At 42.2% G+C, this 71,647-nt stretch overlaps 3 protein-coding genes and 1 long non-coding RNA gene across 8 annotated transcripts; 2 read left to right on the top strand and 2 right to left on the bottom strand.

The window, feature by feature from the left end:
* Positions 1–2,860: 2,860 nt before the first annotated feature.
* LOC106583385 (uncharacterized) lies at positions 2,861–4,193 on the top strand. The gene is made up of 2 exons (XR_001323493.1): positions 2,861–2,958; positions 3,180–4,193. It is a non-coding gene; the product is annotated as an uncharacterized lncRNA (long non-coding RNA).
* A 94-nt stretch (positions 4,194–4,287) lies between these two features.
* Positions 4,288–30,359, bottom strand: LOC106583482 (serine/threonine-protein kinase 38). 2 transcript variants are annotated; one of them, XM_014167712.2, is made up of 14 exons: positions 30,192–30,359; positions 27,634–27,774; positions 19,953–20,004; positions 19,761–19,883; positions 19,434–19,517; positions 11,821–11,944; positions 11,302–11,456; positions 10,886–10,988; positions 8,704–8,765; positions 7,746–7,863; positions 7,469–7,592; positions 7,164–7,259; positions 6,954–7,048; positions 4,288–6,782 (listed from the first exon to the last, which is right to left on the bottom strand). In XM_014167712.2, exons 2-14 carry the CDS (start codon positions 27,762–27,764, stop codon positions 6,619–6,621), a joined length of 1,431 nt encoding a protein of 476 aa, XP_014023187.1. In that variant the 5' UTR covers positions 27,765–27,774; positions 30,192–30,359; the 3' UTR covers positions 4,288–6,618. The 2 variants fall into 2 exon arrangements, with proteins under 2 accessions (XP_014023187.1, XP_014023188.1); XM_014167713.2 differs by having other exon boundaries at positions 4,288–6,776.
* Positions 30,360–40,073: 9,714 nt separating this feature from the next.
* LOC106583483 (choline/ethanolaminephosphotransferase 1) lies at positions 40,074–59,409 on the top strand. Of its 3 annotated transcripts, none has more exons than XM_045705150.1 (10): positions 40,074–40,270; positions 41,359–41,635; positions 41,804–41,972; positions 47,889–48,036; positions 48,129–48,270; positions 48,938–49,022; positions 50,030–50,161; positions 56,132–56,290; positions 56,464–56,589; positions 56,931–59,409. In XM_045705150.1, exons 2-10 carry the CDS (start codon positions 41,442–41,444, stop codon positions 57,045–57,047), a joined length of 1,272 nt encoding a protein of 423 aa, XP_045561106.1. In that variant the 5' UTR covers positions 40,074–40,270; positions 41,359–41,441; the 3' UTR covers positions 57,048–59,409. The 3 variants fall into 3 exon arrangements, with proteins under 3 accessions (XP_045561106.1, XP_014023189.1, XP_014023190.1); XM_014167714.2 differs by lacking the exon at positions 48,938–49,022 and adding an exon at positions 49,636–49,720 and having other exon boundaries at positions 41,798–41,972; XM_014167715.2 differs by having other exon boundaries at positions 41,798–41,972.
* A 240-nt stretch (positions 59,410–59,649) lies between these two features.
* Positions 59,650–64,940, bottom strand: LOC106583485 (synaptonemal complex protein 3). Of its 2 annotated transcripts, none has more exons than XM_014167717.2 (8): positions 64,500–64,940; positions 64,330–64,399; positions 60,995–61,029; positions 60,724–60,841; positions 60,548–60,647; positions 60,331–60,429; positions 60,140–60,244; positions 59,650–59,900 (listed from the first exon to the last, which is right to left on the bottom strand). In XM_014167717.2, exons 1-8 carry the CDS (start codon positions 64,612–64,614, stop codon positions 59,847–59,849), a joined length of 696 nt encoding a protein of 231 aa, XP_014023192.1. In that variant the 5' UTR covers positions 64,615–64,940; the 3' UTR covers positions 59,650–59,846. The 2 variants fall into 2 exon arrangements, with proteins under 2 accessions (XP_014023192.1, XP_014023191.1); XM_014167716.2 differs by having other exon boundaries at positions 59,652–59,900; positions 64,330–64,402; positions 64,500–64,939.
* Positions 64,941–71,647: the final 6,707 nt, after the last annotated feature.

Below are 71,647 nucleotides of genomic sequence, written 5' to 3'. Positions count from 1 at the left end.
CCTTCATTGCTTTTTATAAAATAATAAATAGTCCTACGAAGCATGTGACAAATACATTTGATTTGATTTGAGCTACATATGTCTATGATGATTTAGTGTTAAAATAAATGTAACAGGAGTCATTTAAAGTGTCATTAATACATAGGTTATTCTACTGGTCGTTCCTCTGGTATGATGCCTGATGAGTTATGAGAGGAAGAATTATATTCATTCTAACAGTGAAATACTTACTTACGGGTCCTTTTCCACCAATACAGAGTTAAAGATAAAGACACAAAATAAAACATTGAAAAAGTGGCACAAGGAATAAACACACAGTGAGTAACTAATAACAATAATGGGTAAAAATAACATGGCTTGATACAAGGAGTAGCAGTACTGAGTCGTCTTGCCGGGGAACGAGGTAATTACTTGACAGTCTATTACACCGGTGATACCATTATTCCTGGTAAAGCTGGAGTAAGGCCTAGGCCTGCTATGTGCCGTGTCGCCGTCCTCTCACATTTACTTCTGCCCGGTCTTGCAACACGTGATGAGGACTTCACCAAATCTGTATTGCTTCATTTCTGTGTTACTTTTTGGATGTCTCTTGTCTCAGCTGAGTACAAGTTGAAGTGCATGAGGGATGTCACTGCCCTATTAGTCACGAGATGAATGGCAGGTTTGTAGCAGCAGAACAATCTTCACTGTCAGAGACCCAACCAGATATGTAAGACAGAGAGCATTGTGGGTCGACTTCATCACGCTGCCTACAGCTATTCCCAGTGTTCCCATCTCCCTCCTGCCACTGTCAATCTCATTCCCCGTCCAGATAACTGGGAGAACTGGTGAGGCAGAGCAGGAGCTGGCATGGTACTGAGCTGCCCTGGTGATGGAGGTCCTGGTGACTCTACTGCAGTAATCTCCTCCTCCTCTCAAGGTTTAGTTAGGAGGCTGATGGTAGCAGATGGGATCAGGGCACCAGGCTAATAGGCTCACTGTCTCTGGGGGACGGCCGGCCCGGTTTGACGGCCTGTAGGTCACTGGTTGTCTTTCCCCACTGTTGTCTTACCATGAATTAGTTTTCAGTACAGTCGGGCAGGCCCTCATTCTCACACCCTTGTTTTCGTCTAGCCCTGATATGGCTGGAGCCTCTACTTATTATGGTGTTGGAGTAATGGAGGCTACAGCCATATCAGGGTTAGTGTCCCCACTGCCTTGTGGTTTTGGCCACATTGTATACTATATATACAAAAGTATGTGGACACCCCTTCAAATTAGTGTATTCGGCTATTTCAGCCACACCCATTGCTTACAGGTGTATAAAATTGAGCATACAGTCATGCAATTTCCACAGACAAATATTTGCAGTAGAATGGCCATACTGAAGAGCTCAGTGACTTTCAACGTGGCACCGTCAAAGGATGCCACCTTTCCAACAAGTCAGTTCGTCAAATTTCTGCCCTGCTAGATCTGCCCCAGTCAACTGTATGGGCTGTTATTGTGAAGTGGAAACATTTAGGAGCAACAACGGCTCAGCCGCAAAGTGGTTGGCCAAACAAGCTCACAGAACTGGACCAACGAATGCTGAAGCGCGTAGGGCGTAAAAATTGTTTGTCCTCAGTTGCAACACTCACTACTGGAATGGTCTCATTAACACCTTCGCTCAGACACACATTGGAGGCATTGTAATGATTCTGACAAGTTACACTGTACTAACAAAGGAAAGGCTGGAATGGTAAATGTACATCGAACACAGACAAGGCTTTCAACAAGCACTAAACTCATAAATTCATGTCGTGAGGACATTTAGTAGTACGTTGCATCCAAATGTTATATTGTCTATAGACTTTAGAAGAGAACATGATTAAATATCACATTTTAAATCTCAGGGTGTTTGGTGCTGCCCATCACGTTACATGGCCGAACCCAAAGGGAGAGTATGAGATCGCTGAGGGAATCGGAGCCAGCATCTTCAGTCATCCTGGTGAGTTACTCTTAAAATACAATCTTAGAAAAAAAGGTGCTATCTAGAACCAAAAAGGGTCCTTCGGCTGCCCCCATAGGATAACCCTTTGAAGAACCCTTTTTGGTTCCAGGAAGATCCCTTTTGCTTCCAGGTAGAACCCTTTTTGGTTCCATGTAGAACCCTTTCCACAGATGGTTCTACAAAACCCAAAAGAGTTCTACCTGGAACCAGAAAGGGTTCTCCTATTAGAACAGCCGAAGAACCCTTTTGGAAACCCTTTTTTCTCTGTAGTACACCAGAATTATTCAATTACTTATACATGCCTTTACCTTACCTACTCTATATCAGACTGATAAAATTGATAATTTAAATGTATCTTTTGGACAGTGCTGTTCATCAAATGTTTGTACTTTATATTCTTGAGGATCTAGCAACCCAACCTAATTTTGGAGTAAGCACGTTGTTTGATATTATTTCCTGTTTGCTCTTCAATGTGCCCAGTTCTGTACAGCACCAAGCTCTACTGCTTCTTCAAGTACATTGAGAACAGAAACGTTGTCACGTCCTGACCATAGTAAGATGTGATTTTCTATGGTAGAGTAGGTCGGGCGTGACAGGGGGGTGTGTTGTGTTTTGTGTTTTTCTATGTTTTCTATTTCTATGTTTAAGTTCTAGTTTTTCTATTTCTATGTTGTTGTTTTTTTTGGTTGATCTCCAATTGGAGGCAGCTGGTCCTCGTTACCCCTGATTGGAGATCATATTTAAGTAGGGGTTTTTCTTCCTGGGTTTTGTGGGTGATTATCTTTTGAGTAGTGTTTGTTTCTCTCTGCGTCACGGTTTGTTGTTTTGTAAATTTGGTTATTTATATTTTGCAAAGTTTCACGGATTTAATAAAATGTGGAACTACAACCACGCTGCATTTTGGTCCGATCCTTTCGACAGCCGTGACAAACGTGGCCAAAGCCTGCTGAAGGAGAGAGGACTGAAGAACATATGCATCGGCATCTAGGGTGAGTCAATTCCCATGTCCCAAATCAACCCCTTAGCCGCTTCTCCTAGCCCCTTCCCCTTTGGTGTTTATCCTAAGGAAACCAGGTAAAGCAATCCAAGTGTTCCAATGCTATAGGCTACATAGAATTGGAACACTTTCTTACATCTATCCAGTATCCCTCAGATCTATAAACCCTACAGAGATACTGAACATTGTGTGTGTGGTCCTCCTGTATCCCAGGGTACCCCACCTGTAAGGAGAAGGTGAAATGGCGCCCGGGCGGGAGGTCATCTATAAATACGTGCAGCGGCCTTTCATCCAACTGTCCTGGGAGAAGGAGGAAGGAAAGAGTCAACACATGGACAGACTTCCAGTGTGTCCCCAACATCATCGCCTCTCTGGGGGAGCCACCCCAACCCGCAACCACACACACCCCGAACCGCAACCACACCCACCCTGCAGGTCGACGAGCTGGATAGGCTGATCAACACTGATCCCCACCCTCCAATGACAGTTGAGGCGAGCATAGAGGTTGACCTTGTATAGGTAAATTTATGCCCCATATTGGTTAAGGTCAGGGTTTGGCAAGGTTGAGCTGATCCTAAATCTGTGTTTTGGGGCAACTTCTACCCGAGGCCCTCATCTGTTAGCCTGTCTCCCACTCAGGATATGTACATTTACAGACACACTCAAACAAACCTCAATGACTGTACAGTCCAAACCCATATACACATACCGAGACAGAGGAGCATGCAACACAGACATGTATACAGATGTTAGATCTTAATTTTGTCACTGAATAAAAATGCATTCACTGGAAATCCACACTAATGAACAGTTTTGTACTTTTAATGTAGATTAATTTTGGCCAGGTAATAGCCTAACCACCGATCAAGCAACATTACATCGGCGGAAAAGTGTATGTTCAAATCCTGTTGCTGCAACAATACTGGTCAAATTAAGATCCTACATCTGTACATGTATGCACACATACAAACGGATTTGGACAAGGATGTTTACAGCATATAACCAGACCGCCTAGTGTGTATCTGTTCAGTTGTCTTACTAATACTTTACCCACCACCACCCCCATATGTTAGATTACGTTTGTGTGCTGTTTCTTTCCTTTTATACTTTGTACATTGTTTATATGAAGTTCGCCGTTCAGTATTATTTAAGGTTATGTTCAAAGAATTTGTTTCAAGAATTTCACAGCTGCACTGGAAATTTGAATAAATATATTGACTGAACTAACTTTATGATTTTGTGTTTTGCCTAATAGACCCTAATGTTGACATCTCATAAGGGATGACTGTCCTCAAACATACAAATGAAGCCACAGACAGTATGCCACAGAGTTGTAAGAAACTTTTATTGAATGATGAAATCATTTTAGCATTTAAAGCTTTTCTTTGCAGAGAAATGTGGTTGAGCTGAAAACATTCAAAACCTCATACAGAAGTATTCAGACACACATGCTCACATCTATGCATAGTATACTGTGTCATCCAGCAGAGAAATTATTGTGGTTTATACATGTAGTCATTTGCATATGGATATTTGTTCTTGTTCAAAAGGAACAGCTTGGTGTGAGCATTGACAACAAATATAAGATACATCTGTTAAACACATCAGACATAATGGAAAGTATTGTACCGCCTGTTTGTCATGTGTACCTTTTCAAACAGCACTACAGTAGTAAGGCTACATTTACATGGGCAGCCCAATCGGTATCTTTATTCCACTTATTGGTCTTTTGACCAATCACATCAGATTCTTTTCACATCAAATCAATTTCAGAGCTGATCTAATTGGTCAAAAGACCAATTAGTGAAAAAAATAGCAGAATTGAGCTGCCTGTGTAAACGCAGCCTATGCGTCTATCATTCTAAGCAGCTGCTCAGGGCTTACTTCTCCAGCGATAAAAACACCTTAAAGCACTCGAGTGAAAACTAGAATGAGTGAAACTACACTTCAACGTCATTCAGTCATCCATCTGGAAAGAAAAATAATTCTAGCAACACTTTACAAAAAAAGTATTATTACAGGGTAACTATATGGGAATTACCTTTAAGTATAAGAAGTTACATAGCACTTAGCATTGTATTCTCTTGATTATAAGCCTTAGATCAAATGGTTAGTGTTCCATAGCTACATGTACTACTACCAGATTGTATAGTAATTAGATGATTTACTAGTTACTCTAGTAAAGTCTCCTGTAGTTACTCCAGTAAATTCTCCTGTAGTTACTCTAGTAAAGTCTCCTGTAGTTACTCCAGTAAATTCTCCTGTAGTTACTCTAGTAAAGTCTCCTGTAGTTACTCTAGTAAATTCTCCTGTAGTTACTCTAGTAAAGTCTCCTGTAGTTACTCTAGTAAATTCTCCTGTAGTTAATCCAGTAAAGTCTCCTGTAGTTACTCTAGTAAATTCTCCTGTAGTTACTCCAGTAAAGTGAGACCAAATGTACACACACACACCTGAAAGTGCTATAAACACAGATAAGTGAAAGTTGAAATTCCATATTTAGGGAAGTTTTAAAATGTACACGAAATTAATGAATAACCAGCGTTATTCATAAAACAGTGGTACCTTTGTGAGTTAAAAATACTATATGGAAAAAAACTGAAGACTAAAATAAGAATCCTTTCTTTAAATACCAGCTTTAGAAAGACAAGCTGTAAAACAAAATCAAGTAAGTAAGTTGTGAGAGCGAAAGTCCAGATCTTTCCATCATGCATAGAAACAACTTGACATTAAAAAAGGGGGGGATTCAAATGTTAAACTAATGTACAGCTCCTGTAGTTCTTTGGTTAAGGCACAGAAATAGACATGTTAACTTGTTTCAAGGCAGTGTCATTCAGACAGCTCAAAATACACACACAACCAGCATTAGTTATATCCCTGAAAACTAACACTATTTCAACCAACAGCATTTAGAATCAACCTTATTGAAAATGTCTGTATTATACACAATTAGAGAAGAAAGATAACTGGGCACAACAAAGGCAGTAAAGGAGAAGTGGTTCTTGCTTATATTTCTAGAGGAGTAGCAAGACCACAACGGAATTTTCTGTCCTTTGTTGAAAATTCTCACTCACTAACATCACAAAAATCCCCAAAATAGAACCCTAAAAATAGCAATCTTCTAACTCCTCCCTTGAAGGCAAGCAGTGATCTGATGACATCACAGGGGAAGTGATACAGACTGCTGGGAACCTGCCAGCTCCCAGAGAACAGTAGAGACGTTTTCCTATGAACAGTATGACTGGTTGAGGAGAGGAATGGGGAGAAGGTTCTGGAGGGGCACAAAGGGGGCAGCTCTAAGGCTGTTCAGTGCTGCTGGGAAAGTTAGAGCCAGGCTTCAGCTTTGAGACATTGGGTCCTACTCAATCAAAGCTGCTATCCCGGTTTCTAAGATCAAGTTTTACATTCGCAGAAAGGCCAAACAGTGGTCACAACCATTTATTCACCGGGTATAATGAATCCTGGTTCAGGAGGCCTGCAGGGAATATACTTGCCCCATAAACACAGCCTAACTGAACTGTCGAAATAAACTGATATTTTGCTTTTTTCATATTTGTGGTAATATGAAATAGAACAGTGAAATGAAGACATCTGGGTGTTGCGGGAAGATGAGCGGTTCAGGGGGCCATTGCAGCGCAAGTTATAGGGTCACAGTTCATCTCTTACTTCCCTTCATGTAGGAAGGGATGGCTCCCCTGGCTGTCAGGCCCTCAAAGCGCTTGTAGGTGTAATTGATAAAGACCCAGTCCTTATTCTTATAGTCAGCCTCCGCTGCAGCTGCTGCTGCTGGGGACTTGGTGGGTGCTGCTGCAGCTGCAGCTTGGGAGAGAGAAGAGGGAGAGGAAGGAGGGAGTGTGAATAGATAAGGAGAAAGGGAGAGAGCTTTATAGTCACAGGGTATACTGTACAACCACACACACACAGTCAGAATAATAATCAACTGAGACAGAGGAAAATAGTTTCTGCTGAAACTGTCTGTCTTTCTCTCACCTGTGGGTGAAAGGATGTCTGACTCAGGGAACTCATCGAAGTTTGACGTGTCGTCGATGCTTTTAATCTCAATGGGGATCGCTGCAGGTCTCTCCCTGTGATGGGTGACAAACGCAAAACTGTAGTGAGGCCTGGACTTTTGGACCACTGAGGTATAAAAACCTTATTGATTTAGATATAAACAGTTTGTTTTATGTAGTCCCTGTGTACCTGATGTGGTCATAATCGACTCCCTCAAAAAACAGGTTTCTCTTGATCTCCTCCACTCCTGTCGCCCCAATCCGATGGTCTCCCTCACAGCAGAACCTAAGCAGTAAAATACACGTTTAGATCCTGAGAACCACAGAGGGATATAGAAGTGTGCTTGCCATAGATACAGAACTAGCTTGAGATTACATTGTAACCATTTAGTTGATGTTCATTCTTCTCAAGAGCAACATGCAACAGTAAGCTACAGAATGTTTATTCATCTCGCTGTATTTTTCAACATGTTGATATGTAGTACTGGTGCTGACCTGAGGATGAGGTCCTTGGCCCTCTCTGAGATAGGTACTTCTGGAGGGAACACCAGAGTCTCCTTCCAGTTCATCACTTTCTTATAGGTTTCCTGGGGCGTCTCTGAACAGAACGGGGGGTAGCCTGGAGAGAGAGAGGGACATTTAGACAGCAATCCTAATTCAATCATAACTTGCATCAAACTGACATCAATGCATGATTTACACAAAGGTTTCAGTTACTAATGCCACTCTTAAGTTAGGGCCTGTGTTTCCAATCAAAAGATATCCCTCCTACCAATCAACATCTCATACATGATGACCCCCAGGCTCCACCAATCACAGAGCTTGTTGTATCCGGTCTGCATGAACACTTCTGGGGCAATGTAGTCTGGAGTTCCCACAGTGGAGAATGCCTGAGAAATGGTGAGAGGAGAGGAGAGAGGGAAAAGGAGAGGGAGAGGAGAGGAGAGGGGGGAAAGGAGAGAGGGAGAGGACAGAGGGGAAAGGAGAGAGGGAGAGGAGAAAGAAGAGGGAGAGGGAGAGGAGAGAGGGGAAAGGAGAGGAAGAGGACAGAGGGGAAAGGAGAGAGGGAGAGGAGAAAGAAGAGGGAGAGGGAGAGGAGAGAGGGGAAAGGAGAGAGGGAGAGGACAGAGGGGAAAGGAGAGAGGGCAGAGGAGAGAAGGGAAAGGAGAGGGAGAGGAAAGGACAGGGGGGAAAGGAGGGAGGGAGATGAGCAGAGAGCACAGACAGTAAAACAACCTGTAGCTCACAAGTTAAATTTGCATTTCCAGCAAAGTCCTGAATTGACAAAATGAAAATAGAGTCGACCCCAGAAGTTTCTCTAACGATGCCATACACTTGCTGCGGAAATGTAACTGACGTAACAGTGAGTGAGTGTGCTGTATATCCCCTAACAGGGACAGGACTCCAACCACCTGCACACCAGATATGTACTGTACTGTGTGTCTGTGCTCCTATGCTGGCCTTCCTCACTTCATCCAGAGACTCTAGTCTCTACAGAACAGGCTCTCTAGCGTGACAAAATGCCTTTTCTTTGGAGCTGCTATACTCTTTCACATGAGAGAACACTTTTTCCTATGAGTAAATAAACACAACCAACACGTTTAAAAAACAGAGGTCATTGTGAAACCTTATACTAGTCATCCCTGTTGTGTTTATGAGGAAGTTAAAGGTAAAGACCGATCCTCCAGCTGAGTAGTGACTGAAGGTAGTCAGAGCTCCATGACACCCACCAGCTGTCGTCTATTCCTCTTCCAGGTCTCTGCTTTCCTCTTGGAGTTCATGTACTGAGACGCTGTAAAGAAAAAATTAGTCTCAGGCACACCTCAATTACAACTGCACACATAGGTGACAAATCATGACAAATAAAGAGCCTTCAGAAAGTATTCATACCCCTTGACTTATTCCACATTTTGATGTGTCACAGCCTGAATTCAGAATTAATTAAATAGATTGTTTTTCTCACTCATTTACACACAATTTCCCATAATGAAAATGTGAACAAAATGTTTTTAGGAATGTTTGTAGATTTATTGAAAATAAAATACAGAAATGTATAATTTACTTAAGTCAATACATGTTAGAATCACCTTTGGCAGCGATTACATGTCAGGATCGTCGTAAGAACTGGACCAAGGCGCAGCGTACGTAGCGTTCCACATCTTTATTATAAAGTGAAACTTCAGCAAATACAAATCAATAAAGAACAAACGAAACGTGACGTTCTGGAGTGCTCACAGGCAACTACACAAAAACAAAACAAGATCCCACAAAGCACAGTGGGGAAATGGCTGCCTAAATATGATCCCCAATCAGAGGCAACGAAAAACAGCTGCCTCTGATTGGGAACCATACCAGGCCAACAAAGAAATAAACAACCTAGATTACCCACCCTTGTCACACCCCGACCAAACCAACATAGAGAATAAAAGGCTCTCTATGGTCAGGGTGTGACATTACAGCTGTGAGTCTTTCTGGGTAAGTCTCTAAGAGCTTTGCACACCTGGATTGTACAATATTTTCCCATTGTCCTTTTCAAAATTAATTGCTAGACAAACATTTTCAAATCTGTAACTCGGCCGCTCAGGATCATTCACTGTCCTCGGTAAGCAACTCCAGTAGAGATTTGGCCTTGTGTTTGGAAAGCAGACTGAACCAGGTTTTCCTCTAGGATTTTGCCTGTGCTTAGCTCCATTTAGTTTATTTTTGATCCTGGAAAACTACACAGTCCTTTACAAGCATACCTATAACATGACGCAGCCACCACTATGCTTGAAAATATGGAGAGTGTGTTGTGTGTTGTATTTGCCCCAGACATAACACTTTGTACTCAGGACAAAAAGTGAATTGCTTTGCCAAATATTTTGCAGTATTACTTTAATGCCTTTTAGCAAACAAGATGGATGTTTGTATTCTGTACAGGCTTCCTTCTTTTCATTCTGTAATTTAGGTTAGTATTGTGCAGTAACTACAATGTTGCCGATCTATCCTCAGTTTTCTCCTATCACAACCATTACACTCTGTAACTGTTTTAAAGTCACCATTGGCCTTGTGGTGAAATCCCTGAGCGGTTTCCTTCCTCTCCGGCAACTGAGTTAGGAAGGACGCCTGTATTTTTGTAGTGACTGGGTGTACTGATACACCATCCAAAGTGTAATTAATAACTTCACCATGCTCAAAGGGCTCCCAAATGGCACAGTGGTCTAAGACACTGCATCTCAGTGCTAGAGGCATCACTACAGACAACCTGGTTTGAATCCAGACTATATCACAACCAGCCGTGATTGGGTGCCCAATTGGCCCAGCGTCGCCGGTGTAGGCCACCTTTGTAAATAAGAATTTGTTCTTAACTGACTTGCCTAGTTAAATAAATAAACTAAAAAATATTCAATGTCTGCTTTTTTTCTTTACCCATCTACCAACAGGTGCCCTTCGTTGCGAGGCATTGGAAAACCTCCCTGGTCTTTATTTCAATCTGTGTCTGAAATTCACTGCTCAACTGAGGGACCTCACAGATAATTGTATGTGTGGGTACAGAGATGAGGTAGTCATTCAGAAATCATGTTAAACACTATTATTGAGTCCATGCAACTTATAATGTGACTTGTTAAGCAAAGTTGTATTCCTGAACTTATTTGCCGTAAACAAAGGGGTTGAATACTTTTTTCAGCTTTTCATTTTGTATTAACTTGTAATAAAAAAAAATATTATATAAAAAAAAACATTCTTCCGCTTTGACATTATGGGGTATTGTGTGTTTAGGCCAGCGACAAAAAAAAACTAAATTCAATCAATTTTATATTCAGGCTAGGAAAAGTCAAGGGGTGTGAATACTTTCTGAAGGCACTGTACACTGTAAGTTGTATAGTTTTATCAACTGAAATGAATCAAGTATGGTTTTATTGTTGTACTCACTGAAGTCATTGGAGATGCTGTGGTTGAGGTTCCTGTAGAACTCTGTCCGATGGGCTTTCTTCAACCCTGTACACAGGCCAAAGTCTGACAGCTTCACATGGCCCTGGAAAACACACACAGTTAGTTGTGCTACACTACTTCCTGGGGATGTTTCAGTAATACTGTGTGACAACGCCAGAGTGTTTCTGAAATCACACTTCCTGTGGCGACTGTGAAACTGTGTGTGTGGATTTATGATTCTAGACAGAGTCGACAGACAGATCACCACGTTATAATGCTGATGTCATCCTCCTGTCTGTGTGTGTGTAATGATGTCATTTCAGCCATATTTAAACCTGTGTGTAATGATGTCATTTCAACCATATTTAAACCTGTTTGTAATGATGTCATTTCAACCATGTAGTGTGTATGTGTACCTTAGAGTCCAGCAGTACATTGTCAGGTTTGATGTCTCTGTGTATGAAGCCCATCTGGTGTATAGAGTCTATGGCCAGGACCGTCTCAGCCACATAGAACTGAGTCTCCTCCTCTGACAGGGTATCCTTCTTCATCAGCAATGTCATCATGTCACCTGCAGGGGGTGCCACACAGACCATCAGCATCACACATACACAAACTAACAAACACACACACGATTGCAAACATGCCACACACACACACACACACACACACACACACACACACACACACACACACACACACACACACACACACACACACAGAGACACATAACACACACATCTCCAGCAGAGGAGGCTGGTGGAAGGAGCTATAGGAGGATGAGCTCATTGTAATGGCTGGAATGTAATGCATGGAACGGTATCAAACATGTGGTTTCATATGCTTGATGTGTTTGATACCGTTCCATATATTCCAATTCCAGCCATTACAATGAGCCCATCCTCCTATAGCTCCTCCCACCAGCCTCCACTGACCTCCAGGTAGGAACTCCATGAGTAGGTAGAGGTTAATCTTGTCTTGGAAGCTGTAGAACATCTTGACCACCCACAGACTGTCTGCTTGCACCAGGATGTCCCTCTCAGCCCGGATATGGCCCACCTAACATAGAAATACAACACAGATCCTGCAGAATTAACACACATATGTTCTCTACACTCAGCAGCGCTGAGCGATTAGTGCTTTTTGAGGTCGGCTCGTTTTCGGTTCGATTATTTCAAAAAAAGAGTTTTGGTTACGATTATTTTTAAACATTAAATGAATTAAGAAATAATGACATTAAAACTATTTCAGATTTTATTTATGGGAATTCCAAAGGCAAAAATATTGAACATGCAATTGCCAAAACATTGACAATTTTCCAATTGTCTCTGTCAGGTCCAAACTGGGCAGACATCAATAAAAACAATATTTCAGTTGTGTGTATAACTTCCTTTTTATTTGATTAGTTTATTATTTTTTCATTCCTTAAAAAGTCATCATCTCTGCTCAGGCAGTAGCTATTAACCAGCCAGCCAGACAATGTTATCTCTGCTCAGGCAGTAGCAGCCAGCCAGACAATGTTATCTCTGCTCAGGCAGTAGCAGCCAGCCAGACAACGTTATCTCTGCTCAGGCAGTAGCAACCAGCCAGCCAGACAACGTTATCTCTGCTCAGGCAGTAGCAGCCAGCCAGCCAGCCAGACAACGTTATCTCTGCTCAGGCAGTAGCAGCCAGCCAGACAACGTTATCTCTGCTCAGGCAGTAGCAGCCAGCCAGCCAGCCAGACAACGTTATCTCTGCTCAGGCAGTAGCAGCCAGCCAGACAACGTTATCTCTGCTCAGGCAGTAGCAGCCAGCCAGACAGACAACGTTATCTCTGCTCAGGCAGTAGCAGCCAGCCAGCCAGACAACACTATCTCTGCTCAGGCAGTAGCAGCCAGCCAGACAACACTATCTCTGCTCAGGTAGTAGCAGCCAGCCAGCCAGACAACGTTATCTCTGCTCAGGCAGTAGCAGCCAGCCAGCCAGACAACGTTATCTCTGCTCAGGCAGTAGCAGCCAGCCAGCCAGACAATGTTATCTCTGCTCAGGCAGTAGCTGCCAGCCCGCCAGACAACACTATCTCTGCTCAGGCAGTAGCAGCCAGCCAGACAACACTATCTCTGCTCAGGCAGTAGCAGCCAGCCAGACAACACTATCTCTGCTCAGGCAGTAGCAGCCAGCCAGACAACACTATCTCTGCTCAGGCAGTAGCAGCCAGCCAGCCAGACAACGTTATCTCTGCTCAGGCAGTAGCAGCCAGCCAGACAACATTATCTCTGCTCAGGCAGTAGCAGCCAGCAAGCCAGACAATGTTATCTCTGCTCAGGCAGTAGCAGCCAGCCAGCCAGACAACGTTATCTCTGCTCAGGCAGTAGCAGCCAGCCAGACAATGTTATCTCTGCTCTGGCAGTAGCAGCCAGCCAGCCAGACAACGTTATCTCTGCTCAGGCAGTAGCAGCCAGCCAGCCAGACAACGTTATCTCTGCTCAGACAGTAGCAGCCAGCCAGCCAGACAACATTATCTCTGCTCAGGCAGTAGCAGCCAGTCAGCCAGACAACGTTATCTCTGCTCAGGCAGTAGCAGCCAGCCAGACAATGTTATCTCTGCTCTGGCAGTAGCAGCCAGCCAGCCAGACAACACTATCTCCAACACTATCTCTGCTCAGGCAGTAGCAGCCAGCCAGCCAGACAACACTATCTCTGCTCAGGCAGTAGCAGCCAGCCAGACAACACTATCTCTGCTCAGGCTCACATGGGGACACCTACAACAGAGAGAAGCTCTCTGGCCCCCCCTAATACACCCCCATATACCCCTCCTTGTACACAGGCCCTGTGTACCCCAGCCCCAGACCATAAACCCACTACTCTGGTAAAACCCACTGAGGTGGCCATCCTCATTGACTCAAATGGGAAATTTATCCAAGAGGATAAACTCTTCCCCCACCATAAGGTGTCCAAAATATGGTGCCCAAAAATGCCGAATGCACTCCACATCCTGTCCCAGTCTGACTTTGGCACACCAGGCCTCATCATTATTCACAGCGGCACCAACAACCTGCGAGAGGATCAGGAGAGAGTAGGCAGCCTGGTCAACAGAGTAGCAGAGAGGGCCTCTGAGTGGTTCCCCAACTCCCACATCACCATCTCCACTCTGCTGCCCCGCAAAGACTTTCATCCCCGTACCATTCAGAAAGTCAACGCTGACATCACCAGAGGGTGTGGTCTACTCCCAAATGTGCACGTTGCTCACCACCCAACAATCACCCCGAAGCACCTGCACGACCACTCCCACCTGAGGAAGCAGACAGTAGGGATGTTTGACAAGTCTCTAAAGGACGTGGCACTTGGTAGACAAACACCCCATGCCGCACTGGACAGAGGACCACCCAGAGACCCCTACACCACCAAGGAGCCCCAGGTCCCTCAACGCCCCACCAGACCCAGCGCACCCCACAGGCCCCACCCACCACCAGAGCATCACCACCTCCATCAGCGCAGCCAGACTGGACCGGGCCCAGCCTACTACCCCACACCAGACCTCCACCTCTACCAGACCAGAGAGGGAGCACCCCCGGCCCAGACCTGGCCCCCCTCCCCTCCACAGGGCCCAACAGCAGGACCAGCGCAGCTACACGGAGGCCCTCAGAGGACAGCAGAACCCTGTAGGCTTGAGTGAGATTAAACAGCTCCTCCAATACATCTGCACTAATGTGTTCGCACACACACACACACACACACACACACACACACACACACACACACACACACACACACACACACACACACACACACACACACACACACACACACACACACACACCTTGTTCAGTGAATAGGAAGAAGAAGAAAAAGAGTTAGATGTTTTCTGTTATCCATTATCTCACTCTGAACAACTTAGTAGTAACTGTAGTTCTGACTGTGCTATTCTTTCTTTTTGAAACATGAAATCAGTTAGCAGGTGGAACATTCAGGGCCGAAACTCATCAACCTTTGGACTGAAGACTTTAGCACTGGAGTTAAATCTTAAAGATGTTGACGTCATCATTCTGCAGGAGACATGGTGGAAGGGAGACATTGTCACTCACTGTCCCACAGGCTACAGAGAGGTAATTGTGCCGTCACAGAAACACAGCTCTGTCAATAGAGGCAGAGACTCTGGAGGATTGATCATTTGGTACAAATCCGAACTACTAAATCTAATTGATCCCCTCAAAACTTGTAAATATCACATCTGGTTAAAACTGAGAAAAAGGAGATCTTCCCCACCCTTGAGGAAGAGACATGCCATTTCCAGGCTCAGGAAAATATGCTCATCTGTGGGGACACAAATGCGCGCACAGGAACACTACCTGATCTAACGACCACACGAGGGGACAGCTTTATTACAGGCCATACTGTTTCTAACTGTCTTAATCTCCCCCATAGAAACAACAATGACAGCACCATCAACAAAAACGGAAGGGATCTGTTGCAGCTCTGTAGAACCCTGGGTCTGTACTTTGTCAATGGTAGGTTACGGGGGGACTCTTTGGGGAGATTCACCTATTCCTCACCTCTTGGCCACAGCACAGTAGACTATATGATTACAGACATGGACCCTTTCTCTCTCAGCTCATTCACCGTCAAGCCACTAACACCTCTGTCTGATCACAGCCAAATTACCTTGTTCCTCAAAAAAAACAGACATGGAAATAACCACACATTCACAGCCCAGACAAATACCAGAAAGCAACCAGTAACCAAAAAATCCAAACACTCTTAGATAACTTTCTGGATACCACACCCACTCACAGTAAAAAAAAATATATATATATTCAGGCAAACTGCAAAAGAAGCACAACTGAAATCGATTTTAAAAAACACCCAAAAAAGACCACAGATGACAACTGGTTTGATGCAGATTGTAAAAGTATAAGAAAAAAAACTTAGAACACTATCCAACCAAAAGCACAGAGACTCAAATAATAGTGATTTTCGCCTTAATTACTGTGAGACTTTAAAACTCTATAAACGTACACTCGTAACCAAAAAGGCACAGTACAACAGCAAACAGCTGACACTAATTGAGGAGTCCATAAACACATCAACTTCTGGCAAAATTGGAAAAACCTAAATAAAAATCGAAACTAGAGGAATTAGCGATACAAAATGGACAACCCATTTTAAAACACTCTACAACACCGTTCAAATTGACAGAAAACGCAGAACAACGCCAAATTCATGAGAAGTTGAATGGACTACTAAAAGCTATAAAAGGACAATGAAAATCCATTGGACTCCCCAATTACTGACCAGATTCTCCATAAGAAACTTCAGGCCCTCAAAATTTAAAAAAGCATGCAGACCTGATGGCATCCTAAATTAGATGCTCAAATTCACTAGTGAAACATTTCAATTAGCTCTATTAAAACTGTTTCATTTGATCCTGAATGTAGGTTATTTCCCTGATATCTGGAATCAAGGACTCATAACCCCAATCTTTAAGAACAGAGACAAATTTGACCCTAACAATTACAGAGGCATTTGTGTGAACAGTAACCTGGGGGAGGTTTTCTGTAGTTTTATAAGAGTTCTAAACTTCCTTAATAAGCACAATGTCTTGAGTAAAAGCCAAATTGAATTTAAACCAAAACATTGCATGACCGATCATATTTACACCCTAGACACCCTGATAGATAAACATGTCCACCAAAATAATACCAAAATATACACTTGCTTTATCGACTTCCAAAAAGCATTTAACTCTATTTGGCATACAGGACTGTTCTACAAAAGTATTGAAAATGGTGTAAGGGTAAAATATATGACATAATTAAATCAATGTATACTGTTAATATGTGCAGCATTAAAATTGGCAAGAAAACAACAGAATTCTTTAACCAGGGCCAGGGCCTTCGCCAGGGTTGCAATCTGAGCCCTGCACTCTCCAATATTTACATCAATGAATTGGCCACTATTCTAGAAAATCCAGAGCCGCTGGTGTTAGTCTCCACAATTCAGAAGTGAAATGCCTGCTCTTCGCAGATGACCTGTGCCTGCTGTCACCCACAGCACATGGCCTACAGCAGAGCCTGGACCTGCTAGAGCAGTACTGCCAGACCTGGGACCTGGCAGTAAACCCCAAAAATACAAAAATAATGATTTTCCAGAGAAGATCCAGATCTCAGGGAATTTGTTCTCAATTGGTACAAAATATATATAGTACTGCACACACTGCAATTACTTAGGTTTAAAAATAAGCTCAATTGGACACCTTAAATGAGGCAGTGAATGAATTGAGAGAGAAAGCACGCAGGGCATTCTACGCCATTAAAAAGTAAATAATTCAGGCCTCCTGAGTGGCGCTGTGGTTTAAGTGTGCCACTAGAGATTCTGGGTTCGAATCCAGGCTCTGTTGTAGCCGGCCGCGACCAGGAGACCTATGGGGCAGCGCACAATTGGCCCAGCATCGTCTGGGTTAGGCGAGGGTTTGGCCGGCAGGGATGTCCTTGTCCCATGGCGCACTAGCAACTCCTTTGGCAGGCCGGGCGCAGTGCACGCTGACACAGTCGCCAGGTGTACAGTGTTTCCTCCGACACATTGGTGCGGCTGGCTTCCGGGTTAAGTGGGCATTGTGTCAAGAAGCAGTGCGGCTCGGTTGGGTTGTGCTTCGGAGGACGCACGGCTTTTGACCTTTGCCTCTCCCGAGTCCGTACGGGAGTTGCAGCGATGAGACAAGACTGTAACTACCAATTGGATACCACGAAATTGGGGAGAAAAAGGGGTAAAAAGTTTACAAAAATAAAAAATAAGCAAATACTAACTGAAATACCTATTAATATTTGGCTAAAACTAATTGAATGTGTCATTGAACCAATTGCATTTTATGACAGTGATAAAATATTTTATATGTTTAAAGAAAATGATTAAATAATTCTACCCTGAAACGTAACTAATTAGTAATTAGTTGTTTATGTAGCATGTATAATGAATAATTAAAGTATTAAACATAAGTCCAACTAGCTTGGACTGGGAGGGAGATAAATGTGTGTATGTGTGTGCCGAAGAAAATACTGAGAACAATTAAAACTGTGTTTGGCTCGACCTGGCTAGAACTCTGAGAAACTTATGATAGGACAGGGAGTACTTCTCAAGGCTTCTCTAATCTCAGGGGAATGGAACGGACAGCGCTGGGTAGTGATACACAGTGGTGAGAACTCTGGAGAAGCACACAACTCACCTACTGTTCGTGTGTATGTATGTGCGTAGGATATCTACTGTTTGTGTGGATGTATGTGCATAGGTAGGAAGTGAACTATAAAATGGATGTCTTTGTATAATGAACTTCAGAGTACCCTCGTGAATAAACATTTTGACTATTGTAAGCTGGGACTCTCATCTGTTTCATTCAACTAGAATCTTACAAACTCTGGTTTGCAGACTGAGTAGATTAATTGAAGTTTATGAACATTGATAATGAAATTCACATAAGACAGTGAGGTGTGGGGTCCACTTGCAAAACAAGATTTCCCCCAATGGGACAAACACCCCATTGAAATCCCGCATGCAGTGTTCTGTAAGATTCTCCTACATGTCCAGAGGAAAACCACAAACAATGCATGCAGGCCAGAATTAGGCCAATATCCACTAATAATAAAAACTAGAAAAAGAGCAAATAAGTTTTAGAAACATCTAAAATACAGTGACCCCTCTCATATCATTACCAAGCCCTGCAATGCCAAGAGCTGAGCAAAGAAAAGAGTCCCCTCATCCAGCTGGTCCTGGGGCTGAGTTCACAAACCTGTTCTACTAACACACTGAAGCCTCAGGACCAGAACATCCAGTCAATCAGAATAAATCAAATTACAACACAGTCAAAACAAAACTACATTGCTTATTGGGAAACACAAGAACAAAGCAAAATGCAGTGCTGTCTGGCCCTAAATGGACAGTACACCGTGGCTAACTATTTAACCATGGTTACTGATCAAAACCTTGACATAGTACAGGCTCAGTGAGCACAGCCTTGCTATTGAGAAGAGTAGACACAGGAAAACCTGGCTCCCTGTAGAGGAAAGGCTGTGCAACCACAGCACAACAGCAGAACCTGAGACAGAGCTGCATTTCCTGACAAAATTCTTACAAATATAAAATAATTAGAGAGTGTATTTTCCCCAAATTTGAAACCCTTATTCAAGGTTTCAAAGAGCTCTCTGATGAGGACAGGCTACCCGTCCTGTTGGGGGAGGACGCAGAGAGCTGTGGGTTGGCAGCGCACTAGGGACAGTGTCTGACAGACCAACCTGCTCACGTCCTCTATGTTATTGTTACTGATCAACGTGTGGTTATTTTCACCCTTGGTTATCGTTGTTACTCTTGTCTCGTTGACAATATTGTAAATCTCCAAACTAAGTTTATGTACATTGTTACGTCATGCCAATAAAGCAAATTGTATTGAGAGACAGAGAGCGAGACGGAGAGAGAGAGAGACAGACAGAGAGAGACAGAAGGGGGAGACGGAGAGACAGAAGGGGGAGACGGAGGGAGAGACAAAGAGAGAGACCGAGAGGGAGAGACACACACACACCTGTTCCTTCTCCAGCATGTCGGCCTTGCGCAGGATCTTCATGGCGTAGATGTGACCTGTGTCCTTCTTCTGGACCAGACGCACCTGGAAGTCAGGGGACAAAGGTCAAAGTTGAGCCAACATGGCAGCAAGAAGTTCACGAGGTCATAGCCAATGCAAGGGCATTTACACTATCGTCATCAATACATTTTCTGAAACAGTGGATTAGGCAGTTGTGCGGTTTTCATGTTCAGACTGTGAAATGGTAACTATGGTAACATTGTAAAATGGAAACTAATTACACAATAATAACCTAGTTAGAATTCTAATAGCTCCATGTATGCTTACCTCTCCAAAAGCTCCTCGACCAATCACCTTGAGGGACTCAAAGTCATCCAATCCCAGCCTGGTTCTCTTCAGCCTCAGAAACTCTGTCTCCTTACGCGCGTGCTGGGAGCGCCGAATACGCTTCTGCAACACAGGTTGTGTGTAAGTGTGTGTGTGTGTGTGCGCACGTGACACTGCTAGAACTATACTCACCTCTTCATCAGGCAGCCCCTCCTCCTCCATCACCATCTCCAGCTTCTGTTGCCTGGCAACAAAATAGGGGTTGAGGGTCAAGAGGCAAAGGTTAGGTTGAAATATGCTGATTCAGGAAGACACCTCCCAACCTGCAGCTCTATACTGATCACTACACTATCTCCATAACTTCTACAGGACAGTTATGGAGGAACGGTAACAGAATTGGAATGGCCCATTCATACATTCTCAAAGAGAAACAAACCATAAACGTTGGTGGGTAGGTTGAGCTGTGACCAATGTTCCCTCTAAGCTGCATGCGAGCATGGGAGCACAGCTCCCCCGGGACTGCCCCGCAGAAGAAATAGCAGCCCGCGTAGAGAAGCACGAGATTGAACTGCACTCAACTTTCTAGAGTTTTCCCCGTTAATTAACACTATCAACGTTTCCCTTTACTGTGGGAATTGTGTTCGAATCAACACAATAAAAGCCGGGGGAACAAAATGGCGCCGTAGAGAGAACACGGTGTTTCAGCGAGCTCACGCGGTATTCGTAAATTTATATTCTTTCATTAATCTCCTAGCTTGAAAAAGTGGTAGAATTGGCTAAATAAGTTACCCTACAATGAGTCTTGGCGACTATTTCTCAAAAATCTCCGACAACATGCCCAACAGAGCTACTAAGAAGTCGACCAAAACCGCCATCCATGTAGATGTGCAGGAGGAGCTAGCTAACGTTAGCGAATCTAACAACATTACAGATCCAGGCACAACGGACCTGGTGATTCAAAGGATGACGGATAACATTACTAAAGTGATCGATGTTAAGATAGGAACGGTCCTGGAAGCAATAGCAGGCCATTCAGCTGAACTACAGAGGGTTGTCAAACGTGTTGATGAGGCGGAAGGAAGAATTGCTACTGTGGAAACTTCAACTACATCCATGGACACTAAGATAAAAGCACTTGAGAAACAGGTGCGCGAAATGGCGGAGCACATTGACGACTTGGATAATCGAGGACGCAGATGCAATATACGTGTTGTGGGACTCCCGGAAAATTCTGAAGGGACACGTTCAGTAAAATTTTTTGAGGAATGGATCCCTGGCTACCTACAAATGGACACTAAGGCTGGTCGGGTGAAGCTAGACAGAGCACATCGCTCTCAAGCACCGATACCTGGTCCCAATCAGCGCCCACGACCAGTGGTTATAAAGTTCCACAACTTTACCGACAAGCAGCGCGTCATGGATGCGGCTAGAAACATCGGTTCTGATGGTAGTCAACGTAAAGGTCCAAAGGTCTCATTCTTCAATGATTATTCCACAGCAGTTGTACGAAGGCGCAAAGCGTTTGATGAGGTGAAGGCCCGACTCAAGAGAATGAAGATCGACTACGCACTGCTGTACCCGGCCACATTGAAGATTATGGTCAACGGATCGCCTAAAAAACTCTACACATCTGAAGAGGCTGCTGCGTTTATTGACTCTCTCGGGTAAATAACCTTAAGCTGCACCTCCGCAGCATTGGATAACGTCTTATTTTATTTTTAATCTGATCATGAAACAGGGGTGTAAGTTCTCATGTGCTCCTGTTCAGTGACATTCGTATTGTTATTATTTTTCTTGCTAAAGTAACTGCCGCCTTAGCTCAGACTGAGATATGTGTGAACCTATATTGGTGCCCAGGCTTGGTTTTAGGTGGAATAGCCTCAATCTTCTATTGATTTTAATTTCCACATATATAAAGGATGAGGCTATTGAGTGGCAATGCGGACTTAAGAGTCTACATTGGAGAGTTGAAATCCCCTGCATGTTAGCTAGTGGGAAAACCCCCTTTTGGATCTTTTCATGTTTAATTTTTGGGTTTAGTATAGTTCGAGTTCAGGGTTCATATCGTTTGTTTACGCTCAGTGAGATAGAGGAGAGTTCAACACATGGAAAAAGGTACCACCCCATTTTTACAGTAGGATTCAGTCTGGATATTGAATGGTCAAAGCGCAATGGCAGGTAACAGATTACGTATATGTACATGGAACATTAGAGGGAGCCATAACCCCATTAAAAGGAAGAAGATACTGTCCTTTTTGAAAAAAGAAAATATTGATATTGCCCTATTACAAGAAACTCATTTGAATGATAAGGAGCATCTGAAATTACAACAAGGGGGGTATGGTCAAGTGTTTTTCTCATCATTTACATCCAGAAGTAGAGGTGTAGCAATTCTTGTGAAAAAGAACCTACCACTTAAGGTCTTGAAGTGTGTGAAAGATAAATTGGGTCACTTTGTTATAATTAATGGTACTTTACAAGGGCAGAGCATTTCCATAATGAATATTTACTTCCCCCCTGCCCACCCCCCTGACTTCCTCACTAAGGTATTTCTAGACTTTTCAGAATTAAACTCAGACACGGCAGTGGTTGGAGGAGATTTTAACTGTTTGTTGAACCCCCTTATTGATAAGCTTCCCAGTGGTATAGCCTCACTCTCTCCTCAAGCTAAGTCACTTACGGCTATTTGTGACGATCTGGGGTATGCTGATGTTTGGAGAGCCTTTCATCCCTCCAACAGAGAGTTCACTTTTTTCTCTGCACCTCATGGATGTCAGACTAGAATAGATTACTTTTTTATGCCCAGGACGTCACTGCAGTCGGTTTTATCCGCTAGGATAGGAAGCATAGTCATATCTGATCATGCGGAGGTGATCCTGGACATAAAACTCAACGGGGCATTCAATCAGTCAAGACACTGGAGGTTGAATACAACCATTCTTAAAGACCATACATTCACATCATATTTTATTACAGAGTTTAAGGCATTTTTCTCTATTAACTCTCAATCAACAGATAACCCCTCACTCCTTTGGGAAACCTGTAAGGCGTACGCCAGGGGTCTGATTATGTCATACGCAGCCACTAAGAGGCGGAAAAAGCGTGAAAAGCAAAAAACACTAGAGGGTGAATTAGGAACTAAAGAGAAGGACTACATTGAAACTCCCACTCCTGCCCTATTAAAGGAAATATCAGTCATTAGATCAACGTTGGACTCCCTCCTAACACAGGACGCTGAAAAGAAAATTAGATTTGTCAAGCAAAAGCTATATGAACATGGCGATAAGCCAGGAAAGTACTTGGCGTACCTAGCTAAAAAGAGAGCTGACTCACAGTCAATTGCAGCTATTACTGATTCTGATGGCAATCATTTATATGAAAATAAATTGATAAATGACTCATTTAAGAAATTCTATGCAAATCTTTATGCCTCAGAACTGCCAAATGACGCAGCCAAGTTAATGGAGAACTTCTTTTCTAAGATTGAGCTCCCTACTATCTCCGAAGAACAGAGGTCTCTCCTTAATGCCCCTATTACCGAGGAAGAGATATTGTCCGCAATTAAGAATCTGCAAAATGGTAAGGCCCCAGGACCGGACGGGTTTTGTAGTGAGTTCTATAAAGAATTCCATGGCCTGATCCTTGAGCCATTGCGTGATATGTTTAACCACTCATTTTCAAATGACCAGCTCCCCCAAACGCTGCGAGAAGCCAACATATCACTTATTCTCAAAAAGGGAAAATGCCCGGAGTCTTGTTCCTCGTACAGACCAATTTCCCTTCTGAATGTGGATAGAAAATTGCTTTCTAAAATTCTAGCCACAAGATTAGAGGACTCACTGCCGCTAATTGTGAAAGGAGACCAAACTGGCTTCATTAAGGGACGTAGGTCATGTAACAATGTCAGACGGCTTCTTAATGTAATTGAAGTCTACCAACGAAGTGCTATGGATGGTCTTGTGCTCTCCCTAGATGCTGAGAAAGCATTTGATCGTGTGGAGTGGTCTTACCTATTCTTTGCTCTAAATAAATTCGGACTGGGGGACAACTTTATAAAATGGGTGAAAGTTTTATATGATGACCCTCAGGCTGCTGTCCTTACTAATGGACTACGGTCAAATAGCTTCCCTATACACAGAGGTACCAGACAGGGCTGTCCTTTGTCCCCCTCCTATTCGCACTTGTTATGGAACCACTGGCCGAGGCCATCAGGGCAACGCCTGCTATACAGGGGCTGCTCATTGGCGATGTTCACCATAAAATAAGCTTGTATGCTGATGATGTCCTGATATTCATTTCTAATCCCGAGACTTCAATCACATCTCTTATTAATATTATTGAGTTATTCAGCGAATTCTCAGGCTACAAGATTAACCTCACTAAATCAGAGGCTATGCCACTTGGTAACCTTCACTCTGTACCTAATACTTCTCCCCCCTTCCCTTTTAAATGGTCTCCCTCAGGTTTTACGTATCTGGGTATATCTGTAACTCCTAAATTCCAACAAATGTACAAAGCCAATTTTGTTCCCTTGTTCGACACAATAAGACAGGATCTGGAGCGCTGGAACTCTCTTCCGATTTCATGGTTGGGTAGAATATCCCTCTTGAAAATGAACATTTTACCTAGGCTACTCTACCCAATCCAAATGATCCCAGTATTACTCTCCAATAAGGTAATAAAGGATGTAAATGGATGGCTAAGTTCCTTTATATGGAGTAAACGCAAGCCAAGACTTAAGATGGCAATATTGCAGCTGCCAAATTCTATGGGTGGCTTGGATCTGCCCAATATCAGGTTCTATCAGTGGTGTGCCCACCTATGTTATATTTCAGACTGGATCACAAACGATGACTCCTCTATTTGGTTAGACATTGAGACTTCTCTTTCAAAATACCCTTTACAGGATCTTCTGTTTTTCACAAGTTTCAAGTCTGTAAAAGATAATTGTAACAACCCCATTACACTTAACACACTCAAAGTATGGAAGTCAGTTCAACGTTTCCTGGGAAGGTCCAAACTAACCTCTGCTCTTACCCCAATTCTTAACAACCCAGATTTTGCTCCAGGATTGCTGGATGCTGGCTTTAACGTTTGGCTTAATAAGGGCATACGCAGACTAAATGACTTATTTGCAGATAAGATTTTATTGTCATTTGAGCAGATGGTCGAGAAATATCAACTCCCAAAGCAGGACTTTTTCCGTTTCCTACAAGTAAGGCATTATATTCTGAAGAGCACCACCTTAATTGGCAACCCTGATATGTCTGTCATTGAAAGAATGCTTTTTTTCCCACAAAGGAAAATGTCTGTAAGTCTGCTTTATGATGCTTTAAGGTCCTTTTCCGCTGTCGATACACAGAGGGTGAAACAAGTGTGGGAGAAAGAACTGTCTGTTACTATTGATGAAGAGATGTGGGAGGACATTTGGAAATATGCAAAAACAATATCTATATGTAATCGTACTAGAGCAATTCAATTAAGAATAATACACAGATTGCATATATCCCCAAATCGCAGACATGCTTTTAGCCCCTCTTCCTCCTCTCCTCAGTGTCTTAAATGTAAAACTGATACAGGCACCCTAACACATTGTTTATGGTCATGTACCAAAATACAAAGATATTGGTCTAATGTTCTGCAAGAAATTGAAAAGATCCTAGGAGTCGATCTAGAATTGGACCCAGTCTCTCTACTGTTAGGTCTACCTAGTAGGCATGTAACTTCTGTGGGTAAGAGGAGGCTTTACAACATCCTCACCTTCGCAGCAAGGAAAAACATACTTTTACAGTGGATTAGTGATAAGGTTCCCTCTATTAAAGATTGGCATAAGATACTATTTGAATGGGTACCGCTGGAATATCTGACATGTACATTGCATTCTAAGACAGATCAGTTCTACAAAGTATGGGAACCTTACCTAAATTACCTAGAACCTGAAGTGTCAGCTATTATGCTGCAAGGATTCTCTTAGAATGGTGATCTATGTATTTCAGAATTACACTGTACGTTCCATGTGGGGAACTCAACTTCTTGGTTTAAACTGAGCTCTTTATTTTCATGTATTTTAATTTTTTTGTATTTTATTTATTTATTATTATTATAATTTTTTTTTTTTTCTCTGTTCATGTTTGATTAAATGTATGTATTGAGAGACGCAATGGGGGGGATGGGGTGAGAGAAGCGCTGAGCGGGGAGAGGAAAATGGTGGGTGTGTATGTGTGTGGGTGTGTGTGTGTGTGGGTGCATGCATACATACGGATATGTGTAAGTGAGTGCGTTTTTTTTTTTGCCTTGTCCTTGTTGTTGTATCTCTTAATATGGGTGAAAATTGTGAAACTCCAATAAAAATACTGTTACAAAAAAAACACAATAAAAGCCACTTTCAATGCAATAAACCAAAACAAAATAAACTACGCAAGACTTAGCATGCAAAACTAACTATGCAAGAGTTTTTGTTGTAAGGAGAACAGAGTAGGATTCTATTGCATTGACAGGCACAACTGAGGCCTGTACTCTTCACAGACCGGTAAGCCATAACCAATAACACCTGCAGTAGACCTATATGCAAATAGACCATTGCCATATATGGATCTGTGCCATTCACTTTGAACTGGACTGTGTTTACAGCATGAGAAGTCGTGAGTTGATTCGCATGTTTTGAGATCAAAGCTAGAGCTACATGTAGCCACGTGTGCACATTTGACCTTTGCTAGTTAGTAAGTTATTAACATAGTCATAGATCATTTGTGGTCAGCAATGGGGGAGTGGTTGCTCCCTACAAGATCACAAAACGTGTGCATTTCTAGCCATCTTTGAAAAGCGAGTCAGGTAAAGAACAGTGATTGTATTTTGAGCCTGGCTTCAATAAGCTATATAGCCAATAGGCAGAAGGTAGCATTATTTGTCTGAGTCTCTGTAATAATGGTATGGGAATAATGACGCATTTTATTTTGTAAAGTGGCTTCTTGCATCAAACAACACAACAACATTTTCAGTCACCTCCTTGTCTGAAAGACAAGTGGAATAAACAGGTTAATGTCAAGCCATGATGTTTTTTTCAAAAGTCTCATGGAATGTAGGTCTACATTGAACACCACATATTGGCTGCTACTGCAGGCTGTAAAATGCAACAGCTATTTCCATGTTAAAATGTTATGGGATGCATTTTCTCCATCGTTTTTGATGGTAGGCCACTCTGGTAGGCCACTCTGGTATGATCAAATACCCACAGTAGCCAACTTGACCATGCGGGTACAGCTTTAGTGTTCACAGCAAACGCGTGGCTGAAGTAGCACAGAATTTTCACCACATTCAAGTTTGCGCTCAGCAGACCTTAAATTTGCTCAGTGCCGAAACAAATTTGAGGGAACATTGGCTGTAACTGGGAGTTTGCTTTGGGCATAACTTCCTTTTCAGACCTCTGTAACGGCTTCTAGCCCCTGAGCTAACTGTGTAAAACACTGTCTCTCTCTTCCTTCCTCTTTCTTTTTCTCAACCATACACATACTCTCTTCCTAATAAGGGGTTTCCATAAAAAAATGGTGTGATAAAGTTACACTCCTCCAACATTCTCTCTCTCACACACACACACACACACACACACACACACACACACACACACACACACACACACACACACACACACACACACACACACACACACACACACACGGTGTCTGGAACATTTCCTCCACCAGGCAGTGTGGGGCTCTAAGCAGAGAGAGATCGTGTGATGTGTCACACCTCTACTCTCTTCTCCTCTTGTTTGTGCCAAGCCACTGTGCTGCCTTCTCAGCTTCTGACATGTTTTCAGGAATCATCTTTGCTTTTCAGAGTTCCAGTTTGTGTGAGCATGGTGCAGAACACCCACCTCATCTCTCTCTCCTCATGCTGGTCTATCAGGTTACAGTAGAAGTTCTCCAGGGTCACCATAGCCATGTTCACTCTCTCCTTGGTGTGATTACTCATCGAGGAACATGAGGAATGACCCCTCGCTGCCATGGTTACCTACCTACACACACACACACACACACACACACACACACACACACACACACACACACACACACACACACACACACACACACACACACACACACACACACACACAAATTGGAGCACACATTAGTGTAAAGTGACCTATGCCCCTATGTCCCCTATTCTGTAGCCTCCAGCTGGTCACCACATCTCTCTGATGGATATGAGTGATAGATAGCATAACTGATGGCGCTAAATTGAACCACAAATTCACAATAAAAATTATACCAAATTGATTCATTAATTTGCGTGGCTTTCAAATATCATACCATGAAAAGATGCCCTTATTATGCCAACTTAAAATATGGGGTAAAATAATTGGTTATTGTATATTACAGTGAACTTTGAGTGCATATAACCAAAGTTTTCCACAAACAAAATGGCAGGTAGTACATCATTAATACAGTGTGATGACTATTGCATAATTAAATTCTAATTCAATTTTAACACAGTAAAATGGATGGTAAATATTTTCACGTGTTCCACTAGTAGATCAATAATACAGTGTGATTAACATGAGGGTGCAAAGCTGTCATCAAAGGAAAGGGTGGCTACTTTAAAGAATCTCAAATATATTTTGATTTGTTAAACACATTTTTGGTTACTACATGATTCCATATGTTATTTCAGAGTGTTGATGTCTTCACTATTATTCTAAAATGTAGAAAATAGTAAAAATAGAGAAAAACCCTGGAATGAGTAAGTGTGTTCAAACTTTTGACTGGTACTGAATATATATATCAATTTATATTTTTTAAGAACTCAGTCCAGCTTTCAACTTACTATTATTACAACTTTCAAGAGAATGCATAAGGTGCAATTTCAAATTTGGGTAGTGCATCAAGTTTTCCTCTTAGAGAGCTATTTATAACTTGTCATAAATGTCCAAGTCAACTATCCCATATCAGCTAAAGTTTTAAACTAGGTTTTTTTAGCCTATACATTTTGTTCTGTTTTAAGCTAGGTTTTTTTAGCCTATACATTTTGTTCTGTTTTAAGCTAGGTTTTTTTAGCCTATACATTTTGTTCTGTTTTAAGCTAGGTTTTTTTAGCCTATACATTTTGCTCTAATGTTTTAAGCTAGGTTTTTTTAGCCTATACATTTTGTTCTAATGTTTTAAGCTAGGTTTTTTTTGCCTATACATTTTGTTCTAATGTTTGAGTCACTCAAATATCACATGAATAGACATTAGAAATTGCGAAATGTATAGAATTGCAAGAAAATGTGCTTAAAACGGCAACATTTTCTCTCCGCCAACAAGAGGGGTGTGAACAGCAGAATGTTCCCCAATGCTGGAAGAGGGTCCTGAGTGAAAACGTTTGGTAACCCCTGCTGTAGAGCAGGAATGATGGAGGGGAAAACTAAACTCCATTTTTTCCCCACCAGAAATTAGTATAGGGGATTTCAAAAGGCTTCTAATCTTATGCCTATATTTATATGACTCAGTGTATTATTGCACCAAAAATATATTTAAACTTTGTAAAAGTTAGGGCACGGAGGAAGGGGTGGGTGGGATATGTGCTTGTAACCATGAATATTGCTTGATTCCAAATGGACACCTACTCCCTAGGCACTTCAAGTAGATCTTCTCTAGTCCACTCATGTAGTCACCTATACAATTATTGGCACCATTCACAAAACAATTGTTAATTCACCACAAAATCAACATTTTGCAATTTTCATCTCAGTCTCCTGACTTTATTCCCATTTCAAACCTGTGGTTTCAATTAAAGAGGGGGGAGCCATAAGCGCAGACGAAGGATATCAAGGATCTGGAAAGAACCTGTATGGAGGAATACAGATCGCTCCTAATGTGGCCAAACTAAAATGAATGATGGAAAAACAGTTCCTTGTTTAACCGCTAGGTTTTATGGGTATTACGACTCATACTGTGGTATTCTGTGGACAAAACACACATATGTCCCCTGTCTCTTTCGCGAATGTTGAATACAATTCAATTTGAACTTATTGTCCGCCGATTTCTTCATTTTGTGTGTCGAAATTTGAGACAAAGTATCCACAGCAAAGTACTTTCAAACCGAATCTAAAACGAGTGTCTCTGTGTGTGGCTATCACGATTTGTATCACTTGAAGCACACGCACAAGACGGAAGTACCGCGATGCATGAACAACTTCAGTAGTTGTACACAACGGAACTCAACAGCGTTTGGAGTAAACACTATAGAGCCTTTGTTTTACTATTAAAGACTAATGTGATCATAGTGTGATTGTCAGTCAAGAGAGAGGAGCCTTTGTTTTACTCTTACGTTATCTAACATTACCACAACTTCCTAAAGTAGCCTAAATCTCCAAAGTATCAATAAAACAACGTTCGTATGGTACATCTACAACGTGTACATGATCACTGTCAAATTAAATGTTACTCTCACCTCCTCCGTTATGGCATTAATCGTTGAAATTCAATTCGGATCTGCTCCCCTCGTCTGATGACGGTCGGTATCCACTCGTAATTACGGGAAGTGAAGTGCCCCTCCCGCGGAGTTCCAAATTATCCCGGGCCTTTACCGGGGCCATGGTCGGGTGGGCTACTAGGATCATATTCATTATTGATAGTCTGTCCCTTAGAATTCAAAGAAGAATGGCAGAATTATTTGGGTTTCAACTATTACTATAACATACCCTACTATGTGATGAAACCTCAAAGATCAATTCAAATTGTATTTGTCACATGCGCCGAATACAACCTTACCGTGAAATGCTTACTAAAAAAAGTAAAGTGACTATGCATAGATAATAAACAGCTTGTAGCAGCAGAGTAAATCCATCTAAGGCTGAGGATTCCCGAGTGGCGCAGTGGTCTACGCATCTCAATACCAAAGGCGTCTCTACAGTCCCTGGTTCGAATCCAGGCCGTCCAGGTTTGGCTGGGGTAGGCCATCATTGTAAATAAGAATTCGCTCTTAACTGACTTGCCTAGTTAAATAAAAAAATATTCAGAATCTCTGTCAAAAAGGGTCCTATATACTCGTTTTTATTTTTTATTATCCATTTGCTTATTTCATCCTTTGACGTTCACGTGGTGTACAGGTCTCATCATCATATGATAATTGATTTAGTCTATTGTTTGTCTCGGGTGTAATGTGTGCAACGTTTCCAACGATACTTATTCCTGCGTACATGGACAGTAAGTGATGGTGATGTGATATGTCTGCAATAAAGTAACCTTGAAAGCCCATTTTGTTTGAAGGCAGGTCAGTAACTGTTAAATTATCCTAAATCCGCTAAACAAATATCAGAGGCACGCAAAAATTCAATCTCGAACAAGGTTATGACATTATTTGTGAATGCTGTCTTTTTTTGAACACAATGAAAAATGCAGGTTTGACGTTCTTGAACGCACCTCACGCTTGGGTTCTCGATTGTGACGGAAGTGCGGTGTTTTTCCGACAGTGTTATCATCAACCAGAGATTATGGATATGCTGACAAGATAGGTCTACATGTCTTTCAACCCCAACAATGGGAACATAATAACAAATCATTTGTAGACTGTAAGAAGCCTAAACATATATAATATTTGACTAAAACATAATTTCAAACATTGCTTACATTTTTATATGATCACTTGACTCTCTTATGCGTGTAAATACTTGGGAACAGATTTCCCAATTTAAAATCAATTGGAGTTGATTTCCTGGTGTTTTTACATTTGTTTTATCTCCAACAATGAACATTTAAAAAAATAAATAATAAATAGTTTTTTTGCTCAGTAAACTTGAGGGGCCAAATAAAACCACCCGTGGGCCAAAGTTTGCTCGCGGGCCGCCAGCTGGGGAACCCTGTGCTACGCTATAGTCTCGTGCCATAAATAGCCATCTCAGACATCTCTGACATAGTGTTTTTTCTCAAAGTTGCTGGGATGTCATGTGGCCTACTTATATCAGTACAGTTGGAAAAACATATATTTGATCAAATTAACCTCACGTAGCAAATAATCCTTTCATTTTATTGTTGACCAAATTTGACACTCTCTCATTGACATCCATACCAAAACTCCTTGCTTGGTACACCACCTGCTGGAGGGAGACAGATGTTCTACCGAGTTGGGTCTCTCTCTTCCTCTCTGCATCAACTTTGCAATTGGGCTACTTTGAAAACGAATGTGCGGGTGAAAATGTATTGGGTTTTTGGGCTACTTCTAAATTGCACCACTACCGCCATGTAATTTCTCTTGTTTAAAAAAAAAAATCTATTAATTTCACTGTGACCTGATACTTCTGACTATCAGGCAGTGATGCAGGCTATAGAGTACCAGGTGGACAAGGTGACTTTTATCAATATATTCACCTGTATTTACCCCCCAAAAATGTAACATTTAATTAGCTGCTAATGTGGCTATCATAAAGAACTACAAATGCCATTATGATCTGGGCGAGACTGCCGAATCAAGGCAAAGGTAAGATTTTCTGGATTAATGATCTAATATTAGCTAAATGTAGTAATTAATAAATTGGCTACATTTCTTTAAATAGACAATTCTGTGAACTGTCTTGTGAAAAATTTAAATTGACACAATACCTGTTAGCAAAGGTGTCAGCTAGAAATGACATGCAGGAGCTTGCAGGGATTTATAGTTTTGTATGATGTCTATTTTGATGGTAATTAGCATTTTCGAATCAGAGAATAAATAGAGCCGAATATATTAATTAAAGTCACCTTGTCCGAGAGCGATTTACATGATTATCAAAACGTCATGCCAGGGTAACCTACACAACCCTTATTTGAAGAGTTTCTAAAATCCCCTATGGGAAAAATGAATGGTAGAAAAACGATTGGAACCATTTCCCTGTTTTATGGGTATTATGACACCTCCACTGTGGGGTTCTATGGCTGAGTGAGTGAGTGAGTGGTGTGGAGGGAGGACAAAACACACATCACGACAAGAGAGACAACACAACACATCATAAAGCAAGACCTAAGACAACAACATAGCAAGGCAGCAACACATGTCAACACAGCATGGTAGTAACACAACATGACAACAACATGGTAGAAACACAACATGGTAACATCACAGAACATGGTACAAACATTATTGGGCACAGACAACAGCACAAAGGGCAAGATGGTAGAGACAACAATACATCACGCAAAGCAGCCACAACTGTCAGTAAGAGTGTCCATGATTGAGTCTTTGAATGAAGATATTGAGATAAAACTGTCCAGTTTGAGTGTTTGTTCCAGTCGTTAGCTGCAGCGAATTGAAAAGAGGAGCGACCCAGGGATGTTTGTGCTTTGGGGACCTTTAACAGAATGTGACTGGCAGAATGGGTGTTGTACGTGGAGGATGAGGGCTGCAGTAGATATCTCAGATAGGGGGGAGTGAGGCCTAAGAGGGTTTTATAAATAAGCATCAACCAGTGGGTCTTGCGACAGTTATACAGAGATGACCAGTTTACAGAAGAGTATAGAGTGATGTGATGTGATGTGATGTGATGTGTCCTATAAGGACCATTGGTGGCAAGTCTGATGGCGGAATGGTAAAGATCTTCTAGCTGTTCGAGAGCACCCTTACCTCCCGATCTATAAATTATGTCGTCGTAATCTAGCATGGGTAGGATGGTCATCTGAATCAGGGTTAGTTTGGCAGCTGGGGTGAAAGAGGAGCGATTACAATACAGGAAACCAAGTCTAGATTTAACTTTAGCCTGCAGCTTTGATATGTGCTGAGAGAAGGGCAGTGTACTGACTAGCCATACTCCCAAGTACTTGTATGAGGTGACTACCTCAAGCTCTAAACCCTCAGAGGTAGTAATCATACCTGTAGGGAGAGGGGCATTCTTCTTACCAAACCACATGACCTTTGTTTTGGAGGTGTTCAGAACAAGGTTAAGGGTAGAGAAAGCTTGTTGGACACTAAGAAATGTTTGTTGTAGAGCATTGAACACAAAATCCTGGGAGGGGCCTGCTGAGTATAAGACTATCATCTGAATATAAATGGATGAGAGAGCTTCCTACTGCCTGAGCTATGTCGTTGATGTAAATTGAGAAGAGCGTGGGGCCTAGGATTGAGCCTTGGGGTACTCCTCTGGTGACAGGCAGTGGCTGAGACAGCAGATTTTCTGACTTTATACACTGCACTCTTTGAGAGAGGTAGTTAGCAAACCAGGCCAAAGACCCCAATACTCCTTAGCCGGTCACAAGAATGGAATGGTCCACCGTATCAAAAGCTTTGGCCAAGCCAATAAAAATAGCAGCACAACATTGCTTAGAATCAAGGGCAATGGTGACATCATTGAGGACCTTTAAGGTTGCAGTGACACATCCATAACCTGAGCGGAAACCAGATTTCATACCAGAGAGAATACTATGGACATTAAGAAAGCCAGTCAGTTGATTATTGACAAGTTTTTCCAACACTTTTGATAAACAGGGCAAAATAGAAATAGGCCTATAACAGTTAGGATGAGCTTGATCTCCCCCTTTAAATAAAGGATGAACCGTGGCTGCCTTCCAGAAAGGAGAGACAGGTTAAAAAGGTCAGAGGTAGGCTTGGCGATGATAGGGGCAGCAACCTTAAAGAAAGGGTCTAAACCATCTGACCCAGATGTTTTTTTTGGTGTCAAGTTTCAGAAGCTCCTTTAGCACCTCGGACTCAGTGACTGCCTGCAGGGAGACACTTTGTGGCGTGGCAGGGGGAAAATAGGGAGAAGCATCAGGGATAGTCACATTAGAAGGGGTGGGAGATGAGGAAATGTTGGACGGGCAAGGAGGCATGGCTGAGTCAAATAGAAATCCTGACCTAACGATGTGGTGATTAAAGAGCTTAGCCATGTGCTTCTTATCAGTAACAACCACATCATCAACATTAAGGGACATGGGCAGCTGTGAGGAGGAGGGTTTATTCTCCAGGTCTTTAGCCGTTTTCCAGAACTTCTTGAGGTTAGACACACAGAGAGAGAACTGCTCCTTAAAGTAACTAACTTTGGCCTTCTGGATAGCCTGAGTGCACTTATTTCTCATTTGCTGAACCTGTTTTTGCTGAACCTGTTTTTAATTCTTGTTTTCTTTATGGGGGCATGTTTGTTAACAATACCACTGAAAATATCAAAAAAGAAGGTCCAAGCGTCTGTGACAGAAGGAATCAAGCTGATTCTATATCATTTTACAGAGGCCAGTTCATGAAGGAAGGCTTGCTCATTAAAGTTTTTTAGCAAGCGTCCATGACATATCAGGACAGGTTGTTTCAATGAGCAGCCATTACGAACACAGGCTGTAAAACAGTGATCACTAAGGTCATTACAGAAAACACCAGACTGATACCTATCAGAATTATCTGTGCGGATAATATCAAGGAGAGTAGCCTTTTCTGGGTGTTTGGAGTCTTACCTTGTGGGATTGGTAATAATCTGAGAAATATTTAGGGAGTCCCATTGCTTTAGGACTTGGTCAGGTGGTTTAAGCATGTCCCAGTGTAGGTCACCTAGCAGGACACATTCAGACTTAGTGTAAGGTGCCAGGAGAGAGCATTAGGGCAGGTAGGGTACAGACCGGTGCTGATGGAGGACGATAGCACCCAGCAACAGTCAACAAAGAACCATTTGAAAGTTTAATTCTTTAAACCATCAAATCAAATTGTTTGGGGACAGACTTGTTGGAGGCAACCGATCTAACCTTGGTAAAGGAAAGGAAAGATTGGTCAGAAGTCAGTGATATAGGGAAACTGGTTGACAATTAGATTGGTAGAAGTTTTTATGCTTTTTTACCGCTTTTCACAGATGGATCCAAGGACCTATATAGTGGGCGCACAGGAGCAGGTGTTTACATTCCTGACTTTGATGTGCAGATATGTAGAAGACTAACAGATGAACTGTCAGTATACTCAGTTGAACTGTTGGTGATAATAGTTTCCCTCCAGTGGGTGGAGGACGTACAACCTGTTAGAATTATAGTATGTTCAGATTCTCTGTCTGTATTGATTAGTTTATAATCTGGTTAATCTAATAGGAGTGACATAATATTAGAGGTATTCATGTTATTATGGAGAATTGAGAGAATGGGTACACTAGTGAGATTCTGCTGGGTCCCAGCACATTTGTGTGTGGAAGGGAATGAGATTGTACACCAGTTAGACAGAAAGGCTTTGAAACAAGATATAATTGATAATAATGTTCCACTGGGTAGAGGTGAGGCCAAATTTAAAATCAGAGCCATTTTGATAGATGTGTGGCAGAAGACATGGGACTCTGATCCCAAGGGACGGCATTTATATGCCCTCCAAAGAAAGGTCGGCGGTGGACCAAGATTCAAAGGTCAGATTAGGAAGGAAGAGGTGGTGTTTGCTCGATTGCGCTTAGGACATTGTACATTGAATTTGTCATTACATCTGGTTGGCAAGCATGTGATAGTTTGTGTCTGGGGTGTATGGTCGATGAAACGGGGGAGCATGTGTTGTTATATTGTTGTAAGTATGTTGAAGAGAGGGAAAGATTGAAGTATAGGGTCATTGCGGTTGGGGGGAATTGGAAGGGATTTTGGGGAATGTCTATTAGAAGTTAGTAGGGATGGGCCTCCCGAGTGGCACAGTGGTATAAGGCACTGCATTGCAGTGCTAAAGGCGTCACTACAGACCTGGGTTCGATCCCAGGCTGTATCACAACCGGCCATGATTGGGAGTCCCATAGGTCGGCGCACAATTGGCCCAGCGTCATCCGGGTTAGGGGAGGGCTTGGCCGGGGGGGCTTTACTTGGCTCATCGCACTCTAGCGACTCCTTGTGGCGAACCGGGAGCCTGCAGGCTGACCTCGGTCATCAGTTGAACGGTGTTTCCTCCGATACATTGGTGCGGCTTGCTTCCAGGTTAAGAAGCGTGGTTTGGCGAGTTATGTTTCAGAGGACTTATGACTCGACCTTCACCTCCCGAGCATGTTGGGGATTTGCAGCGATGAGACAAGATCTAAATTGGGGAGAAAAAGGGGGTCATTTTTTTTACTAAAATAAATATAGAAGTTAGTAGAGCTCTTTTTTATTTTCTCAGAAGTATTTTCTTATGTAGGAGGATTTCGAAATGTTGTAAACTGTGATTGACCAGCACAGTAGGAGGCGGTATGCACCTTTAACGTTGGTTTGCAGACCGCCATAATATCATAGAAGAAGAAAAAGAACCCTGAGTGAAAGAGTTTGATAGCCAATGGAGAAGAATTTAAGAAGTTTATACATGATTTAGATGTTTTACCGGATGTGGTGTGTGTACAAGAAACATGGTTTAAACCTCAATTGGATTGTAGTACCTGGGTTTATCTCTGTGAGAAGTGATAGAGCTGAGGGCTTGGGTGGTGGGTGTGCTACATTTATCAAAGGTGTTGCACATCGATTAATGGTTTCAAAGAACACTAATGTGTGGCAGTGGAGATTTGTTGAAAAGGGGGTAATATCACTTGTTTAATTACTATAATCCTTGTAAGCCGTCTCTGTATCTGAGTTAGACATTGCTGCGAAATCCAGTAAAGGTACTAAGGAGATATGGTGTGGAGATTTCAATGCGCTAAACAGCTTGTGGGGCAGCAATACCACAGATGCCAATGGCTTAGTGGTTGAAGGTTTTATCAAGCTCAGGGGACTAGTTTATATAAATAATGGTCGGGGGACACGTGTAAATGTGACTAGAGGTACATCGTTATGTTTAGATCTTACATTGGTGTCCTCCTGCATCGCTGGTATATGTGAGTGGAAAGTGACAACAGAATCCACAATCGGGCAGTGATCATTTTCACGTGAAACATAAATCATGACGTATGTTTTCAGAAAAGGGAACCTGTTTCAAATTGGTGCTTTGACAAGCAAACTGGGAACTTTTTTACACTTTGTGAAAGGAAAGTCATAAATTGTCAATGGAAGGGTTGGTAGAAGACTGCTGCATCTGTGAATTTAGTCATATTGGATGCTGCCTTATTGGCTATTCCAGTAGGGGGGGGGGGTAGACTAAAGATAGTTCCTTGGTGGACGGAAACGTAATAAAGCCATCAATGATCGTCATAATACTTTTAAAACATTGAAGAATAATTTGACATTTGATAGCATGATAGTCTTTCAGAGAAAGAGAGCGTTGTCTAGGACTGTCATTAAGAATGCAAAGAAAGGTGCATGGCGGGAATTCTGTTCTTCTATACTAGGAAGGGAAACAACTGGGGGACGTGTGGAAAGTGTTAAAGAGGATGATGGAGAAAGGAAAGACAGTTCAGATAACTGTGTTATCTGAGGAAGATGTTATGGCTGTTTCAAACAGAAAAAGCAGACGCTCTAGGAATAACTTTTGCAGCAGTGCATAAAGTTCACAATCTAAGTGATGAATGTTAAAGACGCAAGGAAGAAAAGCTAAGAATGGATGAAGGTGTATCCTGTAAGGAGTGTGATTCTGGATGGTAAATTCACCATGTTTGAAATAAAGAGGGATTTAGGAAGGGTGTGGTTGCACTGCTCCAGGTGAGGAGCGATTGTTACATTATGTTTAAACATCTGCCTACAGAAGTTTTGGGAAAGATTTTTAAGTTTATTTAACAAAATATGGAGGACAGGAGTGCTACCCATAGGATAGAAACGTGCTGTGGTTTTGCCTTTTGGGAAGCCTGGTAAAGATCCATCCAGTGCTGCTAGTTATAGACCTATTGCACTTACATCAAATCTCTGTAAATTAATGGAAAAGTTGATTGTAGGAAGATTGATGTATTATCTGGAACATAGGGGACTATTAAGTCCATACCAGAGTGGATTTAGTAAAATAAGGATTACCCTTGATGCATTAGTTCAAGTTTGTACTGAGGTAACCAAAGCTTTGGCAATGAAGGAGCTGATGTCAGTAGTATATTTTGATATTGAAAAAGCATATGATACAATGTGGCGGGAAGGTCTACAGATTGAATTGAATGGAATGGGTATTAGTGGAAGAATGTATAACTGGATTATGGATTTGTTGTTTGACCGAAACTCCAAAACCCTCCTGATCTGGAAGGTATCAAGAGAATGAGGTAGAAAATGGAACGCCACAGGGTTGTGCTATTAGTCCTATCTTATTCACGAAGATGATTGATGGATATTTTTTGGGGAAAAGGACAGGGTATAGGGGTGGCGTTAAATGCAGATGGATGCCATTTGGAAAAGGGGAAGGAATATTTCTTATGTAAGCTAGCCCTGGCATACTGGGCAAGACTGAAGGGTAGTATGGTAGATCATCCTACACTGACCGTATTGGAAGATTGCTGGGAATATGAACGATATCAAAAGAGAGGTTTTGGCCAAGAGAAAAAGGGTCGACCGTCTGGCCATCTGGGCCAATAGGAAATGTGCCACCTTGGTTTTATACCAGACCACATGTTGATTTTAGCCTGATAGAAGAAAATAAACAGTGGTGTGAAGAAGATTATGTAGGAACAATAGAGGGTCAATATATTAGTAATCAGTTTTATTCTTGTCTTGCAGTGAATGGGAAGACAGGACCAGGTGTGTTAATTCCTGAGTTTGATGTTAATCTATGCAAGAGACTAACAAATTCTTTATTTATCTACAGAAATGGTTCCGATAATTGTTGGATTGCAGTGGATAGAGGAGGTGCAACCAAGAAGAGTAGTATTATGTTGGGACTCTGCATCAGTTTTGTGTAGTTTAAAAGGATTTATGGTTAAAAATAATGATTATGTTGTTGGGGTTACAAATAAATGGTATTGAAATTCAGTTCTGTTGGATTACGGCTCATACAGGTGTTTATAGAAATGATATAGTAGATATAATAGCAAAAAAAGCTGTGAAAAATAATATTGTGGAAAACATTGATTTGGAAAAATGGGTTAGATTGCTGGCAGAGACAATGGGATGAAAGGAGTAAGGGCAGACCTTTTGTTATAGTACAAAGAAATCTGTAGTGTCATATAATGGGAACAGAAGAGAGGAGGTTATGTTGAATAGGATGAGTTGGGGCATACGGGATTTAATTCATCTTTGAAATTGATAGGGAAACATGGTACTGGAATGTGTAATGAATGTATGGTAGAGGAAACGGTTGAACGTATTATTATTTTGTGAAATGTATGATGTAGAAAGGAAGAGGTTGTTTGGCGGGGTCAGAGAAGTTGACGGGAATGGGGAGTGTGTGGTATTTTGGGTGGGGGGGATGAGAGTAGTGAGGTTTGTTGGGAATTATTTTATTTTATTAGAAATTTGGGGTAGTTCAGAGAATAAAATGGTATAGATAGGTCGTGACTGGCCTCACACTCCAGTACAGTAGGTGGCGGTGTATGCACCTGTCAGTTGGTTGCGATTCGACAATAAAACTTAAAGAAGAACCCTGAGTGGGACCCGACGTGTTGTTGATCCTACCTGCAGTAACGCTCGCTGAGGGCTGTCGCATCTTTTCTACGCCGTGAACGGGAAGACTACTGCTACAACCCTACCAAGGAGTCATTCGACGCACTGTGAAGTGCCCCGACCGTCGGACACCCTGCCCTCTTTACTAGCCAGGTCAGCGTCTCCTTGGCAAGCTGATATCTTACTGCTAACTAACTAGCAAGAAAGCTAGCTAGCTGTCATTTTGGTTCTGGAGGGAGAGAGAAGGGGGGGACAAATGAACTGATGGATTTCTAGAGCTCGGTGAAGGAAACATTGGCAGTTAGCTAGGTTGTAATTTCATCGAGGGATAGGATAGGTATCATTAGCTAACTATGTGTCGTGTTGTCATTTGCAAGTGCTGCTAGCTAGTTGGCCGGGACGTCACCGGTCCAGACTTTCTGTAATTTACAGTGAGACTGTTTAGACAGACAGGTTTCAGAGGCAGTGTCGCAGCACATTCGTATTGCATATGTTTGCTATCCATTCCCATTGATCTCCCCTTTGTCTTTTGATATTCATTGATGTCAGTATTAAACTGTTACTTTGCAATACTTTTATGATGGTGCTACAAGTGGAAACTAGTTAAACTTGGAATGACCTGGGGGTCTGACTGACTGCATCATTGATACATTTGTTGCTTTGCTATAAACAAACAACAAGGTCTGCAACATTGGCCAAACATTGGTTTGGTCGGTGGGATCACAAGAAAAGGGTCTGACCAAGTTTAGGCACCACTGTTGTAGAGGAATTTCTGTGGTTACTGTGTGCAGATTGTGACTCTCCGATGATTTGGAATTCTCAGTGGCTAAGATTTGTTTGGGAAGCCTCATGTTTAGTGGATTGTGAGGGCAGGACCTGCCATATCCCACCCCATTGTGTCATTAGGGGTGTGGTTGAACAGTGTTTTATAACTCAGAACTGGGTGAACAGGAGCCTGAGTGTGGGTGTCAATAGATAGCCTGGCTTGACTCTATGGTCCATTTTTATTCTCTTTCACTCTCAACTCTTTTTCTAGCTATCCCACCCACCACATCCTGCCTCACTTTCACTCAAGTGAGAACTTGTATGAGATTAAATGAGTTCAGTAAAACAGTTAAAGAAGCAACTGGTGAGAGACAACTACTAGAGCCAACTGAACTCCAAGTCCCATTTCAGCACCTAGCCTTCATGTGAGCCAACCTTTCATCACATGACCTGTTCTCTCCTCTTCCACCCATCAGTGTGCAGCTCCATTGTGGAGCCCCAGCAAGTGGTGGGGGAGGCTGAGGCAGCCTGAAGCAGAGGGCACTGTGCTAGCAGGGCCATGAGCACCACTGGGTACCAGCAGCAGCAGGGGGGTGTTCGGACACGCCGGGGCCCAGTCAAGGAGAGGGATCCTGGGCAGGGTGTCGGCATGGAGGCGGCCTGCTGGCTGGCCCCTGGAGCCCTGCGCAGGCTGATTGAGCTGCCTACTCCCCCACTCGACCGCCAACAGCTGAAGAGACTGGAGGAACACAGGTACTATCATTTGTAAAACCTAAGATCAATCATATCCTTATTTAGCTTTGACGTGATGATCACAGAGTATGTGTTTTGTACTTAGTGTTACATCAAACACTTTGGGATGAAAATGTGTTAAATCTGGTTAATCGTTCTGGGGTCCTGGTTCCCCCTCTCCAGGTACAGCAGTGCAGGTCACTCCCTGCTGGAGCCTCTGATGCAGTGCTACTGGGAGTGGCTGGTGGGCCATGTGCCCACCTGGATTGCCCCCAACCTCATCACCATCGTGGGCCTAGCCACCAACGTATTCACCACCCTGGTGCTGGTCTACTACTGCCCCACTGCCACTGAACAGGTAACAATGGCAACAATATAGCACCTATTCAGGTAGGGTGTAAGTCAGCATTTCCCCAACTCAATCCTCGGGACCCCAAGGGGCGCACGTTCTACTGTCCTGCCCCACAGCCGCTGAATAGGCTAGTTATACACTGCCTGGCTTAGTGCCATTGGACAGGTATGGTTGAAAGGCTCAAGTAAAGTGCTACCGTATTGTAGTCTGCCCGACAGGCAAATTAAGTAAAGTTTTCATCGCAGACTGTCAGATGATTGAACACTGAAGCTACTGTGTGGCTCAGTTGGTAGAGCATGGTGTTTGCAACGCCAGGGTTGTGGGTTCGATTCCCACGGGGGACCAGTACGAAAAAAAAAAAAAAAATGTATCAAATGTATGCATTCACTACTGTAAGTCGCTCTGGATAAGAGCGTCTGCTAAATGACTAAAATGTAAAATGTAAATGTTAGAAAACACTTTTTAGGTTGATCTTTAAAGCTACAAACAAACATTCAATACAACATTACCAGAGGTTCATACTTCGTATAGCATTTGCATAGTTTTTTTTACTCTAGCAAGCATTCCCCCTCCCGTCAGTTATTTTGTCTCAAGGTTCTATGAATCTGTTTTCTGTCAGCAATGGTTTTTATGGTAAGTTTGTCTGGCTTTTTGTTTGTTTACCATCTCTGTGCTGTTGAGAGTTTGGCATAGCTCAGGCTTTCTGTTCTGGATGAACATCCTGTGCCCATAGCTCTCAGGTTACAGCTAGTCTGCACCTGATACCCCGACCCCCTTCCCTGGCCAACACACCACAGCACTGCAGAGATGAGTGCACACTAAGGACCGGGAATAGAGAGGAGACAGCAAAACATACAAACTGTTAAGCTTAGTCGTTTCCCTCCAAAACTCAAAACCTAGGATAACTTTGTCTTTCCACAAGGGAATTTAATTTGTCATATCAGACTTTAATGTACATAAAATTAGATTATGTTCAAACTAAGAGGCATACAAAACAGCCTAATGCAATATAATGCATTTTGTTTGTCTATATATGCGGTAAAGGAGTCAATGGAACGCGGACGTTCTATTGACCAGATTGTCGTACATTCAACAAATATGATCTAACAAAGTGGATATTCTTCCAATCCGTCATGATTAATGTATTGTAACAGGCCCACAATGTGGTTACTTAACTCCGATTTTGATGTTTTCACTGCATAACATGTAGAAGTTGTCCCTTTTCAGGTTTAGAAGTGACTGCTAACTCATGTTCGTATAAGCTGGTTAGCATAGCTAGCATACAGAAATCGGTGGTGATAGTCCAATAATTGTTTAATTAATGCAGTTGATTTAATGACCATGACATGAACATCTGTTGGGGTTGACATCCATACGGGCATTATACTCTGATTTTTACCTCAACATACTGTGAAATGCACATATAAACAATAGCCTGAATGTAGGGTAATGTTGCTGGGGGGCAATGAGGAGATTCGGGATCTTTCCCCCACGGCCCTTTCACCCATGCGTTTCCATCGCAATTCCATTGTTTTGGTCGAGTTGAATTGACCTCTTTACCGCACTCTGTTTTTCGGTTCCTGTTCGGAACCCGCTTTTTTTTTTCAGATTCCGGATGAAACTCCTTCCTTATTCCAAAGCTTAGAGGAAGCTGCCATTCCATGCCAGTCCCAGAACTCTTTTTGTGAAACACCGCATGAGACCTTATCTGACGATGAGCTTTCCTTTGCGCCAAAATTGCCTTTCTGGACTGTTTCTGTCTATCCGTCACAATGTAAGAATCAGCAAGGTTTTCTTTTCTTTTTTTTTTTTCTTCTTCATATGTTTTCTTTTAAAATTGATTTATTTTTACATACAAATCATTAAAATCCAGACAGAAAATATTTACACAAGAAGCAACCTATTATCACACAGTCAAACTCTCATTTCATTTAGTAAGTTCACCATTCTGCCGTTCTCACTGTTAAACAATATTTGATACATTATGAATATGGTATTCAGGTGAGGTTATCTATGAGATTATCGGTTTACTGTTGTGCGCATTCAGTTTGCCTACAAAATAGCTTTACACACATACCTCAATGGAATATTAAACTTTGTGTATAGACCACCATGTGCGTTTTGTTCAGCTCTGGCTGTTTTCCTACAAGTCCACAACACCGGTGTATGAGGGTAATTCCATGGTAACAGAATGATGCTGAGACTCATCTGTTTCACTTTAAAATGGAAGCTAAACAAAAACAAATGATTGCAAAGTTAAACAAACCATGCAACTCTATGCACAAGGACTACTAGTAAACAATTTCCACTGAACATTTTACAAAAACGCATTTACTTGAAGAATAGTGCAGATGCAAAGTTTGGTAAAAGAATGACGGCGCAAATATATCACATTAATTCTGTTACTGTGGAAATGCACATGAGCCAAGTGTATGAGGCTCACAAAAACAGACTTAGTCACTGTAAACATTAACTTATACAGTTGAAGTTGGAAGTTTACATACGCCTTAGCCAAATACATTTAAACTCAGTTTTTCACAATTCCTGACATTTTAATCCAAATAAAAATTCCCTGTTTTACGTCAGTTAGGACCACCACTTTATTTTAAGAGTGTGAAATGTCAGAATAATAGTAGAGAATGATTTATTTCAGCTTGTATTTCTTTCATCACATTCCCAGTGGGTCAGAAGTTTACATGCACCCAATTAGTATTAGGTCGCATTGCCTTTAAAATGTTTAACTTGGGTAAAACATTTCAGGTAGCCTTCCACAAGCTTCCCACAGTAAGTTGGGTGAATGTTGGCCCTTCCTCCTGACAGAGCTGGTGTAACTGAGTCAGGTTTGTAGGCCTCCTTGCTCGCACATTCTTTTTCAGTTCTGCCCAGAAATGTTCTATATGATTGAGGTCAGGGCTTTGTGATGGCCACTCCAATACCTTGACTTTGTTGTCCTTAAGCCATTTTGCCACAAGTTTGGAAGTATGCTTGGGGTCATTGTCCATTTGGAAGACCCATTTTCGACCAAACTTTAACTTCCTGACTGATGTCTTGAGATGTTGCTTCAATATATCCACATAATTTTCCTCCCCCATGATCCCATCTATTTTGTGAAGTGCACCAGTCCCTCTGGCAGCAAAGCACCCCCACAACATGATGCTGCCACCCCCGTGCTTCACGGTTGGGATGGTGTTCTTCGGCTTGCAAACATAACGATGGTCATTATGGCCAAACAGTTCTATTTTTGTTTCATCAGACCAGAGGACATTTCTCCAAAAAGTATGATCTTTGTCCCCATGTGCAGTTGCAAACCATAGTCTGTTTTTTTTATGGCGGTTTTGGAGCAGTGGCTTCTTCCTTGCTGAGCGGCCTTTCAGGTTATGTCGATATAGGACTCGTTTTACTGTGGATATAGATACTTTTGTACCTTTTTCCTCCAGCATCTTCACAAGGTCCTTTGCTGTTGTTCTGGGATTGATTTGCACTTTTCGCACCAAAGTACGTTCATCTCTAGGAGACAGAACGCATCTCCTTTCCTGAGCGGTATGACGGCTGCGTGGTCCCATGGTGTTTATACTTGCGTACTGTTGTTCGTACAGATGAACGTGGTACCTTCAGGCGTTTGGAAATTGCTCCCAAGGATGAACCAGACTTGTGGAGGTCAACAATTGTTTTTCTGAGGTCTTGGCTGATTTCTTTTGATTTTTTCCCCCCTGATGTCAAGCAAATTGGCACTGCTTTTGAAGGTAGGCCTTGAAATACATCCACAAGTACTCCTCCAATTGACTCAAATTATGTCAATTAGCCTATCAGAAGCTTCTAAAGCCATTACATTATTTTCTAAGCTGTTTAAAGGCACAGTCAATTTAGTGTATGTAAACTTCTGACCCGCTGGAATTGTGATACAGTGAATTATAAGTGAAATAATCTGTCTGTAAACAATTGTTGTAAGAATGACTTGTCATGCACAAAGTAGATGTCCTAACCGACTTGCCAAAACTATAGTTTGTTAATAAGAAATTTGTGGAGAGGTTGAAAAACGAGTTTTAATGACTCCAACCTGAGTGTATGTAAACTTCCGACTTCAACTGTATAATCTACTTATTTGTTATAGAAGCCGGTCTAACCATGGAAGAAAACAACATGTTTATTATCCCTACAATTCCAGCTTTCCCAGAAAGCAGCTGACTGCATATTTGACCACATGAATTTATTCCACAAATAACCTTGAAAAGTAGACCAAGCATTATCCGCAAGGCAAAACATGTTCTCATTTTAGGAGTCCCTTTAATGCAGATGTTCTTTCATCCTGGCCCTGGCACCCACAGGGGGTGCAGGCTACTATTGCGGCCCAGCAGTATCACACTTGATTGAATGAATCAAGGGCTTGATGATTAGTTGAATCCGGTGTGTTAGTGCTGGGCTGGAACACACCCTGTAGGTCTCCAGGAGGCAGGTTTGAAGATCACTGCTGTGTCACCTGACTTCCACTGTGCTGCTTAACAGGTCACTGCTTCAACAGTCGGCAACTAAAAGGTGGGTTAGAGTAGTTTTAACTCGGAAGAGTTACAGGATTTGATGACAAGCGTAACTTGTTTTCCCTTTCTGTAAATAGAGCTCTGTCTCTGAAGTTATCCACCCCCTCCACTGTTTCCTTTTGTAGGACAAAGGTTGGAAAATCACTCTGCATGTATATTTGCTCACGATGTGGAGCAACAAAGGCAAAACAGAGAATATAATTTGCTGGACTGGACTCGCTAGACTAGAGAGAATTCAGTTTATCACAGAGAACAGGCTCGGTAGGGTACTAGTTCTGGAGGGAGAATCTCAGTGACTGTGTACCTATGTCACAACACCTCTTATAATGTTCATTGTTGTCAGAATGATTCAACACCTGACATAATAGGTGATACTTCTGTTAACATGTTAGAGGTGTGATAGTTAAAGAGCTAAAACATTAGTGGCAGCACTGTTTCATAGCCCAGAGAAGTTGGTATTTACTTAACATGCTGTACTAGTCAGTGTCCTGTTTTTGATGACCCAGGTCAGGAGTGTTTAAGACAACCTGCCCCGTGTGTGTGTGTGTGTGTGTTAGTGTTTTATGAGTCAACAGTGCAGCTGATACAGGGTGTTTTCCGGGCTGAGTTTGTCACCGTGACATGTTTGAACAGAAAGTACACTTGCTCTAGGGCCTCTTAGTTTCACAGCCCTGTCATCTTGCCATTAAATTCATAATCATATGTTCACTGATAACACAGAGGCAGTCAGCAGATATTTCCACCCTGCTCTACTTTTCAATATCTCCATGCCAACCCCATGGCACTGTCCTCTTTCATAACCCCCTTAATTCTCTCCCGCTCCCCAAATCCCCGTTTCTGCCCGAGGACCTGAAATAATAAAAAGCTTAATGTATGAGGCTATGAGCTGCTCTGCAATAACAGGGTGGTTATTTATATGAATGCCAAGTGGGCAAGCCTCTAAGTTGTAGGCCAGGACGTGTCATATTCCGGTTGATTTTGGTCTGTGTAAACTGCTGTCAGCTCATCATTGACCCAGTGAAAACGGGACAGGAAATAAACGCATGACACATTGATGACGCTGTGAAACTCTTTCCATGCTGGTTAACTAATGAAGGACAAAGCCCTGCTGTGTTCCAAATCTATTTAGAGGGAAACAAACCACACATCAACCTATTTTATCTCAAGTTCAAACATATCTCCTTTGTGTAGTTTACAGCTGCCAGAAGATCACGTTTTATGTCAGATGATTCTCTATTGATGATAATACCCACCGATTCTCTAAGAACACAATTCAAACATGTTTTGTGAGATTACCCTATCATAACCCCCCAAAAAATCCATTGGGAAGAAGGCATTTTAAAAATATTATTCATTAAGTATTCTTTGGTGTCTTTTTTTTCGTCAGGCACCGCTGTGGGCATACCTGCTGTGTGCGGTGGGCCTGTTTGTGTACCAATCACTGGATGCCATTGATGGGAAGCAAGCCAGACGAACTAATAGCAGCTCTCCGCTGGGTGAACTGTTTGACCACGGCTGTGACTCCCTCTCCACAGGTACAGACGCCCCTCTGTGTGTGTGTTCCATATAACTTTGTTTGCCTTATTAGGATTTAATTGACTCTGTTTCCATTTCCTCTCCCTCTCAGTGTTTGTGGTCCTGGGCACCAGTATAGCAGTGCAGCTGGGCACCAACCCTGACTGGATGTTCTTCTGCTGTTTCGCTGGCATGTTCATGTTCTACTGTGCCCACTGGCAGACATACGTCTCTGGCACCCTGCGCTTCGGCATGTGAGTGTCTGTATGGGGAGGAGGGAGAAGAGTGGCTTTAGAGAAGTAGAGTGATGCTGGTAGTAGGTGAGGGAGTGGATATGGGGAATTAAAGGAGAAGTAAGTGATGGGTTAGAATGAAAAGTGAAAGATAGGATCTACACTGCAGTTCTAGTGTAGCGAAGAGCAACAGGGGTTCTCAAAGGCATTCCCAGATTGTGGGTCAGAGTGGTCCCCTGTGGCCTCAGCTGGATAATTAGGCTACTTACTAAGCTTTTGTATAATTTCAGTCAGTAGTTTTGAAAGTAGTGCTCATGACCCAAACGTGTCCTGAAATTGTGTACTACGTCAATTGTTGCGCAACATGAGCTCATGGGCTCTCATGAAGTGATTTTCGAATACATTTGCATTGATGTCAGAGTGATTAGAGGGACAATAGAGTGCTGAGTACCAGGCAATTAGCAAGTTTGGTAGGCTACTAATGACCATCAACAGCATCAGAGCTTGGAGAAGACTAATTACCGTGACTAAATGGTCACGTGGAATTTCACTGCCTTCATGACTCGTGACCGGCGGTAATACGGTCACAGTAACAGCCCTATGTGTGTGTAAGCATCTGTATGATCAAGTATTTCTATCCTTTATTCTCAGTGGAGTGCATTTTGAAAAAATGTCTCTGTGTGTGTAGATTTGATATTACAGAGTTACAGATCTGTCTAGCGCTGTTACAGATGCTGACAGCCACTGTAGGCCCCTTCCTGTGGAACGTGACGGTAAATCTCTGACGGACAGCATCTTGGCCTGACAGATATGCAGTGAGCCTCAGCCAATTAGATCCCTGCTTCCCCACACACTGACCTCTAGCCACAAGCTAATGGGAGGGAGGAAATCTTTGCACTTGCCTGGTCTGAAAATAAACCATTTCATGAGTAGAAACGGACTAGATCCATGCTACTGAAAGAATACCAAAACATACACTAAGTGTACAAAACATTATGAACAGCTTCCTAATATTGAGTTGCACCCCCTTCACTTTTGCCTTCAGAACAGCCTCAATTCTTTGGGGCTGGACTCTACAAGGTGTCGAAAGCGTTCCACAGGGATGCTGACCCATGTTGACTCCAATGCTTCCCACAGTTGTATCAAGTTTGCTGGATGTCCTATTTTTTTTTTACCTTCATCGGGGAATCATACTATGTCCATAATGTTTTGTAAACTCAGTGCATATGTTTGCCATAAGTGCATCATGATTGACATCTCTGACTGGAAGAGCTGTGGTTAGTGTTTGGGTGAAGACACACTGTAGTGCAGGCTTGTGCCGCTGTGCTTATGGACAGAGTTGATGACTGTTCTGACTAACCTCTGCTCTCTGCCTGCTCCTCTCAGCATTGACGTGACTGAGGTGCAAATCTTCATTATAATCATATATTTGCTGGCCGCCGTGGGAGGATCCGCTTTTTGGCAGTCACTGGTAATTCTGATTGGCTCAAATTTCCACTGATTGCCTTTTGGTAACTGAAATGAATGGCATAACTAACTGAATGATGAAGCCGTAACACTGGTAATATAATGGTCGCGCTGCCCGCATCGGTATGTTCTAATTCTGTGTACAGTGTGATTCCTTACTATATTAAATGCAATTTCATTCAGTAATGAAACTGTTTTTTGAATGAAATGAACCATCTTACAAACAATGTTTAGAGTTGTGAAATGTACTAAACACTGATGGTGTTGACTGGCTGTTTGTAATAAATGATATCTTGCTCCCTCACCTCCACAGATCCCAGTCATAAACATCCAGATGAAAATAGTTCCAGCCATCTGCACTTTCTTAGGGGCTATCTTTTCCTGTACTAATTACTTCCGGGTTATATTTACCGGAGGTGTGGGCAAAAATGGATCCACAATAGCAGTAAGTCTACAATTGACCTGTAGCCTAGTCCCTGACCTTCATAAAGAACTGAATAGGCTTAAGCAAAATGGTAGTCCCCACCTTTCCCTTTGACGGTCTCTGTGTTTTCTTTTGATGTATTGCTCACATCAATCCAGTCCTTTTAACATTATTTTTTATTTATTTTTAAATTCAAAGATGGCGTAGCAGTGCAGACGTGGTTTGTCGTCCTCTCATTTACTTTTTGTATTTTTTGTCTTTTTTTGTATATATTTCCATTTATTTTCAATCTGTTTTCCATTTTTTTATTAAATATACCTTCCGGTAGCCCGCCTCACTCAATGTGATATGGATCCGCTATTTTTTTTAGCCCTTATAGTCAGAACCTCCATCAGTGGCTAGCCAGCTAATTAGCTACTAGCTATTTAGTCATTGTTAGCCACTGCTAGCGGCCTTTACCTTCTGCACAGACACCAGCTGTTTTTTTTAGCTTGGATAATACTTGCCAGCCTGCCAGTATCGGACTACAACGCCGGATTCCTGCCGTAAACCCTGGACCATTACTCCTGATCATCACAGCTAGCTAGCTGCCACCGAGTGACCCAGCCCCGAAGCTAGCCCTGAGCCAGGCCCACCTCCCGGCCTACTCTGTGATCACTCGGCTACACAGCCGATGCCTCCACCGGATCCTTGCCGTAAGCTCTGGACCTTTGCATCGGATCATCGCTGCTCGCTAGCTGCTACTGAGTGGCTTTAGTGGCTAATTCCCCTGCCCCGAAGCTAGCACCAGTTAGCCGCGAGCCAGGCGCATCTCCCGGCTAGCAAACGAAATTACTGCAACTACAATACCTCTTTCGCCATCTGGTCCGGACCCTTTGTCGACATGGCGCACTGCCGTAGCACCACGACTGGTCCGCCAACGTATCTCCATCCGCTGTGCCCTCAACCAGCCTTTGCCGGGTGTCGGAGCTGACGCTTCTGCTTACCCCGGCCTACTAACTTTAAACGCTGTGTCTCCCGCGTGCTAGCGTAGTAACGACTACCCCGCGGCTTCCCTGTTCCATCTATTGCTGTTCACTGGACCCTATGATCACTTGGCTACATAGCTGATGCCTGCTGGACTGTTCATTAATCACGGTACTCCATTTTCTTTATTTTTTGTTTATCGGTCGGCCCCAGCCTCGAACTCAGGCCCTGTGTGTAGTTAACTGACCCTCTCTGCCCATTCATCGCCATTTTACCTGTTGTCTTAGCTGATTAGCTGTTGTTGTCTTACCCGTTGTTGTCTTAGCTAGCTCTCCCAATCAACACCTGTGATTGCTTTATGCCTCGCTTTGTCTCTCTCAAATGTCAATATGCCTTGTACACTGTTGTTTAGGATAGTTATCATTGTTTTAGTTTACTGCGGTGCCCCTAGTCCCACTCAACATGCCTCAGATACCTCCTTTGTCCCGCCTCCCACACATGCGGTGACCTCACCCAGCATAACTAGCCCGTCCAGAGATGCAACCTCTTATCATCATTCCTGGGTTTACCTCCACTGTACCAGCACCCCACCGTACCCCATACCATATCTTAAATAAGCATGCCCCTTTGAAAAAATGTAGAACTAAGAACAGATATAGCCCTTGCTTCACTCCAGACCTGACTGCCCTCGACCAGCACAAAAACATCCTGTGGTGGACTGCACTAGCATCGAATAGTCCCCGCGATATGCAACTTTTCAGGGAAGTCAGGTACCAGTACACGCAGTCAGTCAGGAAAGCAAAGGCTAGCTTTTTCAAACAGAAATTTGCATCCTGTAGCTCTAACTCCAAAACGTTTTGGGACACTGTAAAGTCCATTGAGAATAAGAGCACCTCCTAGCTGCCCACTCCACTGAGGCTAGGAAACACTGTCACCACCGATAAATCCACGATAATCGAGAATTTCAATAAGCATTTCTCTACGGCTGGCCATGCTTTCCTCCTGGCTACCCCAACCCCGGCCAACAGCTCCGCACCCCCGCAGCTACTTGCCCAAGACTCCCCAGCTTCTCCTTCGCCCAAATCCAGATAGCAGATGTTCTGAAAGAGCTGCAAAACCTGGACCCGTACAAATCAGCTGGGCTAGACAATCTGGACCCTCTCTTTCTAAAATTAGTTGCAACCCCTATTACCAGTCTGTTCAACCTCTCTTTCGTATTGTCTGAGATCCCTAAAGATTGGAAAGCTGCCGCGGTCATCCCCCCTCTTCAAAGGGGGTGACACTCTAGACCCAAACTGTTATAGACCTATATCCATCCTGCCCTGCCTTTTCTAAAGTCTTTGAAAGCCAAGTTAATAAACAGATCACTGACCATTTCGAATCCCACCGTACCTTCTCCGCTGTGCAATCCGGTTTTCGAGCTGGTCACAGGTGCACCTCAGCCACACTCAAGGTACTAAACGATATCATCACTGCCATCGATAAAAGACAGTACTGTGCAGCCGTCTTCATTGACCTGGCCAAGGCTTTCGACTCTATCAATCACCGTATTCTTATCGGCAGACTCAACAGCCTTGGTTTCTCAAATGACTGTCTCGCCTGGTTCACCAACTACTTCTCAGATAGAGTTCAGTGTGTCAATCGGATGGCCTGTTTTCTGGACCTCTGGCAGTCTCTATGGGGTACCACAGGGTTCAATTCTCGAGCCGGCTCTTTTCTCTGTATATATCAACGATGTCGCTCTTGCTGCGGGTGATTCCCTGATCCACCTCTACGCAGACGACACCATTCTGTATACATCTGGCCCTTCTTTAGACACTGTGTTAACTAACCTCCAAACGAGCTTCAATGCCATACAACACTCCTTCCATGGCCTCCAACTGCTCTTAAACGGTAGTAAAACCAAATGCATGCTTTTCAAACGTTCGCTGCCCGCATCCGCCCGCCCGACTAGCATCACTACTCTGGATGGTTCTGACTTAGAATATGTGGACAACTACAAATACCTAGGTGTCTGGCTAGAATGTAAACTCTCCATCCAGACTCATATTAAACATATCCGATCCAAAATTAAATCTAGAATCGGCTTCCTATTTCGCAACAAAGCCTCCTTCTCTCACACCGCCAAACATACCCTCGTAAAACTGACTATCCTACCGATCGGCGATGTCATTTACAAAATAGCTTCCAATACTCTACTCAGCAAACTGAATGCAGTCTATCACAGTGCCATCCGTTTTGTCACCAAAGCCCCTTATACCACCCACTGCGACCTGTATGCTCTAGTTGACTGGCCCTCGCTACTTATTCATCGCCAGAGCCACTGGCTCCAGGTCATCTATAAGTCTATGCTAGGTAAAGCTCCGCCTTATCTCAGCTCCCTGGTCACGATAACTCCCATCCGTAGCACGCGCTCCAGCAGGTATATCTCACTGGTCATCCCCAAAGCCAACACCTCCTTTGGCCGCCTTTCCTTACAGTTCTCTGCTGCCATTGACTGGAACGAATTGCAAAAATCGCTGGAGACTTATTTCCCTCACTAACTTTAAACATCAGCTATCTGAGCAGCTAACCGATCGCTGCAGCTGTACATAGCCCATCTGTAAATAGCCCACCCAATCTACCTAGCTCATCCCCATATTGTTTTTGTTTACTTTTCTGCTCTTTTGCACACCAGTATTTCTACTTGCACATTACCATCTGCTCATCTATCACTCCTGTGTTAATATGCTAAATTGTAATTACTTCGCTACTATGGCCTATTTATTGCCTTATCTCCTCACGCCATTTGCACACAGTTTCTTTTTTTTCCTATTGTGTTATTGACTGTACGTTTGTTTATTCCATGTGTAACTCTGTGTTGTTGTTTGTGTCGTGCTGCTTTACTTTATCTTGGCCAGGTCGCAGTTGTAAATGAGAACTTGTTCTCAACTAGCTTACCTGGTTAAATAAAGGTGAAAAAAAAATAAACATCTACAAAAATGCCAAGGGTGAATTCTCCCAAATACAGTTGAAGTCGGAAGTTTACATACACCTTAGCCAAATACATTTAAACTCAGTTTTTCACAATTCCTGACATTTAATCCTAGTAAAAATTCCCTGTTTTAGGTCAGTTGGGATCACCACTTTATTTTAAGAATGTGAAATGTCAGAATAATAGTAGAGCGACTGATTTATTTCAGCTTTTATTTCTTTCATCACATTCCCAGTGGGCCAGAAGTTTACATACACTCAATTAGTATTTGGTACCAATGCCTTTAAATTGTTTAACTTGGGTAAAACATTTCGGGTAGCCTTCCACAGTCTTCCTACAATAAGTTGGGTGAATTTTGGCCCATTCCTCCTGACAGAGCTGGTGTAACTGAGTCAGGTTTGTAGGCCTCCTTGCTCGCACACGCTTTTTCAGTTCTGCCCAGAGATGTTCTATAGGATTGAGGTCAGGGCTTTGTGATGGCCACTCCAATACCTTGACTTTGACGTCCTTAAGCCATTTTGCCACAAGTTTGGAAGTATGTTTGGGGTCATTGTCTATTTGGAAGACCCATTTGCGACCAAGCTTTAACTTTCTGACTGATGTCTTGAGATGTTGCTTCAATATATCCACATAATTGCCCTTCCTCATGATGCCATCTATTTTGTGAAGTGCACCAGTCCCTCTTGCAGTAAAGCATTCCCACAACATGATACTGCCACCCCCGTGCTTCACGGTTGGGATGGTGTTCTTGCAAGCCTCCCCCTTTTTCCTCCAAACATAACGACGGTCATTATGGCCAAACAGTTCTATTTTTGTTTCATCAGACCAGAGGACATTTCTCCAAAAAGTATGATCTTTGTCCCTATGTGCAGTTGCAAACCGTAGTCTGGCTTTTTTATGGCGGTTTTGGAGCAGTGGCTTCCTCCCTCCTGAGCGGCCTTTCAGGTTTGTCGATATAGGACTTGTTTTATTGTGGATATAGATACTTTTGTACCTGTTTTCTCCAGCATCTTCACAAGGTTCTTTTGCTGTTCTGGGATTGATTTGCATTTTTTGCACCAAAGTACGTTCATCTCTAGGAGACAGAACGCGTCTCCTTTCTGAGCGGTATGACGGCTGCGTGGTCCCATGGTGTTTATACTTGTGTACTATTGTTTGTACAGATGAACATGGTACATTAAGGCGTTTGGAAATTGCTCCCAAGGATGAACCAGACTTGTGGAGGTCTTGGCTGATTTATTTTGATTTTCACATGATGTCAAGCAAAGTGGCACTGAGTTTGAAGGTAGGCCTTGAAATACATCCACAGGTACACCTCCAATTGACTCAAATGATGTCAATTAGCCTATCAGAATCTTCTAAAGCCATGACATTTTCTGTAATTTTCCAAGCTGTTTAAAGGCACAGTCAACTTAGTGTATTTAAACTTCTGACCCACTGGAATTATGATACAGTGAATTATAAGTGAAATACTCATTTTTTTAACAATTGTTGGAAAAAATGCTTGTCATGCACAAAGTAGATGTCCTAACCGACTTGCCAAAACTATAGTTTGTTAACAAGAAATTTGTGGACTGGTTGAAAAACGAGTTTTAATGACTCCAACCTAAGTGTATGTAAACCTCCGACTTCAACTGTAAATGTTTACCAACTTTGACACAATGTAGTTTACAGTTACTATGAAGGATATGACAATATACTTTTTAGGTGATGATGCTGGCTTGATGACTATGTGCTTGTTTGTCTGTTTCATCCATTTGCCTGAGCTGTCTATTAGCTTCGGAGGAAATTAAGGATGTGTATTAAAACTGTTGGACCTGATCTCAGTTCAGTTGGCCGAGCGATATGAGTGTTTATCACTTGACAATATTTATTTTAGGCAGGGCCACCCATGTTTTCCTTCGGGGGACTTACTGTATATTATGACTTAACACCTAGTTGTGTCCACCAGCATTCCTTACTGTGTGTTTTGTTTCACCAAGCTGCACTCACATATCATCTAGGTCTATTAATAATGTCCACTGATTTGGACTCTTCTCTCTCCTCTCCAGGGAACCAGTGTCCTATCTCCTGTGTTACATATAGGCTCAGTAATAATACTGGCCATGATGATCTATAAGAAGTCCGCTATCCAGCTCTTTGAGAAGCACCCCTGTGTTTATATCCTGGCCTTTGGCTTCGTGTCGGCCAAGATCACCAACAAATTAGTTGTAAGTGTGGTGTGCTGCTTATTGGTGGAATGCAATTCCTGCCCACCCTGAACATTGTACTGTTGATGTAAATGTACTTGATGCAAGAATGTGTATGATGTAAATGAATGTCATCCATGTTAATGTGCTTGCTGATTAAACCACGACTCTTGCCTGTGTCTTGTTTGTTTCAGGTAGCACATATGACAAAGAGTGAGATGCATCTACATGATATAGCATTCCTGGGGCCAGGCCTGCTGTTCCTGGACCAGTATTTCAACAGTTTTATTGATGAATACTTGGTGCTGTGGATTGCACTGGTGAGTACACACACACTTCCATGGTATAGAGGTCCATAGTACCTGAGCAAGGCCAGGGTGGTCATTCCACCTCAAAGTAAGAGGACATGCAATCTACAGCATGTGTTCACATGAGAACATTTCTTTGAAATGAACCATCAGTCATTTCACATGCAACACTGACTTGCTGTGCGTTTTTCAGAGGCACATGTTTTCAGTCGAATGCCACGTTTATTTGTAACTAATAGCAAAACCCATTGATACTTCGGCATCATCCATCCATCTACTCACAGGGTCCATTATCTACAGTTATGGCTATCTTGTTTTCTGACTTAATTTTCTCTTCCGCTTTCTGTCTGCAGATCCTGTCTTTCGTTGACTTGGTGCGTTACTGTGTCAGTGTTTGCAACCAGATTGCCTCCCATCTTCACATCTTTGTCTTCAGAATCAAGCCATTGACCCCCTCCACCCTTCAGTGAGGACACGGAAGCCATTACACTCTTTCTCCCCCCCACCTCTTTCTTCATGTTAGATTGCTAGTCGTCACTATCTTTCTTTACCCTTTTTAAATGTGTTGGGGTGGATCTATTACCGGTAGAGGTTCAGAGTGAATGAGGGGATAGATGAAATATGAGGTGACAAGTTATTTCCCATCGCTGCTTTGTGCAATTTGTGTTGATTTCATCTTGTTACAGTAGTCAGATTCCTAGACAAAAATAATGATTTGTCCCTTTTTTCTGCAGTGAATGGTCACATAGGAAATGTACTGAGTGCTCTCCTCTGTGCCAGAGAGGGTAAATTCGTGCAAGACTGCAATGGGTTTGAATAGGTGCTACCTTATTCATTTAATAATTGTGTTATTGTACTTTAAAACAAACATTTCGTGTTGATGGTGTGTTTGTTCTCTACAAGAAAATGTAGAGCATAGGAAGTGATTTACACAGGATGTCTGTCTGCTTTCAGTTTTGTTTCGGAGGAGTGTTGTCTTTATTATATATAGAGGGATCGTTTTGTAATATTTGCATAACTTCACTTTTCAGTTTCATAAATATCTAACTATTAGTGTTGATATTTGTGCTGTTTTCTATTTCAAAATGTCTCACCTGGCATATCTATCAATCTTGCATAAGTGGTATTATTAACCCTGCAATAATTATGATTGCATTTAAATTATGATTTCTTTAAAACATTACATATGTAAACATGTTATTTTAGGGCGCCCCTGATCAATGGCTTACAACAAATTATTGTAAATACACAATAGTATTGCACCTTTTGAAAAGATGGGTGTCTTGAGCCTTGTTTCCCTCAAATGGCTCAAGCATTTCTCTAAAGCTACAAACATTACACAACACTTATAGCACCACATGCAGGGTTGCTAGTGGTTGTCTTGGAAATACTATTCTGTATATTCTGTCTAATACTGCTTTTAAAAAAGGAAAATAGTTTAATGTTTAACAAATAATGTAAAAAAATTTGCAGCAGTTTTCTTGCTTTAGAATTTTGTACCCGTTTGTAATTTTCTTGGCCTGTTACATTTCTGCCCTCTCAGATACTGAAGCATTGCATTTTGAGTTTGAGTTTATTTTTTACAAACACAGTGCACATTAATCAACGTTTCCGTAAAAGTGCCGGTTTTAGCCAGCCGGCTAATTTTCAACCGCAGTCCCTGGGCAGGTTATTAAAAACAATTACAATAATTTTGCTCAAGGAAAACTAAAATGCCAAGTGTTGATGGCCCTTAATGAAGAAAAGTATTGTGATATTCTCCCAAAAAAGTAGTCATTCTTATCATTTGAAGCTAAATATGTTGTCTGCGTTGTTTTTCTGCTAGCGTTTGTTCAATGGTGTGCCTAATACCACAGCTAAATGACAATTAGTAGCTTTAGTCCTACAGCCTGTTTCTAAATGTTTTTTTTTTTATTAGTCTACTTATAAAATACATTTTAATTATTTAATTAGGCAAGTCAGTTAAGAACAAATTCTTATTTACAATGACAGCCTAGGAACAGTGGGTTAACTGCCTTGTTCAGGGGCAGAACGACAGATTTTTACCTTGTCAGCTTGGGGATCTAGCAACCTTTCGGTTACTGGCCCAACGCTCTAACTAGGCTACCTGCCACCCCAACACAATGTGTTGAAAGGTGATTTTGAATGATAATGTGGGGCTATCCAAAGCTTGTTTATATCTACAATCTAAGGACATGTTTACTTAAAAAAATTAATTTATTTTAAAATGACCTTCTAACACAATAACTTTACACAAATAACTTTCTTTATGTAGCACGTTCTGCACTGTGCCAGGTCCACATACAGCAATTAAGTGTTTTGGAAGATTTGGGGAGCTTTCGTGTGAAACAAAAAAAAAATATTCTGACTGTGCCCTAATCATATTTGTCTGTACCATGTTTTTGCATCTACATACCTGCAGTCTGCTTATAATTCAGTCATCAGAATCAATAGAAACTGACTTTTATTTCTGTGTGTAATGTTGTTGGTATGTAAGTTACTGAGCTCATACAACAATGTGTGTGTGTGTATAGTTGCTGATGTCAGATCAGTGCTCTCATTGTACTAGTCATTCTCAGATAAGTAAAAGGATGCCTTAAACAGTTTGTTTAATTTTCTGTTGTATGATAGTCAAGCCTCTTAACATGCCCCTAATTTGTTTCCTCTGTGTGTTTGTACTGTGTTTTTGCTCGTTACTGTTTTATTTTGGCCAGACTGTCAAGCTCAGGTATATTAGTTTTCAGACAAGTATGTTCATAGGCTGTGACAAAAGAACAAGATCACTCTACAATCTCTCCCTCACTAATGCAAATAAAATGTAATATTCACACATGTAAGTTGCTACCTAGTGTCATTTGTGATAAATGTTTATATACTTACAATAACAGATGGTCTTAATTCCTGACAACATTTTAGCAACTAAAGTCACATTTAATTTCTCCATCCCCGTCTCAATCAGGGTTTAATTAACATAGAATGAAGCAGTTGATAACAGAAATGCAATGCTACATGTACACACCATACTTCCATTAAAAAAAGTAAGATTTCAAAACTCCCATCTCCCTGGAACCATTACTGGTATTTGCAGATTAAAGAATCAAGGTTGATATGGTTCCTGAGATGTTTAACACGTCTCTGGCCATTGTAAAGGTCTATCTGGAACACAGTCATAAACTAAAGCAGTACAGACAACCCAGCTCAGTGATATGTACACACAAAAAGCCTTTGGATGGAGTTGATTCTTCTTGGCTCCCTTCATTCTAAATAATTTACATCAGCATCGTCTGCAGAGACTTGCGCACTGTAGCCATCTCTTGCTGTTGCTGTTAATAAAAAAAAATGTATTGTTTGTTGAAATCTGACCTAAATGATTTATGATGAATAGTGTCATTTTCTAAATACTATGCTCATGGTCCACGCTCATGGTGCTCATGCTCGTAGTACACTCACATTTTCAAAATGGCACATCAATTTGTATCATTAGCAATGTTTCAGCTAAGCTACGGGTGACATAAGGCATGTAAACAATGTGTTTAGTAAGTTGATCTGTCATTTTACTTACTGTGTCCATGAGGATCTTTTTCTGAAACAGTGCCATTTCCTGGCGCAGCTCGCCCTGTACAGCACCCTGCTGGCTGACATGGGTCTTCTCCATTGTATCAAGGCTCTTCCAGCACGACGAAACAAGGTGGCGTGAGAAAACCAGCTGGGACATAGATTTAAAATCACAAAGTCTACTATGAGAGAATATACCTGGATGTACTGCTCTAGCAGCTGCTTGAGAGTCTTCAGTCTCTGGCTTTGGGAGGCCCTCATGTGCTGAAACATTTTCTGCTGGTGCTGGAACATGCTCTATGGCCGGGAACACACACACCTACACTTAGATGCCTTAGTTACGCCAGTGTAACTCTGTATTAGGTAGAGAATAGAAATTGGTTGAAGATTTTTCAGAGGCCTGACAGAGCAATACCAGTAGTTTCTCCTCGTTATCCTTGGACTTCTGCACATCTGTGTCCCACTGGTTGAAGACTGCATTGAACTGGGTGCAGTAGTCTTCTGTCACTTTACTCCTGCAGAATTGATATCATATAAATCAGGTTACACACACACACTTGCACCCTTCTTTCACTCTACACGTCTAATCACCTGTCTCTTTGTTGGACCCTCCATAACTGCTCAATCTTCTGATGGCTGGTCTTCACAGAGGACTTGGTGAATGTTTCCAAGCGTTTGCGTTTTGCCAGGAAGGCTTTGTTGATGTCCGCTAGCAGCAAGAAGAAAAAGAGGCTCATAGATGCAAAGCAAAATTCAGTGATGAGAAACAATCCCTGTACCAATCAGTGTGCAAGGCCAGAGTATGGAATATAAGGATAGAGAGATTAGAGAAGAGTCATGAAAATCGGATTATCCTTAATACCTCCAAATCTGTCCAACATGGTCATCATATCCCCTCTGTGGATGAAGACATAATATATTAATTGAATGACAACAATATGAACCATAACTTAAATCACACAGGATAATACTGTATGTTCTACACCTCAGTCAAATTAATTTAATTTTGTCAGTGGTGAAAAAAGTACCCAATTGTCACACTTGAGTAAAAGTAAATATACATCACCTTCATAGAAAATGACTCAGGTAAAAGTGAAAGTCACCCAGTAAAATACTACTTGAGTAAAAGTATTTGGTTTTAACTATACTTAAGTATCAAAAGTAAATGTAATTGCAAAAATATACTTAAGTATCAAAAATAAAAGTATAAATCATTAAAAAAATCCTTATTAAGGGATAGAGCAACATTTACCGGGAGGGAGGGGCAATCCAAAATAGGGGAGGGTTGACAAACTTTTTGTGATTTGGGGAGGGTTGTGTTTTTTTTCCTTCCTATAAACAATGGCTTGACGTAATTTTGATATTACCCTAATAAAGTTTAGAAACATTTGTGGAGGTTTGGTATGGTGTGGCTATTATTAAGCTGTAGCTACTGCAGGCCAATGATATGAAGGCAGTGCGCCCCGGCGCTCCAACTGACTCTGACAGTTGAACTTGAGGTGAGGAAGAATGTTTCAGGCCTACCAGTTACTCCTATAATCTAACAATATAATTATTATCTTTATACAAAATATTCTGATCGAACATTAACAAATTACCCTCCTTCTGTACGTCTATATCTGTATAGCAGACAAAGTAGCCATCTGACATAAAGAAATGCATGCCAGTGTCGTACATTGCCACCGGCATATCTCTATCTCTCTGGGGTTAGGCCTAAGCGTCTCTTCCTTTATATAAATATATATAGTGAATTCGGAAAGTATTCAGACCCCTCGACTTTTTCCACATTTTGTTACATTGCAGCCTTATTCTAAAATTGATTAAATATTTTTTCCCCCCTCATCAATCTACACACAATACCCCATAATGACAAAGTGAAAACAGGTTTTTAGAAATTTTGGCAAATGTATTACCAATAAAAACAGAAATATTTATTTACATAATTATTCAGACCCTTTGCTATGAGACTCGAAATTGAGCTCAGGTACATCCTGTTTCCATTGAACATCCTTGAGATGTTTCCACAACTTGATTGGAGTCCACCTGTGGTAAATTCAATTGATTGGACATGATTTGGAAAGGAACACACCTGTCTATATAAGGTTCCACAGTTGACAGTGCATGTCAAAGCAAAAACCTAGCCATGAGGTCGAAGGAATTGTCAGTACTGCTCCGAGACAGGATTGTGTCGAGGCACAGATCTGAGGAAGTGTATCAAAACATTTCTGAACCATTGAAGGTCCCCAAGAACACAGTGGCCTCCATCATTCTTAAATGGAAGAAGTTTGGACCCACCAAGACTCTTCTTAGAGCTGGCCGCCCGGCCAAACTGAGCAATCGGGGGAGAAGGGCCGTGGTCTGGGAGGTGACCACGATCCCAATGGTCACTCTGACAGAGATCCAAAGTTCCTCTGTGGAGTTGGGAGAACCTTCCAGAAGGATAACCATCTCTGCAGCACTCCACCAATCAGGCCTTTATGGTAGAGTGGCCAGACGGAAGCCACTCCTCAGTAAAAGGCACATGTAAAAGACGGCCTGCTTGGAGTTTGTCAAAAGGCACCTAAAGGACTCTCAGACCATGAGAAACAAGAATGTCTGGTCTGATGAAACCAAGATTGAACTCTTTGGTCTGAATGCCAAGCGTCACATCTGGAGGAAACCTGACACCATCTCTACGGTGAAACATGGTGGCAGCATCATGCTGTGAGGATGTTTTTCAGCGGCAGGGACTGGGAGACTAGTCAGGATCGAAGGAAAGATGAACGGAGCAAAGTACAGAGAGAGCCTTGATGAAAACCTGCTTCAGAGCGCTCAGGACCTCAGACTGGGGCGAATGACCCTAAGCACACAGCCAAGACAACGCAGGAGTGGCTTCGGGACAAGTCTCTGAATGTCTTTGAGTGGCCCAGTTAGGGCCCGGACTTGAGCCCGATCAAACATCTCTGGAGAGATCTGTAATGTCTGTATCTATGTATTTGTAAATGTTTTTTGGTAAAAAACAGGGACCACAATCTAAATAAGTCCCTGACTTTATTGTGCAATATCGGTCACTTAAATAAATCTTTGGGTATATATGCATTTTTTTAACTGACAAATACAATCAATCAATCCAAACTGTGCGGCAGCCATAGTCTATTTATTGTGGTGTTGAAAACGCAAACCATGAAATTGAAGTGTCAGAAGTTGGTATGCTTGTTTATTGGTTGTGTGGTGCATTGGCACAGAAACCTGTTGGTGGCAAATTGGTTGCATATATTTTATATAATTATGAATGGCTTTAAAATGTTGAACATCTGAGTTCCCCCTAAATCAAATCACATTCTATTGGTCACATACACGTGTTTAGCAGATGTTATTGCGGGTGTAGCGAAATGCTTGTAATTCCCAAGAGCTAGAATAAAGGCAGCCCTCTCTGTCGGCGCCATTATTAAGGTAGGTGCACACAGGGTAAGCCCTAGCTGATCATTGTCTGCAGCCAGTTCTGATTGTAGTGTAATGAAACAAGCAGGGAGAGTGAGCTCATCTGTGGTGGTTGGTGAACCCTCAACCTTCTGACCCGAAGCCCTGCGTGACATCAACTGTGCTACAAAAATCTGTTGAAGTGGCAAAGTCGATATTCACATTTATAACCACAGTCATTGTTTGTTTGTGCTAATAAACATTATTTTGAGTTAATTCTGAGGAGGGATGCTGTTCAATTTATTTTACAGTACAAGGGGAGGGTCATGTGAAAATATTTTGAACTTTAGGGGGGGTGCATTTTTTTATGACACCTTGAGTTGGACCAGCCCCTCCTCAATTTTGATCTGTCCCTAAGCAAACAACATGGCACAATTTTCGTTTTTTAAATGTATTTATTGACAGCCAGGGGCACACTCCAACACTCAGACATAATTTGCAAACAAAGCATTTGTGTTTAGTATGTCCACCAGATCAGAGGACGTAGGGGTGACCAGGGATGTTCTCTTGATAAGTGTGTAAATTGGACCATTTTCCTGTCCTGCTAAGCATCCAAAATGTAACGAGTACTTTTGGGTGTCAGGGAAAATGGATGAAGTAAAAAGTACATTATTTTATTTTGGAATGTAATGAAGTAAAAGTTGTCAAAAATATAAATAGTAAAGTAAAGTACAGATACCCCCGAAAACTACTTAAGTACTTTACACCACTGCACTTTGTGACAAATGCTTGGCTTACCCTTTGGTGATGTCAATGTCATCATCTGCCTCTGAGAGACGTTTCCTTCCTCTCAATGTCTCAGCCTCAACTACTGTAACAAAAAAGAAAGTAGACTATTAGATAGTATGTCATGAAGAAAAAAACACATGATTTATAGGCTACCAGCTTTCAGGAATAACGTTTACTACCTTGAAGGTTTTCTTTGTTGAAACTCCCATTGAAGTCCTCCATATGGGGTTTGCCTGAGGTGGTTTTAGTGCCTTTTGCTTTGCCTTTCAAAGCACATCCCTTGTGAGTTGCCATCTTTTGCTGGTTGACAATAAAAAAGATAAATGTGCTACAGAACTGGTTCAACTGACAGCTTTTGCCTATTGCTAACGTTATGCTAACCTCGAACAAAGCTAGCTAGCTACGTTAACTAGCTTGTGTGAAAGCAACCTGACCTATTTTGGCCTAAACAAAACAGGCTATCAAAGTAAAAATCCTTATTTTGCTAAAGACTTTTGTTTTAAACTTGTTGAAATATATGGTAATATAAAAGCGAGCTAGCTTCACTGCCCTACCATTTTTTTGGTTAAAAGTAATATACTAGGTTCGAGAGCTTGCGCTAAAGCGAACAAAAACACCTGCGCGTGAGAAACCTTGACCCGCCAACTGAGCGCGGGAACAAATTACGTTACTTTGGTGCATATAGGATACAGTGTTTTTCTTGGTAGAAACATTGTTACAATTTGAGACTGCGCTCTAGTGTTACTTTGTGTAAAGTGTTGATATCTTGTTTTAATGTCTATGGATGATATTTATACTGTTTGTGACTTTTAGTTGATTCAATGGTCCATACTAAATTGTCCACTAAATTTCACAGGGTAATGCTATTACCGGTATGAATACAGGGATTTGTATTAAGTGCTTGACTTGGCGGGGGCTCACGAGCTGAGAACAGGTGTTGTGCCGAAAAGCTCCCCTCTGCCAGAATCCCCCCCCCCCCCCCACCCCTTCGCGTGAACGCGCACGCACACAATTCTTCATTGCTGTGACTTACTTGCTAGTTGAGATTTCTGATCAGTTAGGCTGCGTTTCATTTTATTTTTATGTCGGTTTGATTGCGGGGAGGCACTAGTAATGTCTGTATTTGTGGCAAGTGTATTATTCTATAAATAAATCTCTTTGCCAAAATTCGTAATCTCTCCCATGTCTTATTCGACTAGTATTTGTTCTGAAATGTTTATTGCTTGACTACATTTTACTCCCTCCTCTATGTTTAATATAACACACATATATTAATTATTCATTTTGGTTGCCTATCCTGACATGAAGTTTGTTCTACAGAAAGTATTAGACTCTGATGTGTTCCACAGAAAGTACACTGCTCAAATAAATAAAGGGAACACTTAAACAACACAATGTAACTCCAAGTCAATCATACTTCTGTGAAATCAAACTGTCCACTTAGGAAGCAACACTGATTGACAATACATTTCACATGCTGTTGTGGAAATGGAATAGACAACAGGTGGAAATTATAGGCAATTAGCAAGACACCCCCAATAAAGGAGTGGTTCTGCAGGTGGGGACCACAGACCACTTCTCAGTTCCTATGCTTCCTGGCTGATGTTTTGGTCACTTTTGAATGCTGGCGGTGCTTTCACTCTAGTGGTAGCATGAGACGGAGTCTACAACCCACACAAGTGGCTCAGGTAGTGCAGCTCATCCAGGATGGCACATCAATGCGAGCTGTGTCAAGAAGGTTTGCTGTGTCTGTCAGCGTAGTGTCCAGAGCATGGAGGCGCTACCAGGAGACAGGCCAGTACATCAGGAGACGTGGAAGAGGCCAACAACCCAGCAGCAGGACCGCTACCTCCACCTTTGTGCAAGGAGGAGCAGGAGAAGCACTGCCAGAGCCCTGCAAAATGACCTCCAGCAGGCCACAAATGTGCATGTGTCTGCTCAAACGGTCAGAAACAGACTCCATGAGGGTGGTATGAGGGCCCGACGTCCACAGGTGGGGGTTGTGCTTACAGCCCAACACCGTGCAGGACATTTGGCATTTGCCAGAGAACACCAAGATTGGCAAATTCGCCACTGGCGCCCTGTGCTCTTCACAGATGAAAGCAGGTTCACACTGAGCACGTGACAGACGTGACAGAGTCTGGAGACGCCGTGGAGAACGTTCTGCTGCCTGCAACATCCTCCAGCATGACCGGTTTGGCGGTGGTCAGTCATGGTGTGGGGTGGCATTTCTTTGGGGGGCCGCACAGCCCTCCATGTGCTCGCCAGAGGTAGCCTGACTGCTATTAGGTACCGAGATGAGATCCTCAGACCCCTTGTGAGACCATATGCTGGTGCGGTTGGCCCTGGGTTCCTCCTAATGCAAGACAATGCTAGACCTCATGTGGCTGGAGTGTGTCAGCAGCTCCTGCAAGAGGAAGGCATTGATGCTATGGACTGGCCCGCCCGTTCCCCAGACCTGAATCCAATTGAGCACATCTGGGACATCATGTCTCGCTCCATCCACCAACGCCATGTTGCACCACAGACTGTCCAGGAGTTGGCGGATGCTTTAGTCCAGGTCTGGGAGGAGATCCCTCAGGAGACCATCCGCCACCTCATCAGGAGCATGCCCAGGCGTTGTAGGGAGGTCATACAGGCACGTGGAGGCCACACACACTACTGAGCCTCATTTTGACTTGTTTTAAGGACATTACATCAAAGTTGGATCAGCCTGTAGTGTGGTTTTCCACTTTAATTTTGAGTGTGACTCCAAATCCAGACATCCATGGGTTGATAAATTGGATTTCCATTGATTATTTTTGTGTGATTTTGTTGTCAGCACATTCAACTATGTAAAGAAAAAAGTATTTAATAAGATTATTTCTTTCATTCAGATCTAGGATGTGTTGTTTAAGTGTTCCCTTTATTTTTTTGAGCAGTATATTTGACTCTAGCCACAAAAATAAGGAAATTAGAGGTGTGGGGGGGGATTTCGGCAAGGCCATTTTCTTGCCTGCCGAAATTCCCCCCCCGTTTCTATCTTGGGACTGCAAGGCCTGGCACACTTCTGAATCATTTTGGTAGCTCATGTTGACCAGTAGTGTGTGCCACAGAAAGCAAAATTAGAGTATAAAGAAACATAAACATTTATTTTAGAAACATTTTGTAATGTATAAGAAAATAATTATAATACACAAATATTATCACACAATAATACAAACATCACAGAAAGTTAAGTTTGTTAACAAACATTAAATAAGAAATACACATTTCGATATTTGCATAATAAGATACAAAATGACAGTAAATCGAATATAAAAAGACAATAAATCACATAAATATTGGAAAGCTGCAACAGATCGACTGAACATTTAGTCCACTTTTTATGGAAGTTGACCAGGGAATACCATTGCCTGGAGCTCAAGCCTAACCTAGTCCTGACAGGCAGCGCAGACATAATCCTCCAATGATGGGATGGTTTTCATACAGGACTGGTGGAACCATCGTGGGCAGCGGTCACAACCAATCTGAAATTTATGATTACTTTTTTTTATATATTTAAAACATTAAATACATTTTCTTGAATTACAATTATTTCATTATCAGACAAAGCGGATGATGCTACCTCTAGAAATATTACTGCTTATACAAATTCGTACTCCTAAAAATGTGCCTTTAAAATTGAACAAGCAATTACGCAGTTAGTGTCTTCCTCATTATTGTCAACCTCCACACAGAAGAGGCACAGTTGGCTCAGGTCATCTAGCAAAACATAATGTCAAGTAGTCTATACATCTTTACATGTATTTTTCAGAGAAAACAGGGAACAAGGGAATAGTATAGGTTTCTTGTAACATAATTATTTAAATACATGTGTTTTAGTGGCCATCTAGTCAGACGTTGGATCAAAGATAATCTTGAAAGGTCCATATAAATGTTGTTTTTTAAAAATATACAATTATATTAAATTAGAAATTGAACATTCTGGTGTTTTGGAGGAGAGTGACTGCTTTTTCTTCTCTCATTATGTTAACATCTTTATCCGTATTTGAAAAGACAATCGACTCCTCCTTCAGAACACATTCAGCAAACTGGAGAAAACATTTGATGGGCATTTCAGTTTTCCCAACAAAATGATGTTACACTTAAGATTCTAATTCGCAAGTATACAAAGACACAGCTATAATATAATTTTACAGTTCTGTTTTGCTTTTTAGTCAGTATACTTTCAGTAGGTTAATTGTACATTACTTATACTCTCATACTTACTTTCAAGGCAAAGACCCCACAAGAAGTAACATCTTGTTGGCATGGGTGAGGAAGGGTACCACACGCCCATCTGGAGATATTACACCCCTTCTCTCTCAGGAATTATCTGAACATATAAATTATGTTAATAAAAGTACAGCATTTTGAAACACTTTATTGATTACAATATAGAGATTAATAACAGAGGGGAATCTGAGAATGCAGGGATTCCAGCAGGGTGTGAGCTGAAGTAGTCAAATCTGGAGTTGACAATGGCTGGAATGTAAATGACATGTGCTCATCTGGGATTATCTAACATCTGAGAATGGGCAGGCATTCCCTCGGTCTTGCTGATTATGTGCTGTCATCCAGGTGGAAATGACACCTGCATATCTGATGTAGGAAAAGAGATAAGAGAAAAGTTGAGTGTCCTGTGAATATGTTTATGTATATGTACTGCACATGTATATATATATATATATATATATATATATATATACTGCTCAAATAAATAAAGGGAACACTTAAACAACACAATGTAACTCCAAGTCAATCACACTTCTGTGAAATCAAACTGTCCACTTAGGAAGCAACACTGATTGACAATACATTTCACATGCTGTTGTGCAAATGGAATAGACAACAGGTGGAAATTATAGGCAATTAGCAAGACACCCCCAATAAAGGAGTGGTTCTGCAGGTGGTAACCACAGACCACTTCTCAGTTCCTATGCTTCCTGGCTGATGTTTTGGTCACATTTGAATGCTGGCAGTGCTTTCACTCTAGTGGTAGCATGAGACGGAGTCTACAACCCACACAAGTGGCTCAGGTAGTGCAGCTCATCCAGGATGGCACATCAATGCGAGCTGTGGCAAGAAGGTTTGCTGTGTCTGTCAGCGTAGTGTCCAGAGCATGGAGGCGCTACCAGGAGACAGGCCAGTACATCAGGAGACGTGGAGGAGGCCGTAGGAGGGCAACAATCCAACAGCAGGACCGCTACCTCCGCCTTTGTGCAAGGAGAAGCACTGCCAGAGCCCTGCAAAATGACCTCCAGCAGGCCACAAATGTGCATGTGTCTGCTCAAACGGTCAGAAACAGACTCCATGAGGGTGGTATGAGGGCCCGACGTCCACAGGTGGGGGTTGTGCTTACAGCCCAACACCGTGCAGGACGTTTGGCATTTGCCAGAGAACACCAAGATTGGCAAATTCGCCACTGGCGCCCTGTGCTCTTCACAGATGAAAGCAGGTTCACACTGAGCACGTGACAGACGTGACAGAGTCTGGAGACGCCGTGGAGAACGTTCTGCTGCCTGCAACATCCTCCAGCATGACCGGTTTGGCGGTGGGTCAGTCATGGTGTGGGGTGGCATTTCTTTGGGGGGCCACACAGCCCTCCATGTGCTCGCCAGAGGTAGCCTGACTGCCATTAGGTACCGAGATGAGATCCTCAAATCCCTTGTGAGACCATATGCTGGTGCGGTTGGCCCTGGGTTCCTCCTAATGCAAGACAATGCTAGACCTCATGTGGCTGGAGTGTGTCAGCAGCTCCTGCAAGAGGAAGGCATTGATGCTATGGACTGGCCCGCCCGTTCCCCAGACCTGAATCCAATTGAGCACATCTGGGACATCATGTCTCGCTCCATCCACCAACGCCATGTTGCACCACAGACTGTCCAGGAGTTGGCGGATGCTTTAGTCCAGGTCTGGGAGGAGATCCCTCAGGAGACCATCCGCCACCTCATCAGGAGCATGCCCAGGCGTTGTAGGGAGGTCATACAGGCACGTGGAGGCCACACACACTACTGAGCCTCATTTTGACTTGTTTTAAGGACATTACATCAAAGTTGGATCAGCCTGTAGTGTGGTTTTCCACTTTAATTTTGAGTGTGACTCCAAATCCAGACATCCATGGGTTGATAAATTGGATTTCCATTGATTATTTTTGTGTGATTTTGTTGTCAGCACATTCAACTATGTAAAGAAAAAAGTATTTAATAAGATTATTTCTTTCATTCAGATCTAGGATGTGTTGTTTAAGTGTTCCCTTTATTTTTTTGAGCAGTATATTTGACTCTAGCCACAAAAATAAGGAAATTAGAGGGGGGGATTTCGGCAAGGCCATTTTCTTGCCTGCCGAAATTCTCCCCCCCCCCCTTTCTATCTTGGGACTGCAAGGCCTGGCACACTTCTGAATCATTTTGGTAGCTCATGTTGACCAGTAGTGTGTGCCACAGAAAGCAAAATTAGAGTATAAAGAAACATAAACATTTATTTTAGAAACATTTTGTAATGTATAAGAAAATAATTATAATACACAAATATTATCACACAATAATACAAACATCACAGAAAGTTAAGTTTGTTAACAAACATTAAATAAGAAATACACATTTCGATATTTGCATAATAAGATACAAAATGACAGTAAATCGAATATAAAAAGACAATAAATCACATAAATATTGGAAAGCTGCAACAGATCGACTGAACATTTAGTCCACTTTTTATGGAAGTTGACCAGGGAATACCATTGCCTGGAGCTCAAGCCTAACCTAGTCCTGACAGGCAGCGCAGACATAATCCTCCAATGATGGGATGGTTTTCATACAGGACTGGTGGAACCATCGTGGGCAGCGGTCACAACCAATCTGAAATTTATGATTACTTTTTTTTATATATTTAAAACATTAAATACATTTTCTTGAATTACAATTATTTCATTATCAGACAAAGCGGATGATGCTACCTCTAGAAATATTACTGCTTATACAAATTCGTACTCCTAAAAATGTGCCTTTAAAATTGAACAAGCAATTACGCAGTTAGTGTCTTCCTCATTATTGTCAACCTCCACACAGAAGAGGCACAGTTGGCTCAGGTCATCTAGCAAAACATAATGTCAAGTAGTCTATACATCTTTACATGTATTTTTCAGAGAAAACAGGGAACAAGGGAATAGTATAGGTTTCTTGTAACATAATTATTTAAATACATGTGTTTTAGTGGCCATCTAGTCAGACGTTGGATCAAAGATAACCTTGAAAGGTCCATATAAATGTTGTTTTTAAAAATATACAATTATATTAAATTAGAA

This window comes from Salmo salar, chromosome ssa22 (genome assembly GCF_905237065.1).
Source record: "Salmo salar chromosome ssa22, Ssal_v3.1, whole genome shotgun sequence".
NCBI lineage: Eukaryota > Metazoa > Chordata > Actinopteri > Salmoniformes > Salmonidae > Salmo > Salmo salar.
The sequence above is the reverse complement of the archived record's forward strand: the minus strand, read 5'-3'. Positions and strand labels throughout refer to the sequence as shown.

Coding starts and splice junctions, on each gene's coding strand:
- LOC106583485 (XM_014167716.2), bottom strand. CDS start 64,614: ATGGCAACTCACAAGGGATGTGCTTTGAAAGGCAAAGCAAAAGGCACT. Junction 64,403..64,499: donor CAACAAAGAAAACCTTCAAG/GTAGTAAACGTT, acceptor TTTTTGTTACAG/TAGTTGAGGCTGAGACATTG. Junction 60,245..60,330: donor TGCTAGAGCAGTACATCCAG/GTATATTCTCTC, acceptor TCGTGCTGGAAG/AGCCTTGATACAATGGAGAA.
- LOC106583482 (XM_014167712.2), bottom strand. CDS start 27,764: ATGGCAGCGAGGGGTCATTCCTCATGTTCCTCGATGAGTAATCACACC. Junction 19,518..19,760: donor GTCGAGGAGCTTTTGGAGAG/GTAAGCATACAT, acceptor CCTGACTTCCAG/GTGCGTCTGGTCCAGAAGAA. Junction 7,593..7,745: donor CATGTATGAGATGTTGATTG/GTAGGAGGGATA, acceptor CTCTCTCTCCAG/GCTACCCCCCGTTCTGTTCA.
- LOC106583483 (XM_014167714.2), top strand. CDS start 41,442: ATGAGCACCACTGGGTACCAGCAGCAGCAGGGGGGTGTTCGGACACGC. Junction 41,973..47,888: donor GCCCCACTGCCACTGAACAG/GTAACAATGGCA, acceptor TTTTTTCGTCAG/GCACCGCTGTGGGCATACCT. Junction 48,037..48,128: donor CTGTGACTCCCTCTCCACAG/GTACAGACGCCC, acceptor TCTCCCTCTCAG/TGTTTGTGGTCCTGGGCACC.